Below are 72,089 nucleotides of genomic sequence, written 5' to 3'. Positions count from 1 at the left end.
AGAAAAGTTATGTTTTCAGTACCGAGATATTTTTCACAGTGAAAAAATTCCTTTAACATTTACACACGACATCAAACATAAGCTTAGATTAACAGATGAAAACCCCATATATGTTAGAAACTATAGACAGGCTCCCCAACAAAGGCAGGAAATAAATAATCAAGTCCAAAATTTATTAAAACAAAATATAATTAGAGAAAGTAATTCTCCCTGGTCTTGTCCAGTACACATAGTCAGCAAAAAGCCCGATATAACAGGAAAAGTGAAATGGCGTTTGGTAATCGACTACCGCCGTCTTAACGAGAAAACTATAGAGGATAAATACCCCTTACCAAACATAAATGATATCCTAGACAGACTTGGCAGAGCTCATTATTTCACAACGATCGACTTAGTTTCAGGGTACCATCAAGTGGAAATGCATGAAAATGATATAGAAAAAACAGCTTTTTCTACAGAAAGAGGCCACTACGAATTTTTAAGAATGCCATTTGGTTTAAAGAATGCACCAAGTACTTTTCAGCGCTTAATGGATTCCGTTCTAAGAGGAATACCTAATGTTATGACGTACATTGACGATGTTATCGTATATAGTATTTCCCTTCAGGAACATATTAAAACTTGCGAAGAGGTTTTCAAAAGGTTTAAAAAACATAATTTAAAAATCCAGTTAGACAAGTCAGAGTTTTTGCAAAAGACAGTTAAATTCTTAGGACACACATTGACCGACGAAGGAATTAAGCCCAATGACGAGAAAATAGAAGCAATTAAGAAATTTCCCTTGCCGAAAACACAAAAGGAAATTAAATCTTTCCTTGGACTTGTTGGTTACTATCGTAAATTTATACAGGGTTTTGCTAAATTAACTAAACCATTGACAGTTTGTTTAAAGAAAAATGCTAAAGTTTTACATAATAAGGAATTCCTAGAGTCATTTGAAAAATGTAAACAGTTATTAATTAATGCACCCATATTGCAATACCCCGATTTTAATCAGCAATTTATCTTAACTACAGACGCTTCAGATGTTGCACTAGGCGCCGTCCTATCACAAGGCACCGTAGGCTCAGATAAACCCGTAGCATTCGCTTCACGAACACTTTCAGATACAGAAAGAAAATATTCTACAATAGAAAAGGAACTTTTAAGTATAATTTGGGCAACCAAATACTTTAGGCCATATCTTTATGGTAGGAAGTTCATCATATACACAGATCACAGACCATTGACTTGGATTATGTCTCTTAAAGACCCGAACTCCAAACTTACGAGATGGAGATTAAAATTAGAGGAATATGATTATAAAATCGTATATAAAAAGGGTAAATATAACACTAATGCAGATGCTCTTTCCCGCGTAATTATACATAATCAAGATACAGAAAACACGTTAGAAAACGATTCAAATGACACTCAAATAATAAATAGAATTTTTGAGAACGTAGTACCCTCTACGTCAACCGTAGCACCTTTTACATCACCCGTAGCACCCTCTACGCCGCCCGTAGACTTTCAACCCTCTACGACATCCGTAGACGTTCAACCCTCTACGTCATTTGCCGTAGCGCCGTCAAAATGCGTAGCGCAGCCTACGAGCGTAGACTCGCCCGCTACATCGTTAGATATAAGCAGTTTAATTAACATCCCAAATGATTCTGAAATCGACAATGTTGACTTAGATAAAAATAAAATTCCCCAAATATCAGATGCAATAGATAGACAGTTAAAACAATTTTACATTAGAAAATCACCTGGAAATGAATATAAGGTAGAAAATAGATCAAAAGGTAGAACTATAATTAAAGATGTCTTTATACCAATTAATGATACCCATAATCAAGTTATTAAGTTCTTATTAGAACATACAATAGCAGATAGAATTTTCCATTGTTACTTTTATCAAGAAGAATTATATGACGTTTTTAGTAAAGTTTATAAGACAATCTTTAACGACAGAGGCCCTAAGTTAATAAGATGTTTAAGTAGAGTCACGCGCATAGAGAATCCGAGTGAACAGTTAGAATTAATCAAAAAGTATCATGAAGGTAAAACCATACATAGAGGCATACAAGAAACATATAAACAAATACATAGGAATTATCACTGGCCCAATATGCTTTTATCAGTTCAAAAATATATTAATAAATGCGATACATGTCTTAAAGCGAAATACGAACGTCATCCTTTAAAACTACCACTAGCATTAACTAATACCCCATTCAAACCTATGGAACATTTACATATGGATTTATACAGTAGTGGAGGCGTAACCTTTTTAAGTATTATTGATAATTTTACAAAGTATGCACAAGCTATTCCGTTGCAGGCAGCCACTAGCGTACATATAGCAGAAGCCTTATTGCAACTTTTCTCAGTTCTCGGAACACCAATTAAAATAACTACAGATTCTGACTCTAAATTCGATAACGAAGTTATAGCAGAAATATGCTCTATGCACAACATTAAAATTCATTTCACAACGCCATATAATCCAAATTCAAACTCCCCAATAGAACGTTTACATTCAACGTTAGGCGAAATAATTAGAATACAGAGAATCACAGATAAAAATGAACCCACCAATCTTATGAAGTATGCAATTATAGCTTATAATAATACAATACACTCAAGTACGAGTTTTACGCCGTTTGAATTATTATTAGGACATACAAGTTCAAGAAATCCTCTAGAAATGCATTGCACACAAGAATTCTACCAAGAATATGTTAATAAGCATAAACAAATAATGGAAAATGTTCAAAAGCTAGTAAATGTAAGAATGTCTACAGAAAAGGAAACTGTTATTAACAAATTTAATCAAAATAAGGAAAACCCAGTATTTAAAATAGGCGACATAGTGTATAAACAAGTAGCTAAATCAGCCCGTAGTAATAAATTAGAACCTAAATACCTAGGACCCTATACAATTGTCAGGATTCACCCTGAACAAATTGCAGAAATAGTAGGAAAACACGTAAATGCAAAAACTATTAGAGTACATTTTCGTATGTTAAGACGCCCCGGTACTTTTATAGTAAGTAAATAGAATAGTATATAATCACTATAGAAAGTAAGCTCGTATATTTAGGCTCTTCAGCATTAGATTTTAAAAAGTTTTTATGTACCTATGATTAAGCGAGGTTTAATTAATAGATTAGGTTCAATCATAAAGGCAATTTCGATCAAATTGATGCAGATCGTTTTGAAAAGTTAATAAGTAATTAAAAACTGACTACATAAAAATTTTAAATTAACTATTAGCCTTATGCAAGACTTTATGAATAAAAAACAATCAAATAGCTAGTGTTATGAATCCATTGTCTAATAAAACGTACCGATTAGAAAATAGAATAAATATGATTAATGTCTATGTCCAAATAGAGACATGCTTGCAGCAGCTCTACAGGAAGTTGTCACTATTGAAAGACGCTATAACGTTCACCCACTCAGGTGTAGTGCATCAGAGTATTGTAGATCCCAGTTATCTGCTAGAAAAACTAGTGGAAATTGAAAAGGAGATTGAGTTTAATTTACCTTATCATCCAAAATTACTTTATATGTATTTGTTAGAAAAAGGGATAATTTTTAAAGCATATAGTACAAATGAAACAATTAATTTTATATTAGAAATTCACTTGGTAGACAAACATCTTTATAACCTTCTTTATTTGTATTCTATTCCTAATAAAAATAATATGGTCCTTATTCCAAAACACCCTTACCTTATTCTGGGAAATAACGAATTCGCTTACCTCAACGAACCCTGCAAGCTCATAAACAACTAGAATTTTATTTGCAAACATATGGAATGGTAGTCACTCACTGATTCAGACGACTGCATAGCACAGCTTATACAACGGAAATCATTCCCTTACCAAAAATTTGGTCCTCAGTTATACTGTATATCAACCTGATGTTAGCTGGAGCCGTTGCAGCACACGTATTCTGCAAAAGGGGGCATGCAATGTCAGCGCATCAAGAAGTCGAAGAACTGCAGCTGCAGTCGACGGAGTCTTCGCAGCAGCCATCTTCCACGCGCCTCACACTTAAGGGGGGAGGAGTTATGTTACCGTAACAAAGAGGCACATAGCTCTCTTCATAGAATGAACCCAACACCACCTATAAACATCCGTGGCTTAATTATCGCCGAAACCATTAGACGTCCGCTGTTCCTGGGACCAGAGTAATATGACACCCAATGTAAACACAGCGTCATCACCGCCACCGCCCGCTTCAGCCGTCGCAGACGCCGGACTCGCCGCCCGCGCCCCATACCCCTACATAGTTTATAAGCAATAGTTAGGCCCACACCAGTCAGTTGACAGCCACCTCTTGCCCGCTCACTGTAACTCTGTGCGACATTTAACAGTAATCTAATATTGTAAAATAGAGTTAATATTTAGTTAAATAAACATTTATATAAGTAATTCATTCGTTTGAATAACTTCACTAGAGTAGAAGTTAATTCTAAAAGGTCTAATGGTAGTAAAATAAAGCTAGGTGTTCCACAAGGATCTATTTTAGGTCCCTTTCTTTTTCTCATTTACATAAATGACCTACCTTATCTAGTTAAAGATAAGCATGAGATAGTACTTTTTGCTGATGATACTTCACTAATTTTTAATGAGAAGCGACAACAATATAATTACGACGAGGTAAATAGTGCTCTCTCAAAAATAGTACAATGGTTTAATGCTAATAATTTACTATTAAATTCTAATAAAACGAAATGTTTAAAATTCAGTTTGCCAAATGTTAGGCAAGTACAAACCAATGTACTATTAAATGATGAGAAAATGAAATTAGTGGACACCACTGTTTTCCTAGGTATAACTTTAGACAGTAAATTACAGTGGAGTCCGCATTTGCAAATCTGGCGGATAGGCTCAGTTCTGCAGCATATGCTGTTAAAAAAATCAGAGAAGTAACTGATGTAGAAACAGCGCGACTTGTTTACTTTAGTTACTTCCACAGTATTATGTCCTATGGAATCCTTCTATGGGGAAATGCAGCGGACATTAATGCAATATTCGTGCTGCAGAAGCGAGCGATACGTTCTATTTATAAGATGTCATCGTGTGAATCCTTAAGAGAAAAGTTTAAGGAAATAAATATTCTGACCGTCGCATCTCAATACGTCTTGGATAATGTATTGTATGTAAGAAAGAACTTAAATAATTTCAAAAAGAATAGCGACAATCATTGTTTTCTTGTAAACGTTCAAAATCTCTCTATCAATAAATTTTAAAAAGTTGTAAAAGAACGTTTGTGTACTAAAGCTTATTATAAAATCAATGATTTCATCGACGACAACACACCTTGGGAATAGGGTGGTTCTTACAGGCTACTTGAATACTCTTTATAATTCCTGTTGTAAATAGATTTAAGTCATAATATTGTTTCAGTTTGACAAGGCTTTAAATGAACGTGGCGAGAGGGGGAACTAGCGCTGTTTTCGTACAAAAACGTCATTTTTGACAGTTCTTCTTTACCAGCAGCGCCCATTGACATAATATTCATTTAAAGCCTTGGTGCACTATATATATATTCAAATTGTAATTTTCCATCTTTTTAGTAAAAGATGGCCCCGTGCGAGTTTCTTACGCCGGTTCTTCTCGCCGGGTTAGTTTCCGAACCGGCCGGTGGTAGGCACCTTAGTATCGACGTTCAGAAATATTTTTGTAAAAAAATTACTCTGAATAAAAAATATTTTGATTTTGATTTTGACAAATGAACGAAAATAAACAAATCGCATGTCAAAATCACAGATTAGTTAATTTTCGTTGATCAATGTTTCAAAAAGTATCAGATTTGAAATTCCCAGAACATTTTTGAAAGCAATGACAGTCTGCAATTCCTTCTTTTGACATTTAATTTGCATTTTTAGGGTTCCGTAGCCAAATGGCAAAAAACGGAACCCTTATAGATTCGTCATGTCTGTCTGTCTGTCTGTCTGTCTGTCTGTCCGTCCGTATGTCACAGCCTCTTTTCTCCGAAACTATAAGAGCTATACTATTGAAACTTGGTAAGCAGATGTAGTCTGTGAACCGCTTTAAGATTTTGATATAAAAATGGAAAAAATATTAAAAATTTTAGGGGTCCCCATAGATACAACTGAAACAAAAAAAATTTTTTTTCATCTGACCTAAGCGTGTGGGGTATCTATGGATAGGCCTTCAAAAATCATATTGAGGTTTCTAATATAATATTTTTCTAACCTGAATAGTTTGCGAGAGACACTCTTCCAAAGTGGTAAAATGTGTGTCCCCCCCCTTCTAACTTCTAAAGTAGGGGCATTATAAGTCTTAAATAATTATATAATGTACATTACTACAAAAACTACCAACGAAAATTAGTTTGAACGAGATCTAGCCAGTAGTTTTTTTATACGTCATAAATGGTGAACCTGAAATGGTGAAGGTGAAAAAAAATGTTTCAATGACCAAAACTATTGTCAGACGTTTTAAAAGTAACTTTGTTGCTATTTATTTTCAAAGGCATTATTTTTATTTTATAAATTAATATAACACCTAAGAAAACAATACGATATTGCAAGAATTTATTTTCTACTAGCTGTTGCCCGCGACTTTGTCCGTGTCAGCATACTGCATAGTACAATAACAAAGATGGACAATTATTTTCCTCTGTTTCCTTACCCAAAGGGTAAAAACGGGACCCGATAACAAAGATATTTCAGCCTGTCCGTCTGTCTGTCTGTCTGTCCATATCCAGACTGTACCTGTACCTTAATGACGAAAATTATAATGATTTTATTGATGATTGCGATGATTAAAAAATAAACAAATACTTGCTGTTAATTATTCACACTTCCATACTAATATTATAGATGCGAAAGTGTGTTTGTCTGTCTATCTGTCTGGACACCTCTTCACGTCCCAACCACTGGACCGATTTTGCTGAAATTTTGTATGGAGATACTTTGAGTCCCGGGAAAGGACATAGGATACCTTTCATTCCGGAAAAATGTACACTTCCCGCGCAATAAACAAATTTTGGCGCAACCGAGTTGCGGGCGTCATCTAGTACGAGTAGTATACAGTGTGTAACAAAAATAAGTGATAATACTTTAGGGTATGTACGTGTTCCTTGTATAGAGTTTACTGTGAAAGTAGCAGCGCTGAAAGACCAACATTTTCACAAAAGTGAAAAAAAATGTTGGTCTTTCAGCGCTGCTAGTTTCACAGTGAACTCTAAACAAGGAACACGTACACACCCTAAAGTATTATCACATATATATCAAGTAGCAGCGCTAAAAGACCAACATTTTCACTTTAGGGTAAAAAAAAATGTTGGTCTTTCAGCGCTGCTACTCTCACAGTTAACTCTATACAAGGAACACGTACACACCCTAAAGTATTATCACTTATTTTTGTTACATCTTGTATATTATTCTTCTAACTGATATCTATGCATGCACTAAATAAATTTATTTCAATATATTTTATGAAATACGAGATAACACCCGTAAAAAAAATTCCGAGACAAAAAGTATAATATTATAATATGTCCTTTCCAAGGAAAGGACATAATTATATCATGATTCTTTTATCCCGGAAAAAATATCCGGAAAAAACGGATAGGTATACTTTAACCCTAGGGCTCAAAGTATATCTGTACCAAATTTCAGCAAAATGGGTTACGCGGTTTGGGCGTGAAGAGGTTACAGACAGACAGACAGACATTTCTACACATTATGAGTGAGTGAGAGTGAGTATAGCTCCATGTAGAGCATCACAAATTCGAAGGTATTCTAAATACATAAGGAACTACTGAGAACCTAAGGTTTCATCCATATTGTGATAGTAAGTTGTCTTATCGCTCTGGGATCTGGGTCTAACAGGTAGGCACTTGACTAGGTATATGACCAAAAAATACTCAATTGTATCCATACTTTAATAATATTCACTACATGTTAGAAAGGGGAGGTACAGTCTGGATATGGACATGTCTGTCTGTCGACAGACAGACGAACAGGCTGAAATATCTTTGTTATCGGGTCCCGTTTTTACCCTTTGGGTAAGGAAACAGGAGAAAATTGTCCATCTTTGTTATTATACTATGCAGTATGCTGACACGGACAAAGTCGCGGGCAACAGCTAGTAGAAAATAAATTCTTGCAATATCGTATTGTTTTCTAAGGTGTTATATTAATTTATAAAATAAAAATAATGCCTTTGAAAAAAAAATAGCAACAAAGTTACTTTTAAAACGTCTGACAATAGTTTTGGCCATTGAAAAGTGTCTTACACTACACGATACTAGTTCAGAACAATAATCTACAAATTATATATAAATATTAGCCATTTGAAAATAAGTAAAGTAAGACTAATTTTTAGTCCACTTTGGTTCCTGGTACCTGACCAGGTGTCACACTTAGAGCTACACAAATTCGCAGGTATTCTAAGTACACGAAGCACTTCTAATAACCTATGGTTTCATCCATCAGAGAGTAAGTTATGTCTTATCCTTCTGGGATCCAGGTCTATAACAGCAGTGTTAGTTGATCAGTGATTTGACAGACCTTTCAGAAACCGGGGGTATATGACGTGAAATCAAACTTCTACATTAGCGGTCCCCCGACACATCACACACCTTGACAACAATTATGGACTAAAATATTACTTTACACAAGTTAGGAATTATTTGAACTTGAAGGCAGTAAATATTATTTCATTACTTTTTAAATTTGTTTGGCGGGAGTTTTTTTAAATTTCTTAATTTAATTTTATTTCATACTTTTTATACCTGTAGTACAGAATATTAATTCCTATCAACAGAATTATATTCTCGTGATTACCATTTATCAATGTCCTTTTCGATGAGGCCGTGAAACAAACATGAAACCTCCACTTTGGGTTCATACGAAGCTCGGTTCCTATAGAATCCAAGTGATGCTGCAGTAGCAGCAAGTAAATATTTAGTGTTTATCTACTTCTCACTGGTTGTCGCAATCAAAATGAGCCCAAACACGAAACCTCTGCTCTAAGTTGGCGAGGAGTTGGTTATCCTGCTTTACCAGGCGTTGGATGCTGCAATACCAGGTCAACTTTCCATTATTATGTGTATACGTATATTGTATATTCACAACTAGAATGAAATATAAAACCCATCAAACGACCACAAGTTGCTAACGGCCTTTCATGAACCAGATAAATTTGGATGATCCGATGCCACGGACAGATACACACACAGACAAACAGACAGACAGACACGTCAAACTTATAACACCCCTCTTTTTTGTCGGGGGTTAAAAGAAGTCATTATGTGTACAGTGTAATATTGTATTGAAAGAAACGAAATAATATTTGTTTTCGATGCCCCCTATTTTACCTTTGGGTACGGAACCCTAGAAGTAAAAAGGCTTTTACAGATGCGACGTTAAGCCAGTCAAGCGGTGATGTGGGTTGTATTCGAAAAACAAAAATCTAGTAAAAGCAACACGAATTGTATCTAATTCTCTATGCCTTCACAGTCGCTATCAGAAGTTTCTGTCGACGACATTTTACGAATTGTTCATACAAAATGTATAAGTAGGTAGCAGTTATAATACCTATATTAATATTATAATAATAGACATAATATTTGCAGGTCTTACTTGGAGGTTGTTTCGGTATTAAAAGTCTACGCAAGTGGTGACTGTTCTCATATAAAAGGTTTTATTATATTATTTGATCTATCATTATAATATATTCTGTTTTTTGACGTGGGCGCCATTTTTCCACCAAAGAAACCCTGGGGCCCTCTTTGCCTATCCGATGAGCAACTTTGAACAAGTATTCATATTTATTATTCATATTCGTTTGTCACAGTCACTAGGACTAGGTAGAGCGCACTAACAAATGTCTAATCTTGAAGGAGTCGGCGACAGCTTAGATTCGACGACAAAATCTTCATTGTTGGAAAATATAACTAACTAGATGACGCCCGTGACTCCGTTGCGCCGAAATTCGTTTATCGCGCGGGAACCGTACATTTTTCCGGGATGATAAGTATCCTATGTCCTTTCCCGGGACTCAAAGTATTTCCATAGCCAATTTCAGCAAAATTCGTTCAGCGGTTTGGGAGTGAAGACAGACACACTTTGGCATTCATAATATTAGTATGGATTAATTAAACGAATGCCAGAGTTTGCGTTTTTAACTATAACTCGTATGTACGTTTGTGTTATAAATTGAACTTAATAATTATTTCTGAACAAACTTGGGAATTTTTAATTAAACTTTCTAACTCGTGAAAATAAAATAAGGTGATATAATTAGCGCGGAGGTTATGACAAATAAAAAATAACCGAGGAATATAATATGATGGCAGTTAAAAATGTTATTACAATGAAACGCTTTTAGTTGTTTTAACTAGCAGTTTACTCAGTAACTTTCGTTTTATTGTTATTATTCATGGGTTATTTCAAAGTTGCTATAATAATAGTGTAGGTTTTCATACAACTCCCCGTTTATTGCAAAAATCGGTCAAGTGCGAGTCGGACTCGCGCACGAAGAGCCCTACCATTATAGAGCAAAATTACGCCAAAAATAGTGTTTTTTTGTATGGGAGCCCCCCCTTAATTTTTTATTTTATTTTAACTGTGCGAGTTCTTACGCCGGTTCTTTTCGGCGGGTTTGTTCACGAACCGGTGGTAGCGGTGGTAGCGGTGGTAGCCGGTAGGCCTCATGTAGACGCGACGTTCTAAAAGTGTTAACTTTGTTAACCTATTTAGAAATAAATACTTTCATTTCATTTCAATATTATTAATAAATATTAAAGTACAAATATAACTAAGGACTTTGAGAAAAATTCAAGTACCTAGGTACCAGTTGCCATTATTGATATTATAGAGCAAAAAAAGGCCAAAAAAAAATCACGTTTTTGTATAACCTTCTTAAATATTAATTTTATTTTGTTTTTAGTATTTGTTGTTATAGCGGCAATAGATATAATAGGCATAATGACTATTTTTTTTTCTATTGGTAATTGAAAGATCCTTAAAAAATAGAAACATCGCTGAAAGAATGACTCTGATAGCTTAAAAATTCACCAAGATATGACAATTCAAACATCTCATAAAATAGACCTGCCCGAAACGCTCCATACAAACTGCTACGAAAGTATGACGTCACTCTTTCGTAGTTTGTACGCATCGGGAGAGAACTTTGTTCGACAGGTATATTAAATATTGCGTTTATGAAAGTGGTTTCATAACAAAAGTTGCTTTTAATTGCATAAGTTATCGAATGGTTTACAAATATTAAGAAATTTAATAGAAAAAAAGTTCGACTTCAATATCCAACTTTGAAGGCGCATAGCAAAAAAAAATACAAATGCTATCAAGTTGAAATTTTGGGAACACTTATTTTTTACCGTGATTTCATTATTTTATTATATTAACAAAATTTGCTAATAATTTTTGACCTTGTCATCATCCCTATTACATAATCTTTTTTGAAAACCGGCGTGAAACAGCACTTGCGCTGTGTTTCGGCGAGTGAGTGAGTTTACCGGAGGCCCAATCCCCTACCCTATTCCCCTCTCTTCCCTCCCCTATTCCCTTCCCTTCCTTACTATATTAACCTATTCCCTCTTAAAAGGCCGGCAACGCACTTGCATCTCTTCTGATGCTGCGAGTGTCCATGGGCGACGGAAGTTGCTTTCCATCAGGTGACCCGTTTGCTCGTTTGCCCCTTTATTTCATAAAAAAAAAAAAAAAAAAATCTGTGAAAATTTGAACTCTATAGCTTCTTGAGTTACAGCCTGGAGACAGACGGACCGACAAGTCAGGGTCCAGTTTTCACCCTTTGGGTACGGAACCCTAAAATAATTTTTCAAGATGTTTTTATACCAAAAGTTTATCAGTCTAGGTCTAGGTCAGGTGGGTTACAATTTGCAACATTGATCTGACTATAATGCATACTTTTAAGTTAAAAATATACAAGCTTCTGGGTATTTCATGTCGTAATTCGCAAACGAAACAGAGTAATTACTAATTATATTATAGTAATGCGAAAACGTAAAAAGGCAATAAAAGACAGCTCATACAGGGAAAACTGCACGGGTTTGCCCGAACATCGGTCACATGTTTTTCCGGTCGTTCAGTTTGTCCAGAGTGCCAGCAAACCACTTCTATAATAATAGATATTATAAGGAGGAATAATTTTCCAAATTAACATTTTAAGGAGGAACATATTTGTTATCAAAAACAATTACGAAAATGATTATGTTAAAAAAATCGATTGTCTGTAAAGTCGGTTTACTGACGATAGTTGAACGTGACAACGAAGAAAATACTGATTGAATGGTTTCATTTTACAAAAGATAATTTTATTTATATATATTAGCTGGCCCGCGACTCCGTCCGCGTGAAGTTAAGCTTATAACGCGCGGTGGTTACCGTTTCCATGTAGGCTACATTACTGCAAAATTCGCATGACAGACTTGCTTCCGCAGTACGCTTAGGGGGCGTCCATAAATTACGTGAGCTGTTTAGGGGGGAGGGGTTCGAGTCAAATCTCATCTTATCTCACGTTGGGGAGAGGGGAGGTCTCGGCAAATCTCACGTAATTTTTTTCTCAAAAAAATAATACAATTTTGGTAAATTTCATCCAGATTATACGAGTACGTACAGATTTAAGATTTAATCGTAAGCGTAATCGTTATACAACTTCGTTCGAAATAAAATCTACTGACTGTCAAACCAAACGTTATAGGTAGTAGCCTAGTATGTCCTTTCTCAGGCTATAGAATTTCTGTGTACAAAATTACATTACAATCGGTTCAGTAGTTTTGGCGATAAACCGAGACAGAAAGACAGACAGACATACTTTCGCATTTATAATATTATATAAAGTACCCACCAAAAACATTTTCATGTAAAAATGTTGCCAAGACGAGAACATAATATAGTCCGTGGTGTCAAAAAGTAGTGAGGTCTCATGTAGAGCCAAGTTTCTAACCTTAAATTCTCAGCCCTACATCTAAATACCTTAATTTTACACAATATACTTGATATAATATTATGTCAGCCGCACGAGAAGAATCTAAACACTCTACACATTAGTCAAAATCGGTGGCCTGGCTATTTTTTATTTGTTAAGGTTAATATAAACGTTATTAAGTACAACAGAAAAGTAATATAATACGTTCAACGCCCATAAAATGACGAATAACAAAATGCCCAAGCCACCCATTGCGACGACTGTGTAGAGTTTTTAGATTCTTGTGAAAGGTGCAGTTGGGCCTCCGCTAAACTCACTCACTAGACGAAACACAGCGCAAGCGCTGTTTCACGCCGGTTTTCTGTGAGTCTGTGGTCTCTCATGGTTAACACGTATTTTTAATTTGTCACAAGAAGTATTTTATACTATTTTCAATTTCGTATCTAGCACAAGAAACGGGGGTAATATCTCATAATAACATCCACCCTCTATATCAAAGAGATGGGATAGGTTAGGTTGGGTTTGATAATTTTTTTGTTGTTTCTGTACTAATATTGTGTTACATACCAAATTTCAGCTTTCTAAGACTTCAGGAAGTACCCTTGTACGATCCATATCGTACATCAAGCAGTTTTAGGGTTTTTAAGGACTCAGCGTTTAGGACGCGCTCGCGTAATTATTTAATTAAAATCAGTTCGCATCGATCTATCAAGGCGATCGCGCATGCTCGCACATACGGGTTATTTGATCATCAATGAGTATTGACAATAAATCAAGTAACGGTTTATCAAGTCAATCGTTTTATTTATCAAGTAAAATGAGCAGTAGTTAATCAAGGACGCTACATCCTTTATGGTCCTTCGTTTATTATTTCAATCACCAATTTTGATGATTGGTGAGTCAGTGCCAAAATTGTGGGTTTTTGCACACCTATAAAATCTAAAGTATTAATAGCTACGATATTAAAACTTTGTGCATTTAATTACTACACTCATGTCATTATATCTTAAGTATTTGAACTATCTGAGATAATCCAAACCAAAGTTACGAAAAGTAAAGTTCAAAAGTACGACGAAACGTTTCGAGAAAAGGTAGGTAGTGCCGGGCGCTTCGCTTGGCTCGCCTTGGCGGGGGCACTACCGTGCACCCAGATAGCTGATGGAACGCGTCAGAGCGGCGAACGCCGCATGAGTCATGTTTTTTCGCGCGTGCAGCCGGCTCCATCGAGTTATAAGACGTTGTCACATCAAAATGTTCTGAAACTCTTTCTATAATACGTCTTCGATGCAGCCTTGCAGTAAGATATCTTATTCAGTTTTATCTCGTAAGCTTGTTATAATAATGGACAATTTGGCCCCAGTTGTCAAATTACAGTTCGCTGATCCTGCGTTAAAAGGCACAGGATTCAGATACATAATAATTATATTGCTGGGTTACCTAATCAAGACGGCCGCGGCATCGACACAACATGTAAGAATATTTAGCAGGTGTGTTAGTTCTGGTAAAACTACACGTGTATTCTCAATTCAGATTCTTTTTACCTCGGACCTTCAAAAAGTGATACCTATGTCGTTGTCATAAAGATCAAAAGGTCTAGACTGTCTCCATGAGTAGCAGGTGTACGGTGTATTTGCCGCGACAATCCCCGTGTTTGAGCTCCTCAGTCAACATGATATATTGTTTGTTTGATGCATTACCTCAAATCATTTTCATATACGTTTTTAGGGTTCCGTAGGTACCCAAAGGGTGAAAACGGGACCCTATTCATGAGACTTCGATGTCTGTCTGTCCGTCTGTCTGTTCGTCTGTCTGTCCGTCTGTCTGTCCGTCTGTCTGTCCGTCTGTCTGTCCGTCTGCCTGTCCGTCTGTCTGGCCGTCTGTCTGTCCGTCTGTCTGTCTCCAGGCTGTATCTCAAGAACCGCTATAGCTAGAGTTCTGAAATTTTCATAGATTATGTATATCTGTTGCCGCTATAACTACAAATACTAAAAACAAAACAAAATTAATATTTAAAGGGGGGTCCCATACAACAAACGTGATTTTTTTGGCGTGATAGGTAGGCACTTGATATTTTCACAAACGCCTTAATTATATGTCTACTTCAATATTTAAGAATAATATTAAAATAAAATAAAAAATTAAGGAGGGCTCCCATACAGAAATACAATTTTTCGTCTATTTTTCTTCTATAACGTTACGGAACCCTTCGTGCGCGAGTCCGACTCGCACTTGGCCGATTCTTAGATTTTGGTTGCGTATTCGGTATTTCATATGTTTCAAAACCGTTGGTTCGTCAACAAGTAGGATATTAATTTGTTGATAATAATTCAAAATGTATAATTTTGATTTTCAGATTCATAAAAAATTCTGATTGACTTAATGTGAATTCAAGATTTGTACCAAATTTCGTAACTCTTTGACTCCTCCACGTACAAGCGACTTGGTACCGTGGTGTCTGCGCTGCGGTGATACACCTGAGTGGTATTCCATTTCTGTGTTAAGCAATACACAGTACACTGCCTAATGCCGTTCTTGTTTTTTATTATTTTTTTATGTCCGTGGTTTTATTGTAAGTATAATTATTGTTAGGTAGTTGTTGTAGAAATGTAAATGTTATAATTGTTTTAGTTATTAGTTATTACATTATCTTTATAATACATACTTATATTATATTTTTTATATGTAATGGTGTCAAAATTTTGTAAAATTGTTATTCTTAATGTGTATTGTCTTAACACATGAATAAACTATTATTATTATTATCACAAGCACTTTCGACTATCTAACATTGTAGAATAGATAAACTCCTGTCAAAAAACTTCAGAAACCGGACATAGCTTTTTTGACGGTAGGAATATATTTTTGCTGCCATTGAGATGTACGCAAATATTCTTAGTTTTGTTCAAAGAAGTTATCCAAATAATTAATTTCATCTTTGATTAAGCGGTTTAAGCATCGAGACGTGAAAAATAGAGACAAACACTGTCGTACATTAATATTTAATTGCCAAGAAATCTGCCCAAACATTTAGCCTTGCGGTACACCATCAAACATCGGGTGCACTATCAAAGTGGATAGCAGAGTTTATGAACAGTAATTAATACATCACCGACGGCATGTAGATAGCTACGGAACCATTTAATCGATGCTGTAGTTATTATGCTAATAGACCGTAATGTACTAAACAATAGAATCAATGGAATGAACACGAGTAAATTTCTGGGTACTTATAAGACACTAATATTCGATATAATTTCGACAGCGAATCAAATTGAGAATATTTACTGACTTTAAGTTTAAATAATTTGTGAGGGCGTTCGCTGCGTTAGGCGTGCGCCCGGCGCGGCCACTACGCGGACTAGGTAATATTATATCAATAAAAAATCCATAGGTATTGACTGTACACCCGCGCGATCGAAATTATACTGGCGGCTGCGAGAGACGGGCGCACGGCGCGGGCGCCCGCTCAACGCAGCGAACGCCCTAAGTGTAAGGGTTGATTCAGATTGCAACGCGACGCGTAGATGCATTTCTAAATTTTTATGGATTTGACAGATTTCAATTGCGTCAGACGTCTTGCGAATCTGTCAAATCCATACTAATTAAGAAATGCATCTACGCATCGCGTTGCGGTCTGATCCTAATCATAATATTTTAGTCCATAATTATTATTGTCTCGGTGTGTCGGGGGACCGCCAAGACGTAATCTACGACTCTTGCATTTTGTCAATCAATCAAGTCGCTGTTTGTCTCGATTCGGTTCGCTGTGAACTGACCCTTTATAAACTATATAATTTTATGTATGAAATCAAACATAATTATATACAATACTAGCTGTTACCCGCCACTTCGTCCGCGTGGACTTCAGTTTATAGCGCGCGGTGTCAACAAAAGTACCCCTTAAATCAAAATACCCAAAACAGCCGTGTAGTGTGCACATACTTTTTTTTAAATTAAACTTTTTTATACCAAATTTTAAAGGCGCTTATTTACCTTTACACAACTTAGCTGCATTACACAACTTTAGCTTTACCCATAAACTGTTTAGTATTTATTATTGGTAGCTGTTGTTTCTGATCTCTATGTTGGTAGGTGAGTTATTTGATAACGTGCATAACAATCGAAAATCTAAACTCAATATGGTACCATCTTATAGAAATACATATAAGCAAGCGATAGCGCGATCTAGGCGATTCTTGGCGCCATCTGTTATGAGTTTTGGAACTAACTTAATTTGAACAAATTTACGCATAAACATCCCCTTACTTTTTCCAGTAAAAAAGTAGCCTATGTCCTTTCTTAGGCTTTAGACTATCTGTGTACAAAATTTCATTACAATCGGTTCGGTAGTTTTGGCGCTGTTGTTTCTGATATCTAAGTTGGTAGGTGAGTTATCGATTGATAACGTGTAAAACAATCGAAAGAAGCGAAAAACTTATCTCAACATGGTACCACCTCTTATAGAAATACATATGAGCAAGCGATAGCGTGATCTAGGCGACTCTTGGCGCCATCTGTTATGAGTTTTTGGAAACTAACTTAATTTGAACAAATTTACGCATTTTCACCCCCTTTTCCAGTTAAAAAGTAGCCTATGTCCTTTCTCAGGCTTTAGACTATCTGTGTACCAAATTTCATTACAATCGGTTCAGTAGTTTTGGCGTGAAAGCGAGACAGACAGACAGACAGACAAAGATACTTTCGCATTTATAATATTAGTATAGATTAGCGGTCCCCCGACACCTTTCAAACACCCCCGAAACACCATTCGTTTTTGCGTGGGAGAGCCATGCTGCGGCACGAATGGGCCGGCTCGACCGGAGAAATACCACGTTCTCACAGAAAACCAGCATGAAACAACTTCCCTACCCTCCCCTATTCCCTTCCCTTCCCATCCCTACCCTCCCCTATTAACCTATTTGATACAGATTATTGCGACGGAAGTTGCTTTCCATCAGGTGACCCGTTTGCTTGTTTGCCCCCTTATTTCATAAAAAAAATCGTAAGTGTAACTTACGAATTATATATTTAAAGTCAGTATAAATATTATTATTTCATTACTTTTTAAAGCTGTTTGGCGGGGTTTTTTTTAAATTTAATTATTATTCTTAATTTAATTTTATTTCATGCCTTTTAAAACTTGTGTAGATTAATGTGCAGAATAACTCTTATCATCTAATTACCACATTATACATATAAATGTCCTTTTCGATGAGGCCGTTAATATGAGCCCAAACACGAAACCTCCACCTTGGGTTCATAATTACTATAGCTAAGAACACTATCGATCAAGTCAGCTTTCGAACAAAAAAAAAACTAGATCAAAATTGGTCCGCCCGTTTGGATGCTATGATGCCACGGACAGACACACAGACAGACAGACAGACAAACAGACAGACGGTCACGTCAAACTTAGAACACCCCTCTTGTCGGGGGTTAATAAGAGAGAATAAGAAAAACTGATGTAAGCTGCCATGCATTTTTAGATGCTTCGTAATTCTCTCAGCAAATAGACACACTACTCGTATTATCTGATATTACTTACTTTTAAATGCGTATGTATAATTGTACACTCAGTTATTGACATGACATTGCTATTAACATCTTTAGGTATCAATAGACAAGTGCTGTCTAGACTGTGGTAAAGGAGCTAGCTTGCGTGCCTTATTGTAAGGCTCACTAGCACAAACCTGGGTTTAAATTAACCCTGTTAAAATATTGTAAATATAAACCGCGCGCGATTAGAAAGGGATCAGAGTGACAGTTTTGTTTGCTAATGCGTGTGTAAATGAAGTAGCGTTAGCAAAATTTTTCTGAACACTAATTTATAGGATTAAATCTATACTAATATTATTAATTCGAAAGTATCTCTGTCTGTCTGTCTGTCTGTCTGTCTGTCTGTCTGTCTGTCTGTCTGTCAGTCTCGCTTTCACGCCAAAACTAACGAACCGATTGTAATGAAATTGTGTATACAATTCAATTCAATTTATTTATTTCCAAGAAATTGGTACAAATATTGTCATGTGGTTATCAGTTATGTCACACTAAATTACTAATAAGAAAGTACATTAATACAATTATTACCAATATTGTCAACTTAAAGCCAAAAACAATTTTATCATTAATTTTACAGATAATCTAAAGCCTGAGAAAGGACATAGGCTACTTTTTTACTGGAAAAAAGGGTTGTAAGGGGGTGAAAATGCGTAAATTTGTTCAAATTAAGTTAGTTCCAAAAATTCATAATAGATCGCGCCGTGCGTCTCTTACATCGCGCTGACGCTTGCTCAAAAGTCTTTCTATAAGAGGTGGTATCATCTTACACTTAAGTTTCGATTTTTTTCGATTGTTATTTCTATTCTACGTTATTAAATAACTCAGTACTTTATCAATGCAGTGACGTAACCTTAAACCTTTCAATGATAAATAGTTTATGGGTAAAGTTGTGTAATTGGGGGGCTAAATAAGCTTTGAAATTTGGCATAAAATATAAAGTTTAATTTTAAAAAATGAAACACTGCACAGTTTTAATTTAAGGGGTACCAGGGTTTTTTATAAAAGCTTTTGACACCAATTTTGTTGACATCGCGCGCTATAAACTGAAGTCCACGCGCGGACGAAGTCGCGGGCAACAGCTAGTATATAATAATATTAAAATACGTAATCGGCCGACTGTGTACATTAAATATATTACTGTGTTTTTGGTCAACCCTGTGGCAGCTGCAACTCATTCAGTTACTTTTTTTTAATCAAGTACTATCACAAAAAGATTAAAACAAAACTTGAAATAAATGTCCGCGAACAAAAACGTCATTTTGTTTCATGTTTGTCGACCCTAAGGCTGGCCAAAAACATGTCAGCGCGCGTCAATAAAACTGTCATTCCGATCCCATTCGTCGCGCATGGATTAAAATAAATATGTTACCTCTATCATTATAATATGAAGAACGAAAGAGAATGTTATATTAAAGCAAGGTTTAACCCAGATCTGTGGAAATGGGCCCGAGTACAATATAATAATATAGATATTAGAATGATAATAGTGCTGGTGCATGATAATAGCAGAGGTGATTAAACTTTGCCATCAGTGTCAAAGTCGAAAACGTATATAATACCTACCTACTAATCAGATTTCTCATACGCTAATAACGCCAAAATAGGTAAACTGGAGTCCTGCAGGTTTGGTTTTAATTCAGGAATAACTGTTTTAGATTGACAAATGACACCAACAATATGTGCCATGATCAATTTTTGACATTGTGTGTGAGCCTGCGTCTGCTAGCTAGTCTGCGTTGATCATGATTATATATTTTGTATCAGTCCATCGTAAGCCCATGTAGAGAAGATTGTGTGCGTTTTTGTTTAGAAATGATAGCACATAGACACGTCACACATGTACACACATTCTGTGTACGTCATACGTCATACGTGCCAGATATGACACTTAGATATTATACATTTTAATTTTTAGGTCAGTAGGTTAATTGACAGTTCATTGCACAGGCCACATTAAATAATAAGGGAATCCCATTTAACAAACCTAAATATTATTTACTTAATGAAAGGACATATTTTGCGTAGGAATCAAACGAAGGGGTCAAGTGCATAATAATTCGGAAATCCCATTACTCAAAACGCATCATAATCTAGGTTAAGGAAAGTTTGGTTATTGTAATATTTTAGTTTTGCTATAATTTAGGGTAATTCCACAATAATATGGGAATTGATTTTGATTAAATAATAATAATATCTATGGACGCTTCACACCATGTCAGGGGCCAGCCCGTGCCAAGTACCTGCCTGCCTAGCATACGCCAACGAGATATCTCACTCTCGAGATTAAAAACTACTCGTCTCGTAATCTCAAAATCTCGACATGATCTCGACTAAACTCTATAAAAATGTGTTATTTCGATGATAGATCTACGCGAGAAAAAATGTTTGTCATGCTAGGGTCAATAGAGATGAAGAGACAAACCATCAAACATCGAGAAAACATGTAGAGTGAGATATCTCGTGGCGTATCATGCTAGGTAGGTAGAAGGACTTGTGTTACGGGTACCAGACAACGGAAATATATTTAATACTTTCATATTATTATACATACGAGTATATTGAAGATTTTTATTATAATTTTAAAATTATAATAAAATTAATCTTAAATTTATGTTAGTACAATTAAATTAAATTGAGAAGATAATATTAGGGAAACTTTAAAAACCGGCCAAGTGCGTGTCGGGCCAAGCAATATTATAGGGTTCCGTGGTGCCGCTAGTTTCTGATATTTTTTATATTATAGTCAATACTATCACATATCAATATGGTACCCGTAACACAAGTCCTTCTGCCTACCTAGCATGATACGCCACGAGATATCTCACTCTACATGTTTTCTCGATGTTTGATGGTTTGTCTCTTCATCTCTATTGACCCTAGCATGACAAACATTTTTTCTCGCGTAGATCTATCATCAAAATAAAACATGTTATAATTAATGTACTTTCATTGGAAAGTACATTAATTATAACATGTTTTACACGATTAACAGTATCATCACGGATCAAGGAATTTAAACGAAAAGTTCCTTTATACTTCGACGAATACATTTTTTTTTAAGTTGATCGACTATTACTCAATAACTTATGAAGTATTCTTAGCCGTGATAGCTTTTCTTTTAAATTCAGCATATTTCCTACTCCCGTGAATTTTTTCACATAATTTTCATAAGCAACCGTTTAGCTGGTAGAAGGTGGACATTGGACTATAACCCATATATTCTACTTATACAGATATGTTACGTCCATACTATTTTCCGGCTTAAATCTCTTCCGAACAATTTTCAAATTCAAAATTGCAAACATTTACAAATTTGACAGATAAGTGAAACAAAAGATACGAAAAACCATTTACATAAAAGAGATAGTTCTATTTTTAAACGTCGAATCGTATCACTGTCTCTTTCTTCGCCTGAGCAATGACGAAAATTCGATTTTTTCCAGATTGTTCGAAAAAATAATTGAAAATGTTAATAATCGAGGTATTTATTGCAATCAAGACATGTGGTAAGAGATTCCATGTGTTTTGTTTACTTTCGAGTCATAATTGGTACATTTTCGAAACACGCACGACGTCATTTTCAATTTATTTAGGTAAGACAAGACGCGGCACGTTCGTGACTGCGCTCGATGCAGACTAAACAACAGACGGCCCAATTAGGCCGTATTTGAATCTTCACAACGCGCGCGGTAGTAACATAATATCTGCTTTGAGTTTTTCATCATTGACTATAACTATTTTTCCACTTTAAAACTTCATATTTCACAAATGCAACCCTAAATCGGAAAACAATCTATAAATTCTCATAAAATAATTTAAAAACCTATCCAACGACAGCCAGTGGGGTGGGCGAGAAAACAATATTCATCCTCGCTTGATGTGTAGGGGAGGTACCATAAAAAAATTTTTTAAGGATTTTATATACCATTTTGTTATTATTTTGTGGCATTTTTAATATGTATTCATGCCAAATTACAGCTTCGTAGGCCCTATAGTCTCTGGGTAAAACCGCGGACAGACAGACGGACAGACCGAAACTATAAGGGTTTCTTGTTGATTACGGAACCCTAAAAACTAAATGATAATATTAATATGCTTAAAGGTCATTTACCGTGTGATAAAGAAATGGAAACATTTCTTTTTAACAAGCTTATAATATTAGCTTCACTTGTAACTATGTAGGAAAATCTTGGAATAATAATATTTTGACCCACTTCCCGGTCTTCGATTAGGATGAAATTTTGCACACGCTCTGAGTTCTGATGACAATACATGACTACTTACTAGCTAAGAAACGTCACTACAAATCCAATATAGGGACCTCCCCAAGATGGCGGACAGGCTATTTGAAATGTATCCTCATTATATTGGATCAAATGAAAGGGTTTGCTCTCAGGAATACGAAAAAAAATTGTCACGTGACTTAAATCCAACATGGCGGACATCCAAGATGGCGGATTGGCTAAGCCACTACGTGCTAAAAGCGTGTCTTCTAGTTCTTTAAGCTATTACTTAATTAATTATTTATGATACGGTAACTTTTAGTTTAGATAATTTTATCACATTATCTTGCTTGCGTCGGTCGTTGCTGTTTTTTGAAAAATATTCTAGAGCCCTGTCTCTCTGTGTTTAAAATAAGCCCACGTGGTCTGAAAAGTAAATCCATACTAATATTAAAAAATGCGAAGGTGTGTCTGACGCCATTTACGCCAAAACCGCTAAAATGATTTTGCTGAAATTGGTACAATTGGTACGGAGGAAATACTTTGAGTCTCGGGAAAGGACATAAATTAATATTCTTTATTCCGGTAAAAATGTACGTTTCCCGCGATAAGCGAAATTTTGTGAAACGGAGTTACGGGCGTCATCTAGTATTTAATAAAAATAATGTAAATTTTGTCTATTCATAACTTTAAATATGCCACATTTTATACACCTCCGATCGCAAAATGGTTAAAGCACACTCAAAGGTTTTTGGCTCACAATATATAAATTAAATTATGAAAAAAATGCTAAAAATATGTAGTTATAACAGAATGTAGAACCTCATGACAGTCGGTATAAATCTCGATTCCTTGGCAAGTGTCGGTCGTGGTAGGTACGTACCCGGGAGAAATTTGCATCACAAACTCCGCAAAACCGAGCTGTGTTTGTCCAACTTAAACACCTCGTTGCCTTCTTAGCTGCATTATTGTCGTTCATTTACACACCGTGTCAGATTTACAACGGATTTTTCTGGGATTTAAATCTTTATGAAGTGACTAGTTCAGGCTAGTACATAATTATCATGAAAAGCGACTAGTTAGGTGACATACTCGTTGTCGCCTTGAACAGAATACCTTTTTAAGGTTCCGTAGTCAACAAGGAACCCATATAGTTTCTGGTCGGTCGGTCTGTCCGCCTGTCCGTCCGTCTGTCCGCGGTTTCGCTCAGATACTATAGGACCTACAAAGCTGTAACTCGGCATGAATGCAGATATTAACGATGTCGACAAAATGGTTACATATAAAATCTTAACAAAATATTTATTTTTATAGTATCTCCTTTACACATCAAGCGGGAATTATTTATTTTTCGCGTCCACCCCACCGTGTGTGGTGTCGTTCGATAGGTTTTTAGGGTTCCATACCCAAAGGGTAAAAACGGGACCCTATTACTAAGACTTCGATGTCTTCTGTCCGTCTGTCTGTCACGAGAAGAATAAAATGTCTGTAATAATTAAGAATAAAATTTAAACAAAATAAATGATTGAGGGGAGCTCCCATACAAAAAACACATTTTTACCTATTGAAACGAAGTTCCTTATCGCGCGTTCGTAAAGGGGGCTAGACAGAACGTTCTTTGACCTCGACACTTTTTATTATTGCTACCATGGTACCAGAGGGCGTCATAGTGTTCCTGTGCGTCAACTAAATGGCGTTTTTTGAGAATAAAATACAGCGACGCGTTGTTAGTATTCCGGGGAGTCAATAGATGTTTTTTTTTTAATTTTGAGTTTATTTGTATGTAACAGGTTTTTTTAACAAATAACTTCATTCCATTCGGGTGTCACGTCCCTTAATGACACCTCTCAAGTTTTTTTTTTGCTTTAAAATGGTACGGAACCCTTCGTGCCCGAGTCCAACTCGCACTTTGCCGATTTTTTAAATATAATATTATATTACAAGTTTTCACAGATCATTTTCTGATTTAAGGATCCATTTTATTTGTGAGCAATCCTACTAATATTATAAAGGCGAAAGTTTGTTTGGATGTATGGATGTATAGATGTATGGATGTGTGGATGTGTGGATGTATGGATGTTTGTTACTCTTTCACGCAAAAACTACTGAACGCATTTTAATGAAACTTTACAATAATATAGCTTATACATCAGAATAACACATAGGCTACAATTTTAACCGACTTTCAAAATGGGGGAGGTGTTATGTTCGTTTTCTTATGTTTAACGATTACTTCGCCGTTTGTTAACCGATTTTCAAAATTTTTCTTTTGGTATGTAGGGTATCATCCCAATTTGGTACTATATTCACAAAAGTGGTGATCTGATGAAGGATCCATAAGTAATCGAGGGAACTCCTCAAAATTTATGGGGAAACATGTGGTGACTTCGGTTTCGTGAGAAGTATTCTAAGCATATGCTACAAACAAGTAAAATTTTGCACCGAGGTATACCTGGTATACCGTGGTTCAGAAGGTGCTGAGAGAACTCCTGATTCTTTATAGATACAAGTTTGGGAGTTTCGGCGTTGTTTTAAGAACGGAAAGCATATGCTACTATGCAAATTACATTCATCATCATCATCATCATCACTACCATAATATTATACCATGCATCGTCCCATGATTATGAGCCTTTTCATAGTCTTTTAGATCGAGGCTCGAGTTTGTCAAGCGATAATTTAAAAAAATCTATACTTAATATTATAAGCCTGAAGAGTAAGTTTGCTTGAATGCGCTAATCTCAGAAACTACAGGTCCGATTTAAAAACTTATTTCAGTGTTAGATATCTCATTTATCGAGTAAGGCTATAGGCTATATTAAATTATCACGCTAAGACTAATACGACCGAAGAAACTCAGGAAAATGTGGTAAAAACGGTGAAAATATTAGAAAGGGTTTATCTCACGAACTACTGGAGCAATATTTGGCACATATAATAATAATAATACTCCCCACACCGGTTTCGGTGACGGTGGCCGGTTTCATTGAAAACAGACCAGGTACGCAGGAGTAATTTTATAGTGCCCAAGTGTGTGCGCAGTACACAAGAGCACTCTCTATTCCTTTACTCTCATAACCCAGTGGGACGGAAGACCGACACGACTGGCGAGAGATCAGGCGCAGGACCGACTTTTTACATGCCCATCCGACGCATGGATCATCTTACTTGTCAGACAATCAGGTGATCAGCATGCATTGTCCTAACCAAACTTGGAAATAACATGTTTCCAACGCGGGATTCGAACCCACGACCTCCGGAGTCAAGAGCGACGCTCTAACCACTAGACCACGGAGGCGTTAAGGCGCTTTTTTTTTTTTTTTGGCACATATATAGAGTAGACCACGTGAAAGGAGTATTTATAGCTATTTTTATTCGAAAATGTACGGTTTCTGTGAAATTCCTAATTTACGCGGTCGAAACGGCGCGGCACATCTAGTGAAATTATAAAATTGAAAAAATCGTTAGAGTCCACTTCTATCAGCTAAACGGTTGCTTCTAGAAATGTGAATAAATTCATGAGAGTAGGAAATATGCTGAATTTAAAAGAAAAGGAGAACTATCAGACTTCATAAGTTATTGAGTAATAGTCGATCAACTAAAAAAATGTATTCGGCGAAGTATAAAGCAACTTTTCGTTCAAATTCCTTTGAACGAGATGATGTAGTCAGTATTGTAAAACACTTTATAAATGTACATTCATTGACCATACAAAAATTATCAAAAACTAGCGGTACTACATATAAATAATGTGTAGGCAAATATCAAATCCCAGTATGTCCACCATAAGCGAAACTTGGCAAATGAGAGAAATATGTTTTTGGCTATTGATAAAGGTATTTCTTGGAATTTTCAGCAAATGGGGATTTATATAGGAGGTAGGTTTGATAAGAAATTACGCTTTAAAACCATATTAAAGTTTGGACATATCGGTGTTTGGTGTATACTGTCGTTTATCGGAGTTTAAAAAATATCGCTGTGGACTTAGGTACTGGATTTCGAAAAATAGGTACTGGACTTACCTAGTTTTGATAAATATTATTTTGACAATCCCGTACTGAGGGTTGCTTCATCGTAATATCGCAGCATCGGAAGAGCTGCAGGTGTGTTGCTGGCCTTTTAAGAGGGAATAGGGTAATAGGGGAGGGTAGGGATGGGAAGGGAAGGGAATAGGGGAGGATAGGGAAGGGGATTGGGCCTCCGGTAAACTCACTCACTCGGCGAAACACAGTGCAGGCGCTGTTTCACGCCGGTTTTCTGAGAGAACGTGGTATTTCTCCGGTCGAGCCGGCCCATTCGTGCCGAAGCATGGCTCTCCCACGTATAAATTTTTATACAGTTTTCGGGAACTTATCGTGATTTGGAAAAAGAAAACATAAAGAGAACTAAATTTCAAATTTAGCGCCTTTCACAGTTCAGTTTCGAGTATGGGTGTGACTTGCCGGGTTTTGATATTCACCTACAATTATTACATAACCTTATATTGCGCGTGGCCCTATACGCACTTGGCCGGTTTTTTATCTATACCACAGAAAACATTATAAAACTGAAGAGTTTGTTTGTTTGTTTGAATGCGCTTATCTCAGGAACTACTGGTCCGATTTGAAAAAATCTTTTAGTGTTAGATAGCCTATGTCGAGGATACATATCGAGAAAGGCTATAGGCTATATTATATTATCACTCAAAGATAGATCAATAGGAGCGAGGAAACATAAGAAAATGTGGAAAAAACCGGGAAAATTATTTGAAGGTTATTGTCTCACGAACTACCTAATGGGTTTTGAAGTTATTTGGCACAGATTTAGAGTAGACTACGTAAAGGGACATCAGCAATTTTTTTTTTGCGGGAAAATGTACGGTTTCCGTAAAACTCCTAATTTATGCGGGCGAAGCCGCGCGAAATATCTAGTTTTTTTCATAATAAAAAAAATACGAAAATAATTTTAGTTCTCTAGTGAGCAATAATGGTCTGATAATTATTATTACATTTGCGGTTGATGTATTTTTGATTGGTTGGTTTCGGAGCAACCGCAACCGAAATGTGATCTATTATTACCGTTGTATTGTGGTTGAGCTAATGCCGTCATTGTCAAATCAATCATTACTTGTAACAAGCTTAAGTGAGGTTGTAATTAAGCCAATTAATATGCTAATTTACAATGTTCTGCTATAATTCATATTATAATATTGCGCAATATATTACGAAGGTACCTGTCTACATACTCGTATTTACTAGCTATGATTGTTTAAAGTGGTCACGTTTTAAGGTAGAAGGTATATTAAATAATATTATAAAGCATAAAACTTGGAAGGATTTTGTTCCAATTAATCTTAATCCCAGACAACACGCCTTACCTACTCTAGGTATAAATTACAAAGAGATGCTTTTAGTTTGGTGCCTTTAAATTTTAATTAAGAATAATATAGTCAGGGAGCCCTAGAACATTTTTTTTATTACTATCAAGCTATTTTTTTGTGAGTAGCTTCATTTTGATAAGACAAACAATATTTTTATCTGCTAAAAATCTTGAAAGTGGTAGCTTGCTTTTCAAAATTCTTTATTGAACATAATAATAGGTAGGTACACATATTGGATTGACACAATTATACTGAAAACATGCAATATTTAAACTTACAGGCTAAGCGCACCTCTTAAAGTTATCTGCATGATTTTGTGTTAAATTTTTAATCAGACCGTTTACAGAACTGCTGAAAGTGGTAGCTAACAGAGATAGAAAGGATTTCGTACTTTGATTTGATGGTCCTAAAATATGGTTGTTTATATTTGTAGGACAATGTTACTCTCTACAAATAGAACAATGCATATTTTAGGACGTTCAAATCAAAGTATGAACTCCTTTCTATCTGTGTTAGCTACCACTTTCAAGATTTTTCACAAATAAAAATGTTGTTTGTCTGATCAAAATGAAGCTACTTACAAAAAATTAGCTTGATAGTAATAAAAAAATTGTTCTAGAGCTCTCCCTGAGTATTACAATATTTTTCAAAAAAAAATCCACGGCAAAACATATTTTAGAAAGAGGTACAAAACTAGCCTATATTTTACTGTAGACTGCAGTTAACCACCGACATGCCACATTTTGATAAAATTTCAATTCCAAGTGACTACTTCGTCAAACTATAAATAAATAAATAAAAAGTGTTTTATTATTGAATAGATTTTAAGAAAAACACACTTCCAAATTAAAAACGTAACAAACACCTACGCACACACACAAACACACTTCCAAACCTTTATGATATTAGTGTGAATTGTATCTTACTTACTACCTTTTGCCTTTACCATAATATTAGTGTGAAGTATATTAGTGTAGTGTATTCACAGGTGCGTCATCTCAATTTTTCTATAAAACGCATCGCTATAGTATCTGTTAGGGCGGCAAAGTTTTCAAATAACGGACTATTTACTACACAACTTTTGCCCGGTTTCATTAATTCAGACCCTTCTGAGGCTTGTCTATGGCCAAACAGTATTTACATAGCATCCGTGTTGGAGTTGAGAATTCTTTGTGTGAAAACTTAGAGCTTTATTGCGAAAAAGCCGTTTACAGCGCGCGAGCTCTAAGGGATAATAAAAAAATAGCCTAGGGTTCAGCTGGAGAGTATTGCTGTATTTTTGGAGATAAAACTTATAATTAGAAGTAATAGTTATAGAATGTTTTCGTAATAATAATAATTACGTACTTTGTCTGTTACGTGAGAAAAGTCGGTCGACAGACAAGGACCAAACATTGTGTCATCAACCTCTTTAATATTCGTGAGTTATTACAAAAATAAAACTTCTTCGTCTAAATTTAATATAACACTATAGGTCCCTCGGTGTTGTAACTATTTGCGCATAATATTCACATTATAACGGGGTACTCAGTGGATTATGTTGTACAAAATCTAAGCTCGGAACTGTAGCAGGTGTCGCGGTAAATAAATAAAATAAAAAGAACATTTTGAGTAGAACGTGGTCGGACTACCCTCGAACTACAGAATAAATGTATACAGTTGTACATTTTTAACCGACTTCCAAAAAGGAGGAGGTTATTTATTAGACCGCTTGCATCGGTGTACGCACGCATAAGAGTGATTTCCGATAACTTCAGAGTGTAATGCTTTGCAGTTACGTCACGACTCGCGGGCGTGTTTAATTTTTTATTTAATTTTGTAAAACCTTGACTTGAAAAACACGACTGAGTTACTCTACTTTATATTTTTGTATTGTGCTCGAGTCCTCATTAGAAGGCAGCGGCCATCTGCTTTAAGTTAAAAGAATGTGGAGTTGGTTTGTAGCAATTTCACCTTATTGTGATACTTACTGTGGCTGACGGGAGATGCCATTATCGAATTTAAAATTGGATTGTAATGTTGTATGATCTACAACAGAAATATAATAATAGGTCAGGGAAAAAGTCTTTTCGCATTATAGTATGTATGAACTTGTCATAATATCTCTTGGGCTATACCGATTGTATCTGGCTGACTTTGGTATCATTAAAAAGTTTTAATTTTACAGAACACAATTCCAAATTCAAATTAGGTAAATATGAGATTTTCATTTGTTTTTCTTATTGTTAAATAAAATGAGTGATTCTAATGAAGAAATTCGATATATTTTAAAATTTTATTACAAAAAAGTAAAAAATGTAACACAAGCCGCGAAAAAAAATTGTGATTTTTTTTTTATTTTGATATCAAAGATGCACTTCGCTTTGGTCGCCCTGTTACGGACAAAACTGATGCTATTTTTTAAAAAGTGGAGCTAGACCGGCATATTAGTAGTAACAATATAGCTGAAGAACTGGGGATTGACCACTAAATGATTTTGGCGCATTTGAAAAAAGCTGGGTACACAAAATATTAAGAGCTCGATATATAGGTGCCTCATGAGCTCACTGAAAGAAACCTAATGAACCGTGTACTCTTTGTGATTCTTTATTACGACGTAATGAAACCGAACCATTCTGAACTGTACCGCGAACAACTGATGAGATTAAAGAAAGAAGTTGAGAGAAAGCGGCGGGAATTAATCAACGTAAGGGGTGTGGTTTTTTACCATGATAACACTAGACCTCACACATCTTTAGCCACTCAGCAAAAATTACGGGAGTTTGGCTGGAAGGTGTTAATGCAACCGCCGTATAGTCCTGATCTTTTCAGATTCAGATTTCCACCTGTTACGGTTGCTGCAGAATTCCTTAGGCAGATTGACATCACAAGAGGACTGCCAAAACCACTTTTCGCAGTTTTTTTTATCAAAAACCCCAACATTTCTATTGCAATGGGATCATGTCCCTACCAACAAAATGGCTAAAAGTTATCGAACAAAATGGCACATAATATATACTTTAGTCAATTGTAAATAAACTTTATAAAATACCTTTTGAATTTTCGTATAAAATGTGAAGAAACTTTTCCGCCAAATTATACAGGCTTTGAATTGATTGAAATACAGGGTGTATTTCAATCATTCCAAACTAAACTAAGTGATAATTCTGTATGGTGTGTACGGGCACAGAATATAATATAAGATAAATTTTTATTGTTCAATTCTGTGACAATTATAATATAATAGTAGTGATAACGACGGGAGAGATGGACTGTATGATACGAAGATGAGGAAAACTGTAACTACCAAATGATAACACCAAGTGAAGCGACAACTGTAATGTTCCAAGATAGACTAAATCACAAAAACAGTAAAGACGTCAAAAGGAAAAAATGTGACATAGAAAAGTAAAAAATACAATATTTAAAAACAGAATGGTCTGTCCAGCCAGTCGCCAACATACCCGCCCCCAGTGGGACACTAAAACTCGGTGGCGACTGGCTGGGCCTCCAGTACAATTAATTTTCTAGCCGGTCGGCGCAGCGTACCTCCCTTTGTGAGGAGGTCCGCTACGCGGACTCGACCGTCCTGACCGGGGTACGTCCTCGAGACCCTAGCTAGCGGCCACAAGCCGCGCGGAAGGGTAGGGTCCACGATCAGCACCACGTCCCCCTCCTTTATGTCTTGATACGGTTGGGACTCCTTCAGTTTCTCTCTCAGCGTTGGCAGGTACTCCCGCAGCCATCGAGCCCAGAAGTGGTCCGCCAGCCGAAGTGCCTTCCGCCACTCCTGGCGTTGTGAAAACTCCCCATCTGTCAGGTCGTTAGTCCAAGGAACCACCGATGACGTGCCTATTAGAAAGTGGAATGGTGTTATCGCTTCCGGAGCGTCGGTCGCCGTGGGGACGTACGTCAGTGGCCGGGAGTTGACGATTGCCTCAGCCTCTAAGAGCAATGTTCTGAATGTGTCCTCTTTGGGGAGGGACCTGTTTTTGAGAGTTGTCTTGAGCGCGTTCTTCACGGTGCGCACTAACCGTTCCCAGGCCCCCCCCATAAAAGGCGCGGCCGGGGGGATGAAGCGCCATCGTATTCTTCCATTCGTAGCGAAGTCAATAACGGGGCCACCGTGGAGTTTTCTCATTTCTTTGCTTGCACCGACAAAATTCGTTCCGTTGTCAGAGAGGATCTGCTTGGGCGATCCTCTTCGAGCGATGAACCGCCTTAGGCTCGATATTGCGGCGTCGGCAGATAACGTTGTAACCACTTCCAGGTGTATAGCCCTCGTGACTAGGCATGTGAAAAGGGCGACGTACCTTTTTTCTTGTCGACGGCCCACAGCTACGGCGAACGGACCAAAATAGTCTAGGCCAGTGAACGTGAATGGTCTTGTGTGGTGGTTCAGCCTCTCCAGGGGCAGGTCTCCAGTTGGTGGTAGGACCGGGCGACCCTTAAATCTTCGACACCCAGCGCAAGAGCTCGAGACGCTTTTAATGGTTTTTCTAGCGTTAATAATTCGGAATCTTTGTCGAAGCTCGTTGAGAACAGTTTCGTCAAACCCGTGTCCCATCTTTACGTGGAGTTCCATTATTAATAATCGCACGATGTGGCTCCGACCGTCCAATATTATTGGGGCTTTTACGTCTTCGGTAGCCGTTAATGCCAATTTGATGCGGGTGTCCGCCCGCAGGAGGTTATCTTTGTCCAGGAACGCACAGAGAGACGCTATTCGGCTGGCTTTGGGGAGGGGCAGCGAGGCCCGCAGGTGTGTGATTTCTTCGGCGAAGCAATCCCATTGCGAGTATCTCAATAATGTCTTCTCCGCCCAGGCGAGGTCGGACTCTAGAAGTTGAAGAAGGGACGTGGTGCTCCCTGGACCTATGGACATGAAAATTGAAGAATTAAGATCAGCCGAACGAGTTATTTTGGACATAAACAATCTAGCAAATTGATAAACGCGTGCAGTGGATCGCAGAAGGCGCAGCCAACTACTAAAACGTCTCGGATCGGGCACTGGGAATTTTGAAAAAGGTTCTTCGGTAAGAAGACCAACAATTTCTGGCTTTAATTCGGAATCTGAAAGGTTCGCGGTATTGGCTTGCGTTTCCTTTGGCCAAAAGTCCTCAGTCTGCAAAAGGAAAGACGGGCCAGAAAACCATCTATGGTTAGCCTCGAGTTTCAAAACTTTGGGCTTCGTGGCATCGTCAGCCACGTTGAGAGAGGTAGGGAGCCATCTCCAATCAGACGGGTTGGAGAGTTCCGCTATCTCTCCCAACCTATGCGCTACGAAGGGCTTAAAATTACGCGCGTCACTCCTAATCCACTTCAAAACTGTAGTGGAATCCGTCCAAAATATTGTCCGCGACGGTTTTAGACGGTGGGCACTTTTAATTGTTTGCGAGAAACGTGATGCAATTAGCGCTGCTTGTAGCTCTAATCGGGGTATCGATAACGGCTTCAGTGGCGCCACTCGCGCTTTACTACCGATTAGGGCTACAGACACGGTGCCATCTGTGTACATCACGCGCCAGAAGGCGACACAGGCGTATGCTTGTTCTCCACCGTCCGAAATGACATGAAGTTGAATGTCACTCCGCTCCAGGTTGAGAAGGTAGCATCGTGGCACCTCTATAGAGGAGGCTTCCCTTAGGAGTTTACACCATGCTTTATATTCTTCTACGTACTTACTTGGCAGTAGCGTATCCCAACCGACGCCTTCGCGCCATAATTTTTGTATAAGAATGCGTCCCCAAATTGTGATGGGCATGAGAAGACCTAAAGGGTCGTACAGCTTCATCACATTTGAGAGAACAATTCGTTTGGTAATGGCTTCGTCAGTCGTTTCAGTGGTCGCCCGAAAGGTGAGAGTGTCTCGGGCGGGATTCCATTTGACGCCAAGAACGCCTACTTCCTTGTTAGAGGGTAAGTAGACGTCATCACAATCGCTTCGGAGTTCTTTTGGAATTTTAGATAATGCGTCTGGTACGTTGGAGATCCAGGATCGCATTTCGAATTGGCAATTTTTGTGAACCATGACTATCTCCGAAGCTATTCGTGCTGCGTCAGCGATGTTAAAATGGCTAGATAGGTAGTCGTCCATGTAGTGATCGTTTAAGATGGCGCTGCAGGCTTCTGGGTGAGTCGATTGAAATTCTTTAGCGTTTTTATCTTTAAGGTGGAGCGCTATAAAAGGGCTACAAACGGCGCCAAAGATCATCGACGACATACGATACTCGCGTACCACTCCGTTTGACCGCCAGAGAAAGCGCTGAGCGTCCCTATCTTTAGGACTTATTTTAATCTGGGGAAACATCTCCTTTATATCCGCATTTAAAGCTACGGGCCCTTCTCTAAACCTGAATAGTATATCTATCAAAGATCGCAGGAGGTCCGGGCCCTGTAACAACATGCTGTTCAAACTGACACCTCGTGTCGTAGCGGCAGCATCGTGAACGGCTCTCAGCTTCTTTTTCTGCGGATGGAAGACACCAAATATAGGTAGGTACCAGCGGACGCGACTACGATGCTGGTCGCTTCCGTGGTAGGTACTAGGTTCGCATTCCTCGGCATATCCTTTAGATAGAATATCCGTAATAAATTTTCTAAACGCTACTTCAAACTTTGGGTCCTTTGACATTTGCCTTTCAAGAGCCTTAAGGCGGGACAACGCTTGTGGGTAACTATCGGGTACAACGTTTGGTAAGTGCTCCTTCCAGGGTAAAGCGACTTCAAACCTGCCATCCGCCAGTCGTCGAGCCGACTCGTCAATGATACTGACGGCGCGTGCATCGTCGACGCTCTGGCGAGGTAGGCTTTTTGTAATGCCTAAAGAGTCAATATCGTATTGACTTTTAATCAAGGCGTCCAACTCGTCGCAGTGCTGGTGAACGTTGAGCTGGTTCACGAATTGCATTGGCTTGGAAGAGTTAGACGAGGCACCGTGGAGTACCCACCCTAAGAGGGTTCTCGAGGCGACAGGTTCATTTTTCCGTCCACAACGCACCTCACGGCTGACTGTCAAATGCCAGTCAGGGGCACCGATAAGTATGGAAGGGGGGTCGCTGCTTGTCGTCAGGTCGGTGGACAAAGCCGCCAAGTGGTCGTAATTTACCACGTTCACTTTATCGTTACGCACCCGTAAATTAAGGGGCTTAATGGCCCTTGCGTTTTCGACAAGGTGTCGTTCGGTTTTATTGCGACCACGGATGTAGAAGTTGACATAACTTACGTCCACGACCTTCGACATATCGCCAACCCCCTCTAACCTGACCCGCTCCTGTCGGATGGGAACAGCACCGATACGAGTCGCTACTTCGCTGTCGATGAGCGTCGCGGTACTGCCCTCGTCCAGTAGTGCCGTCGTCTCATACTCGCCGTCGGGGCCCTCAATAGTGACCGCAATGATTTTAAGAAGGCCGCGCGGGAAGTTGACGGGCTGCGGAGTTTCTGGAAATTGTGGGAGGTCAGTATTAGATATCTGTAGCGGTGCTTCTGTTTCGCTACTGTTACGTATGGTGGCGCTTGTGACGGCACTTTGAACGTCGGTACTGGTATTGGTTACCTGCACGTCGGCCGGTGCGCGTAATGTAATGTCAGTTTGGCCATGAAGTAGTGCGTGGTGTCGTCTGAGACATCCGTCGACCCCGCAGCGTTTAGTTCCGCGGCAGTTATTCCACGAGTGTGGGTAAGTTTTAAGACATCGATAACACGCTTTTGAGTCTTTTACCCACTGCCACCTGTCGCTTACCGATAGAGAAAGGAATGGTTGACACGCTCTTATGAGGTGTTGTCCTTTCTTGCAAAAACTACAAGTGGGTACGGAGTTGCCGGACGTTGTTGCGTGTACCGACTCAACTCGTTTGGGAAAGGTTTTGTGCATAGTATAAACAGGCGGCCTGGGCGTCACGTTAACAATATCGAATACAAAGTTATATTTAAGTTGTTTGTCCGCCTCCGCTAAAAGAAATTTTGACAACGTCTCCAATTTTGTCATATTTTGAGACGAAGGCATACAAGCGGCGGCAAAGTCGGTAAATCGAGACCTCGTATGCTCGTTTAGTTTTAATAGAATAGAGCGGAAAAGCTCGGGCGAGTACAAGTAGTCATTTTGATTTAAAATTTTGATTGTACTAATTAAGTTTCGCAGTTTGTTCGCAAGTGCATTTAAATGTTCAGGGGTACTTATCTTAGGACTGCCTCGTATGTCCGAGATTTCTCGGGCCACCAGAATTTCCGGCCGGGCGTATGTCTGCTGCAGGGCGTCGATAATCTCCTGAGGGTCAAGAGACGTCCACAGCAAGGACGCCACGGAGTGGTAGGCGGGTCCGCGAATCGCGTTTTGCAGCCGCGAAATGTTTTCCGCTGCGGAAAAATTTGCGTTACTTCTATCGTAACTGGATTTAAAGGCAAGCCATTGGCTTAATTCACCAGCAAAGGGGACCAGTTCGGGTCTTTTAGGGCGGTCGGCGAGAGCATTGATGGCTTGGGCGAGTCGAGCGATCGGTTCGGACGATGAATCAGCTCTCGGTAGTCCTCCGTTAGTACCCGTCATTTGTGTGGGTGGGCAAGGGTTGGCATTTGTGTGGGTGGGCAAGGGTAGCACGTGGTGACAAGGCCTCGAAGGTCAGATCCGCCAGCTGTACGGGTGGACCTTGGGTGCTTCCCAAAGTCACAGCTGGGGTTCTACCTGGCCTGTCACCTGCAATTGCCATGTTTTGCCCGCGTACCCATGACGCGGTACGTCGTAAACTAGAGTAAGAACTACAACGAGACTTATCTTTTAGCTCCGATGCGGCAAGCTTCGCACGAAGCTCCGCTTGCTCGACCTCGGCCTCCAGGCGCGCGAGTTCGCGCTCGCGTTCGGCCTCTAGGCGCGCGAGTTCGCGCTCGCGCTCGGCGTCGCGTTGTGAGAGCTCGCGCTGCCTCTTCAGTTGCTGCCGCGTGCACTCCGCCTCCAGGGCCAACCTTTCTGCCCTTACGGCTGCTGAAGAGCGCGAAGACTGCGTGCGCTCGTTTCCGGTTCGACCACTGCAAGAACTCGCGTTAGTGCTTTGAAAGAAAGCCTCCCCTGTTCGGCGCCGGCTGGGATGGTCGTCTGCCTCGGGCCCTGGCGACGCGCTGGAAGGCGCTGTGTCTGTGGGCTGTAAGACTCTCCCAGCCAACGATGCCGGGTCAATCTCGGAACCAGTGTTCGAAACCAGGCGAACGTCGTGAAGCGAACGATCACTGCACTGGGTTTGCTCGGCTTCGGCAGTTGCCGCTTCTGCGATGGATTTTCTAGAACTCTTAGAACGCGTCAACATGATGAAGTTCTAAAAAAAATGCGCAAACGAAAGATTAAAATGTAATGTGAAGTAAATGACGAAAATAAGCTACGGTGAAGAGAAGGATACTACAAATAAAGTGAAATAAGGTGATACTACAACGCATTAATGATAGTACTACGCTAAGGCGACAATGAACTAGAACTAAGACGATTTTAAAACTACGATGAAGACAAAATAATGGTTCTAAATTACAGCGAAGAAGGACCAAATGATAACGACGGGAGAGATGGACTGTATGATACGAAGATGAGGAAAACTGTAACTACCAAATGATAACACCAAGTGAAGCGACAACTGTAATGTTCCAAGATAGACTAAATCACAAAAACAGTAAAGACGTCAAAAGGAAAAAATGTGACATAGAAAAGTAAAAAATACAATATTTAAAAACAGAATGGTCTGTCCAGCCAGTCGCCAACAAGTAGTATAAACTATAATGGGTCCCCTATATAGAGTCCGCTGTGAAAATAGCAGTGCTGAAAGAGTAAGAGTTTTTCACCTTTGTATGAAAAATTTAATGATGCGTGGGCGCTTGCCCAAACAAATCACAAAAAAACAAAATTGGCCTTGCAGCGCTGCTATTTTCACAGTGAACTCTATATAAGGGACAATATATACACACCATAAAGTATTATTACTTAGTTTTGTCACACCTTGTAGATAATAATTGAAAACACTGGGAAGTTAATGGTTCTGTCAAGTGACTTTTTGTCGATATTTAAATTAACTACAGTGTACTCTTACTATTTTAGTATGTCCCTCGGTCATCCAGAGATCATATCAAAGGATATTTCTGGTTGGTTACCGGCCCGCTGTCGATCCTAGCTCACAGAAGTAGCATTGGTGGGTATATGTGCTAGGTGAATGTCCTTCATAAAAATAAATAAGTTGGTACCAACGTAAATATGTCAATAATAACGTTAAATTAAGAAATTTAAAAATTACGCCCGATTAAAAAATTTAAGTCGATAAATTCAACATTTTCAGCGCTGAACGGGCTGATGATAATGAACTATTGTTAAGAACACGCTCGATAATTTTAGCTTTCAAACAAGACGGCATCTTCAATTCAACTTTCAACACACAGTCACACACCACAGAATAGATAATTGTACAAGCACACACACAGACAGACAAATAGAGAGACACGTCAAACTTATAATATAAAACCCCTCTTTTTTGTCGGGGGTTAAAAATCGCATCAATTCATGTAACTTTCACACACAAATATTAGTTTTACACAGGTACACGCTGTATTTCTGTGACAGCACAAAATATTTCACCCCAAAGTGTCGCTTCTAGCTCGGGGCGAGCTCTCAAGGATTTCGTATTTTATATGGCAGCGTTTAGAGTTTAGACAAGGCAATTTTTAACAAGTACTACTATTCGTGCCTGCACAATACATAATATGCAAATATAAACATGATTCTGCCTCAATCCTACTGCGGCAGAGTTTGTGCCAAGTACAGTCAGTACGGATCTATTCGTCTTTAAAGAAGAAAATGTGTTCAATATCAAATAATTATGTAATTATGTGACAAGAGACGTTTGTAGTACCTCTCATCTATAGCGAGTATATTTTTGTATACAGTGTCATCGAATTCTAATATTAATTTGGTTTCCAACTGTACTGTACATATTTCGGAACATTCAAATATATCTAAAAGACATGAGTAAGTGTTATAATGTTCTTGGCACCGTCTCGTCTTGTACGCACATTGTATATTTTAAACGCTCATAACTTTTTATGGTATCGTTTGTAAGCACCTTAAACGCTTATCTTTACACCGGTACGGTATCATTAGTTTTGTTCCTTTAGATTTTAGTCAATCTTTCCATCACGACTCGATTTGGCCGCTGTACCGTCACCATCACAAAACCCGGCTTCCGCATAACAATAGAATATCTATTGTGTCATATTCCCACGATCAAGGTATTAAATATGAAGAACATAATAATATGTAACATCGCCTTATACAATTTTTTAAAACTTCTCTCTATTTTATTAGTTTTAAATAAATATCTGCAGCACACACGTTTGTATGAAAAGCAATTTATTTCAGGCTACAGTTCCAGAAGATCCGAGTTATTAGAGTTATGAATAGGAGCTCATTAAAATTTAAAACAATGATCATTTTGTTTGTTGCCCGCGACCGCGACTTGAACGGGATAAAACTCATTTACGATTAGGGATGAAAAAACTGAGAAAAGATGTCTGAAAAAAGTTTGAAAAGAAAAGTAAAAAAAATCTAATTACCAATAATACAAAATGTTACATAATATGATTAACTAATTAAAAACATTGCATCTGCAATACATAATAATATATTATTACATGTATAATACCTAATATGTACAGTTTTGTAGCAATTACAGATTTTGTACCGGACATACAATAAAGTGTAGTGCCTACTTGTTGTAACTCCAGTTATATTACTTCTAGTTATGCTAAAAAATTATAAAATGATTAGAATACTTATTGGGTTTCCGTAGCGAAATGGCAAAAAATGATACCTTTGTATATTCGTCATGTCTGTCTATCTGTCTGTTTGTCCGTGTGTGACAGCCACTTTTTAAAAGAATTTATATTTCTTGATATAAAGCATTTAAAACGTAAAAAAATAATGTTTAAAACACGTTTTAAAATTAATTACAATTTTTAAAACTTGGCAACCCTATCTCACTTAATACCTGGATATAACCAATAACACACGTAAAATAAAACCTTACAATTTGCGCACGGGTATAATTAATTTTCATTTTTCAGGGCTATTTTTTGCTCAGTAAAAATCCTGCAAATTATTTAGAAGAGAATTTCTTTTAAATTTCTTTTCGGATTTAGTTAAAAGGCTTTCTTTGGGGGTATAATAGGGAAATTCATGGAACTCCGTCTGCCCCGAACTACCTCGTTTTCTTGCAGTCTGTCTGCATTTTATGTGAGCTAGGTATTATCATTATGTCTCTTTGGTAAACAGGGTTGTAACAACAAGACGCTTTTTATACTGAACGTTAAAGTCGCATGTTTCAACGTGATTTTGTCCACGGGGGTTTTATTTTCGCGATATCTCGGAAACTATACGTCTTACAAAAAAATTGTGAGATCATAATATTTTGAAGATTATATTTTTTATTCCTACAGTCGTAGATAGCAACGTTATACGGAAATGTTGATTTTCAGAAAGATTCTTGAACATTCCGGTAAAACATAAGCTACACGCGTTTTGTTACACTGTACATATTTGTTCATAAAAGTTATATACAGGTCATTATGCATGAAATTTCGGGTACTACTTACTCCTCCTATCTTCTTTTTAACCGACTTCCAAAAAGGAGGAGGTTAGATGTTAGTCTGTTTATAAATTTATTTAATTATTATGAATTGAAGTCGGGACCGGCTACGTTCTTTGTCAAGGAGCTCAGTTCTGAGCTGGTACCGACTTCAAAAGAATGAAAATTGGGTGCAGAAGTAGTTGAAAAAGGCACTTATGAAGAATAACAATTATTTCATACTTTTTAGATTATTTTAAGAATATTGTTTTTACCTTGGAATTCGGGTTAAAATTTTTATCAAAAAATAATAATTTTACCCTTTTTAGTTATCAACATGACCACAAGGCTTTATGCGTAGACGAACTATAACGAACGTTAACTATTCATATTCTTATTATTGTTTTTACCTTGGACGTCAGGTTAAATTTTTGTTAAATTATTATTTTTCAATAAAAAATTGAACCCGACTTCCAAGATAAAAACAATATTTTTAAAATGGTCTAAAAAGTATGAAATAATTCTTATTCTTCATTGATACTTTTTTCAAAATTCGACTAAGCCTCAACTTATTCTGTACTCAATTTTCATTCGTTTGAAGTCGGTACCAGCCTAGAACTGAGATACTTGACATATAACTTACCTTGGAAGTCGGGTTCAATTTATTGTTAAAAATAATAATTTTACTCGTTTTAGTTATCTACACGATAACAAGGCTTTATGCGTAGATAATCAATAGGAAAGAAGTTTATATTACTGTAAGCGAAATTGTGGTAAATGCTTGCAGTTATCTAAGCGATGCTTAAATTTCCAAGCTTTTATGTTTAAAGGTTCAGGAGTTCTGTTAAATGCCTTTGGATCCAGAGACACCTTCCTCTGAAATTTTACTTATTTGTAACATATGCTTGATTTACTAAAAACAACATCTTAACCACCATGTGTGTTTTTATAAATTTCAGGAATTTCCCTCGATTGCCTATACATCCCAGATCATCACCTTCGTAAAAATTGTACCAAATTCAGATTATACCCTGTATAACAACAATAGAATTTTCGTAATCAGTCCACAAACAGCGGAGTAATGGTAAATATATCTGTCTTGATGTAAAAAACTATGAAAAACACTAATAAAACTAATAATAGAGCCATAATTTGATGTTGCAAGATGTAAGGATAGAGACGATGATAATGATTAATTAAACTAATTTACCATTAGCATATGCCTTCAATTCTTAAAGCAACAACGAAACCCCTAAACATGTATCTATAAGGAGGCTGAAGATCTGTTCACCACCTTCGAACCATGGTATAATACCTTGGTGCAAAATCTGACTTTTTGGTAAGATTTACTTGGAATACTTCATTATTTATCCAACATCGCTTTATTAAGTTTCCATTTGAAATACTTCAGATTATGAATCGAAATCACAATATCATCCAAATAAATGAGTTTTTGGTATAAATAGCGAGGAATTCCCTCGATTACGTCTTATGGATCCCATCATCAAGTCACCTTTTTTATGAACATGGTACCAAATTCGGATTAAACCCGATACAATAGCGAAAAATCTTGAAAATCGGTTCACAAACGGCGAAGTGATCGTTAAACATACAAAAAAATATATAAACAGACGAACATATAACCTCCTCCTTTTTGGAAGTCGGTTAAAAATAATAATGATTAATTTCTTTGCGGGTTCCAAGCTTGAGCAATTTGAGCATGTCCCTCTGGCTCACTAAGATCATATCAATTCGTGGTTGGATACCGCTGTCGATGTGGCGACACAAGAGATACAGCGGTGGGAAAGTATGGTGGGCAAAAACCCGTTAAAAAATATCCGAAAAAGATAACAAAAAGAATCGTTAGTGCTTGTGACTAAATAAATCCTTTGCTTATAATATGATGCCGGTAAAGCCCGTATTCACGCCGGCCGGCATTCACGAGCGATCCATCGATCTATTTGGCACGCTGTCGATCCAAAATTCGTCCATGAATGTGAAAACACTGTCGGTCCAAATGGATCGGCTCGACCCGATGGAATTGCAACTGCGCTGAGCCAATTGGCGCGGCGCGCTCGTGAATGCAGAAAACCAACGGTCCTGTCCGAGCCGTCGTGCCATACGGCTCGCTCGTTCGTGAATAGTTTATTACTTGGGAGCCAAAGACTCCATTTTGATTTTAGTTTGCATTTAGAACACGTTCGGTGCTGTCAGTGCCTACACTTAAAATGATCAAATGGTACAGTACCTTCAATATCATATCCAAATGGAACGGCTCGCTAGCGTGTTCGTGAATGCCATGAATTTGGCTCGGCGCGACGAGTATCGAGCCAATGGCCCGAGACTCGAGAGTCATATGGATCGCTCGTGAATGCCTACCTTTAATTCTTGCTTACGGTCTATTTGGCAGCATGTCAACGTCGACGGAGACATCTGTGGTTCGCGCCGATAACAAATTATAATATTATTTTACCTTTAAATCCGGACCATCATTATTATCAGCCTTGACCTCACGAGGATTATTTCTGGCCATTTTTACCTCTGAGGTATGGGTTACAACTTACAGTAGATCACAAAAAACTGTCTTTTTGGGGTCCAAAAATATCCTCATACACCCAACAGTTTGAAGAAGATTGTCCATTGCCCCGCAGCAGGTTACGTGCTGCTCTCTGTGTACAATAACTGTGAGTGACTACGTGCTCTTGATCAGATATATTATTATCATAAGATGATGCGCATTAGGCATTTAATTCGCTTAAAAGTAATGCGTTTATTTGCTTTGTAAAATAATATCTTAGAAATTGTATTGTGCGTCTTTAATTTCGATGTAGGTTTTGTACCTATTACTATTCGTGATCTCGCTTTCAAAACTTTAGGATGCGACCGCGCCCGGCTGCAAGCTCCAGGCTTACGAAAATATCGTACAATACTGCTATTATTTGTGGTATTTTTTGTAATTTATCAACGGACAGACGGAGGCCGCCAGTCGTAATGATGGATAACTGAATTTTCCATTCCGCGGTACGGTAAATTATTTCCTATAATAACATTCCTGTCAGCGTTTTCAATTTCACCTGAAATGAATAATTTAATTCCGTGCACACACCGAAAAGTATTTTATTGTTTGTCACAATTGTTGCAATTTCATAATTTTTGTGAGTTAATTTTGTATTATCGGACGGAATAAACCATTTTCATGCACGACTTCTTATAAAAAGAGAGTTATATTACCAGTCAGCACCCTATCTTTCGTGAAAAATTCTCGTGTCCCAGCGTTTGTTGCCAAACTCTTCTGAAACGATAGTACCAATTTTGTTGAAATTTTGTGTTCCCAAAATAACGTCGTATCATGATAACAATATCAAACAATGCACAGCTCTGAATCGCGCATATAAGTACCTATATAGCATCTGAGATCGTGGCATAAACAACAACCCCATGAATACATTTGAAATAATAGCAATGGACAATACAACGTTTGCTGATCAAAAAGTATAAGATAAAGATCTAATAAAGAGACAGTGTGATGGCTCGATAAATTATTGAACATTGAAAGCAACGTTCAATAATATAATTAACTGTTTAAAAAAAACTAAAAACACGCTTTTAGCACGCACTAAGCCAATCCGCCATCTTGGGGAGGCCGCCATATTGGGTTTGTAATAAAGTTTCTTAGCTAGTCATGTATTGTCATCAGAGTTCAAAGCGTGTGCAAAATGTCATCCTAATCGAAGAACGGAAAGTGGGTCAAAGTAAGTGTAATGTGTCGACCTAGCGAACGGTCGTGCTCCACGTTACACACGCCGCAAATATTATTTAATTAATATTTTCGCAAATCGCGCGGTACGTTGCCGCTGCACGTGACCATGGCGCTCGTAGAACGAGTTGCTGGCGTTTATCCAGCACGCCATCGACACCATGGACGAGGTCAGCATCATGCAGATCTGCAAGTCCTCCTTCACCAGTGAGGTGATTTGCAAGGGGAAGCAGGTGCTGTATGAGACGCTCGGCCAGAGCGCGAACATGCCGTCGCGACGAAGAGACGGAACCGAAAGGAGCGTGCAGGAATCATCTCCCTGCTGAAGCAGACTGATCCAGATGAGGTACCGGCTTTTGTGGCTAAAGAGCTGCACAAGCTGCCGCCCGTCACGTTGGACCACGTCGACGTCGTCAGCCTACTGAAGGACATCAGGTTCCTGAAGGAGGAGCTGACCGGAGTTCGGGGTAGATTGCAGGCGTCAGAAGCTATCATTAGTGATCTACGTAATGAATTATCACAACTAAAATGTAATAATTCATTATGTAGGTCACCAGCTGACGCCGCATTTGTCACTCGACGCCGAGGCGTACAGGCGATCACGTTTAGCCCGTCAGCATTATCGGACGGGTCAACGAACGCCACCGCTGCCGCCTCCGCTCGCGCTCCCCTCCCGGTTGCGCCGACGCCGAGTCCACAGGCGACTCAGCAAAATTACGCGACTGTTGCTGGTCGCCCCGCGCCTCCCCCGCTGGCGCATAAAAATGGGAAAAATGAGAGCCGTAAGGCTTCGGAGAGTCGCAAGACTACGGAGAGCCGCAAGGCTACGAAGAGCCGCAAGGCTAAGTCCTCTCGACCTGGCAAGGACGAGAGCAGGAGGTGCGATGAGGAGGGCTTCATACTGGTGGAGAGAAGGAAGAAGAAGCCCGCCGCCTGCAACCATCGCGGCACCGCGCCATATGTACCTGAGCTTCGTCTGCGGAGCGAGGTCCCCGCGACGCCCCTGTACATATCCCGCCTGCACTGGTCCATGGAGGTCGAAGACGTCGTGGACTACATCAGTAAGAAGACGTCCCTCCACTTGAGGGTCGAGCGTCTGCAGTCTCGCCACAAGGTCAACTTCAGTTCCTTTGTAGTGAGAGTACCGACGCATCTTCTCCCGACCTTTGAAGCGGAGGAATTCTGGCCGACTAATGTGGTTTACCGAAGGTTCCGGGGGAGACTCCGGAATAAAGCGCGCGACACGTCGCCGTTAATTCGTGATAATGTGTAGTTGTTAAGTTTATAGCAATTTTTATGTATGTTAGTCATTAAGGTATATATTGTATGGGCCTACGTAGCCTGATTTAAATAAATAAATAAAAATAAATAAAAATTATGATTCCAAGATTTTCTTACATACATACATACATAGTTACAAGTGAAGCTAATAAAAGCGTGTTAAAAACAATGACAACTTTTGATAAACTTCCAACCCCTGTTTCACCACCTTAGTTTAGACTTTAGACCGACCGACCGACTCTTAAAACCGTTATAAGGACATAATACTTGCAGTCTGCACTCTGTAAGAAGCCTACTTGCTTTTTATACTTTTTAAGTTTATCAGTGTCTTCGATCACTAATAGTGTTTTGTTTCTGAGGTTTAGTAAGGACTAATTTTATATAGATACAAAAAGATGAATTACGAAAAAACTATACACTTCATGAAATACTATTTTAAATGTAGGTAATTTTTTAAAATTCTTATGAATCACTATAATTTATATAAGAGTTTATACGACATATCCTTACTGGAAATTATGCAGTCAAACATTGTATTGCACGTGTAACGAAGTAGCCTAGGTCTGATCTCGTGGGACCTACTAGCACTGTTGTATACTGTGTAGTGTGTACATAGGGTTTACTAGTCGACTAATTTAATTAGCTAGGTAAACGACGATTTTATTATGGTCTAAAGCAGGGGTAACCAATTAGTTTCGCTCAGGGTCCATTTTAAGAAATAAAATGACCTTCGCGGTCCACACATTTTATTTAAAATAACCTCCTTTTTTTGAAGTCGGTAAAAAATATTTAATAAACAAAGGTATTTTTTAAATATTAACTTAAGGCGCTGTGGTTGTTGCAACTACGTAAAATGGGTTTTTTAAAACACGTTTTTAGTAAAGGAAATGTCATTATTTAAGTATAAAATAAGTACCGTTTTAAAATTGACAAAATTTCCTATACGCAAAGGTATATCAGTGCACAATTTGAAAAATTCTGCTCGATAGAAAAAAAATCTCAAAGATGACTGTTATAACGCTGTTTTTCATAATTAAATAATTTTATGGCTAAATTACACACTTTCTAGAAAAAACAAAAAATGTAGTATATGTGTCGTAACCTAACGTAAACGATTTGATATATTTGATTTGTGTAATACTAAAAACAAAAGGTTTATCAAGGCACGCGGCGAGCGCGTAACCGCCACTGTACAAGGCGCGCTGATATGAATGTTATTTTAATGTTCTTAACGTCTATTTTCGTACTGTCAGACAGACAGAATTTTAGGGACTACTGGGCCTTAACAATGGAATGAAAAGTGACAATTTTGTTCCTTGTTTGGAGTGAAATTGGTGCAAGCTATTGACATTTAATCCTGGAGATGTTCTTCAGTAAGTCGAGAGTCGAGGCCGAAATTTGTTTTTAACGAAGTTCATCTCCAAATATGCTTGGTCCGCACACGATGGGTCGGCGCGAGCGGTCCGGATGCGGACCGCGGTCCGCAATTTGGTGACCCCTAGTCTAAAGTATATGTCCAGTCAGTCACAAAACTTCATCTTGTAAATAAAAATAACGAATCCCTCTATTTTCTTGGTCACAGCATCACGCATAAAAATATTTTCCATGCCTTCTCTTCATGGCGTCAAAACTATTTCGGAGATTATTTCTACCTGTTACAATAATATTATGTTGTTTAACTCAAAAAATTCGTATATTATGCATAAATGAAAATTGCAATCAGTCTTTTTGGCAATTCACTCTTGGCCGGTCCACACAAAGTCAAAGAGTAATTTGATCGCTCTATTAATTCCCACTCTCCTAATGGATCGGGTTTTTTTGGATCCAATCTCAGCCCACGTCCGTGATTAGTGGCCGGCTTAATCATGTTTTTTGGCTCGTCAGCTGTACTTGATATATGGAGCAGTGATAATTACGAGTACTTTGAGCCAGAATCTAAGGTTTTTGATTTTCAACAGCCTTGTTTATTGGTTAATTATTATCGAATTTGGCCAATCAAAAGCGATAGTTACAAGGGGTATGTTCCAAAAATGAGCCCAGTATATTGGCCAGAGCTTATGACGTCTGGAATCGACGCCACACTGTTTATTCGTTCCGAACTAGAGCCAGTGCATTGAGGATATGACTTTGGTGGGATATCGTTATAAACTCCAATTAAAAAATTTCCCTCTGCGCTAATTAGCAACCAACGAGTTAAAAACAAATGTTTAACATTATAACTACCGAATCCCAGAATGTAAACGAGTCTAACTTAGTTGAAATAGAAAAATGTGGCTGTTTTAAAATAAAAACTAAAGAGTTACAGTGTATTTAAAGTTGTTCATTTAATTTACTAAGCTGGTGACTAGCTTCATTAGCGGTAGTGTGTCTCAGCTAATACGACGTTGGCTAATAAAATAAATACTTAAGAGTGCAAGAATAAAATAGTATAAATCCGACCTTTAACGAAGTCCAGGAAACGAACAGGGACTATTTTTGAAGAGAATTCGATGAGCTACAAATTCGGTTTGAGGTACTTTTTCGACAAAACTCAGTTTCCGAGAAAAACTAAAAAAACTCAATTTTTGACCTTTGACTCCGAATAATTTTAAATACGCTCGCAGGTATGGAGACTTTTGAGTTTTTATTTAAAATGGGTAACCCAAGGTATCCACCAATTTTTAGCTTTCCGGGAATTTTTGTTAATTCAAATGTCTAAACTAACCGGACTATTAAGTATTAAGTATATTTATGTAATACTAGAAAACGCCCGCAATTCCGTAACGCCAAAATCCGTTTATGGCGGGAATAAAAAATCTCCTTTCGATACCCAACAAAGTCGGTTCCGCGGTTTGGGCGTGAAGAGGTAACAGACAGACAGACACGCACACTTTCGCAATATTAGTGTGGATGAACATGACATTTTCAAAGATGACTCACTGCAGACAAACGCACGTATTGCCGCTATAGGACCGAAATGCAGTTTGCGATGCAGCGCAACGTTACAAAATTTCAAGTGTTCATAAAAACACATATTTCTGTAATGTATTTTTTTATCCTTTATAAGCTTTCAGTAATAAAAACATATTAGTCTCTCAAATCGCAGCTCGAATATCACTCTAATTAATGAAACCAATAATCTCTTTCTGGGTAAATTTTAGTTTTATGATATTAGCATGGATGATGGATATTAAGTTAGCGAGTGTGGCAAAGTGCGCCTACCCGGTAAAGTATAGTTTCCACATTTAAAGAGCGCTCGCTCGCTTATACAAATCGCAAAATAAAATTTGCTCTTTCAGCGTTGCTACTTTCACAGCGAATTCTCTATGAGGGACACATACCTACACATTACACACCCTAAAGCAGTGCCGTAAATAGCCTTTTTTGCGCCCTGTGCGAGCTTTTATATAACTGCACCTTTGTTTTTTAACCGACTTCCAAAAAAGAAGAGGTTATATGTTCGGCTGTGGATATTTTTTTATTACATTGGGAAACATCTATGGAGCACAGCGGGAACTTATCGGGAGCAATTCGAAAAATAAGGATCTGTCTGGTCTGGCCATTCTTGCGCCCCCCAGAGTCTACGCCCTGTGCCTTGTCACCGGTAGCACCGCCCTATTTACGGCACTGCCCTAAAGTAATACATGTTTTGTTACACCTTGTATATTTCAAATGAGAGTACAAATACTGAATAAATATAATAATATTATACACAATAATGGTATCTTAGAACAGAACATATTATTATTTTGAGAATCGGTTAATATTCTCACATATAATTAACGCTTTTAAAACGAATAGTTAATCGGTTATACCGTTAAAAATAGAGGCTTTTAACGCTCTTCATTGAGTAAATTGATATAATTTGGTCGACAGCTGCCATTACACTTTCCCCCGACTGATATTAATCAATGTAATATTTGCATATAACATCCAATATCCAGTTTAATTTATTATCAAAATACCAATTGTTAAATTAACAACGATGTCGAATTTAACAAGCAATTTGGTGCGAGTTTGAGCTAGAATCTGTGCTATTAAGGCCAATTTTGACCAAAATCAGATTAGTTGTTCACAAAAAGGATTATTCAATATACTATAGTGGGAAAAGAATAATAATATATTGCATTTGTGGCACAGAAAAAAAGGCTCTATTAAGGTGGCTTTCCGACCTTCATAGCACGCGACCGTGACCGACAAAAATTAAAAAAAATGACACCATTTGAAATAGGCTATCGGTTTTATTTTCTACCGATATTGGTCCAGCGACCGAGGCTGTCAGTGCTTTGTAGTGGCATAGACTAAAATGAAACCAATAACCTGGTTCATAAAGTGATTAAGCGAATTAAATGATTTGAATTTGAATTTGAATAAAGTGTCATTTTATTTTAATTTTTGTCAGTCTCAATCGCGTGCCGCGATGATCGGAAAACCACCTTAACGTTAACACTTGCACGACTGCACGAGGCGTGAGTGGCGTGACAAAGCGCGGTGACTCTTAATGAGAAACAGTGTCATGATTTTAGGTTTCGTAGTAAAGTGAATTACTCCTGTTAGATTTCTCTAATTTTGCTATTTGAATTGGAATATAAGGAAAGAGTTATCACAAATTAACACTTTTATTTATATAATCTAATAATTACCTTAGAACCTTCTCTGTTGAAAGCCGGATCAAAAGTATTCTCCCGAGTCTATGAACCGACTCCCGTTTTCCCCAGTGTTGTCACACACAATTTCAAAATTTACCGAAGTTTAACTGTCACATCAAATAAAGTATTGCCAATTAATAATTAAAATTTCCAGACTTTATGAAAATCGACAAATTATTGTTTTTAATAGTAAAAATTTATAAAACCTAACACTCGACCATCCTGAACACGTGCATGTCCCCATGCACAGTAAATATTTAGACAACTACCTAACCTAACACTCGGCATTCCCTTGATCAGGCTTTCATAGACTTACAATATTATTATTAAGCTTCCAAATAGAACAGAACATACAACAATAAACCTCGTTTACATATCAAACATATTTTGTCATAATATTAATCTTCAAATTACTTATAAATCTTTAACTACTCAATTTACAATATTATTCATTTCATTTATTAACTATTATGTAAACCACAATTTCTTACAAGTTAATAATTTATCAATTACATACTATCATAATAATATAAGTGTGAACCTCAATTTCTCACAAACTATGGGGTAGCTCAACTTCATCTTAAATCATTCACTTCATTTATTAACTAGTATGTAAACCACCATTTCTTACAAAACTAATTAATAATTTATCAAATACTATCATATAGGTGTAAACCCCAATTTCTCACAACTTATAGGATAGTCCAACTTCATCAGAAATCATTTACTTCTTTTATTAACTAGTATGTAAACCACCATTTCTTACAAAACTAATTAATAATTTATCAAATACTATCATATAAGTGTAAACCCCAATTTCTCACAACTTATAGGATAGTCCAACTTCATCAGAAATCATTTACTTCTTTTATTAACTAGTATGTAAACCACCATTTCTTACAAAACTAATTAATAATTTATCAAATACTATCATATAAGTGTAAACCCCAATTTCTCACAACTTATAGGATAGTCCAACTTCATCTTAAATCATTCACTTCATTTATTAACTAGTATATATAAACCACTATTTATCTTACAAAACTAATTACGATTCTATAATTATATAATTAGTGTGAACCCCTTATTTCTCATAACCTATAGAATAGCCCATTATTATTATTCGCTGATATCTCTATGTAAAGAAAATTCTCAGATTCAATAACTATATCTTCATTAAATCTCATTATTGCATCTATAAGAACTCAATTAATATAATCCTCTCAGATACACAACCCATTACCCAACTCAAATTATAAACATAAATGATTAAATATTTTACAATCAAAAGTTCAACATTTACAGTTACTCGCTACATTGTGTATCTGCACTACTTTAACTTTACATTAAATATTTATGTTCAGTAAAAATTATCATTAAGTATTAATTAAAATCTTTTTGGTTTTCCTAACACTTTTTCACGCATTTCATCATCATCGTTATTAGACTCTTTCTCATCATTGTCATTATTCAACACTAAGGAAACTATATGAACCAAGGGCGACATGCGATCGGCATCTCTTTATAAATTTTACTAAAGTACCTATCCAACTAGACCTAGCAACTGTCTAACAAAAATTGGTCGTGTGGGCGGGGAAAATCTTCAACGCATTTAGTTTTTACACCACCAGGCCTAATTCCGACCGAACTTATACTTAATATACGGAATATTATTGCTACTATGTGTATTCATTATATTAAACCATAATAAATATTAAACCATAAATAATATAAAACATACCATTACTATTATCGCAAAATTTCGGTTCTCTTATATACGTTATATTAACGTTATACGTGGTGTTGTTTGGTATGAGTTTGGCCCACTAACAGCGGTACGTCTAATAAAACATAATATTCTATCACGTAGCATAATATTGTTACCTTAGCTAGAACATTATCTACAGACAAATCAATTAAATAATCCTATGGAGTTCACAATTCCATTACCGAAGCCCTTTTAAAACTTTTTCGAATTTTAAATTTAATTATTTAATTACTGTAGATAAAGTAATTAGTGAAACCTCACTACCAAAATCGATAAAACATTAATTCATGAGTACCCCGTTAACAACTGTACAATATACTATCAGAGAAGTTGATTCCTAGATGGTACATACATACATACCTACTACATAGTTTAACGTATTTTTGAGTTAGAATTAGAAGTTAATATGCGCATCGTTTTTCTGAACCGATTCATCTTTATTCGTAGAATTCGGTAACGAATCATTTTTGAACATACAATTTTCAATCTTGTGACCGTAACGATAACACTTCGCACACTTAATTAACGGCTTAGGACACTTTAAAAAGAGGTGCCCCTTTTCCTTGCAATTATAACAATATAACTGACCCGGCACTCGGTTGTTAGACTTACGTAAACTAGAAGCATTACTATTGTTACTACTAACGTTCGATTCGGGCGTCATTCGCCTTACATTGGGTTGATCAGTAATAGCCTGTGACTGATTACTCATTAAAAATTTTAAAAGTTGATCGGGCTGCGAGCACCGTAGTGCATTTGCGCTCGATCGCATAGTCTTATCACTAAGCCCGTGTATTAAACAATCGACCGCGTTTTTGCCGCTTATGTAGCACTGGTTCAACATAGCTAACTTTTCATAGTAATAAACCTCTAATGGTTCATCGAACCTACTTTTCCTACGAAGCATGTCCTCCAGAGACTGACCATAGTTTTGTTCGCAGGGAAAAGCATTTAAAAGTTTCTTCTGCCATTCCGACCAACTAAATAAAATTGTGTTTTGACTCTCGTACCAAACTTTGGCCAATCCCTGAAGTTTTTGCAATGCAAAATGAACTGTCGTTCGTTCGTCCCACCCGTAGACCGTGGCGCACTCGTTCACCTTTCTAAGCCAGATATCAGTCCTCTGACATTTAATCGACGGATCAAAATCGGGCAAAATATTCTTATGACTGATGCTAGCAGAAGGCAACGAGGCACCCGCCGTCACGGGCGGCTGAGACTTTACAAAATTAATAAAATTCTGTACATCCTTATAATTAAAAGTAGGGCTACGTGACCTCGTGTCTCGCGCGGCAGCTTCCCGTCCCGCCGACCTCTCGGTGTCGCGGTGTCGGTGCTGGCTGCGCTCCCTGAGGATGTCGTCTTCGAGGGCGCGGAGTCGGTCGCGTTGCCGCTCGAGCTCCAGTTCGCGTGCGCGTAGACTCGTGCGCCTCCCGCTAGCCCGGCTGCCGCTCCTCTCCCGGCAGCTGGTCCGCCGAACGCTGCCGCTGTCCCGCGCGGGTTGCCGGCTGCGGCTGCGGCTGTGACTCCTTCTCGTCTCCATCCTCGCTTGTGTCCCACCACGGTCAGGCGTTAGTAGCCGACGTTGCGTGGACATTTCGTTTTCGCGTGGCATTCTCTGAAACTCAAACCGAAAAGCTTAAATATAGTCTGTATTTACTTGCAGCGAAAAACGATAATTACAAATTAAAACGATAAGCTAATAATAAAAAGAATAATTCGGGAATTGAATATCAAATAGGTACCTAGAAACCTTAAGACGTATCAACAAATTAAAAAAAAATGTAGGGTAGATGTAAAAATAAGTTAATAATTATATAAAATAATTTTCTTAAAAATTTAAATCTCGTAACGTTTTAATTACTTATTCCATTAATTGAATTATACACTAAGATTTCTTAATTGTAATTTTAAAGCTAGTTTACAAAATATACAGACTATTATTACATAAATTGTACCGTTAAACGTGTAGTTGTGTAAATGTTTGCTTATTATTAATCACAGTTTATTGCAATTTCATATCCATGCTTTCTTAAAAGTTTGCGATAACGACTATCTGCATAATTATTTTATGCGTGTCGTTTTGTTACAAAAATAGCAACTAAGAAAACGATTTACAAAATTTAAAATGTGGGCAGTTCGCACTTCTGAATTGTTAGATTTCTCTAATTTTGCTATTTGAATTGGAATATAAGGAAAGAGTTATCACAAATTAACACTTTTATTTTATTCTTAAGCTACATAATATTTCATCTACCCAACACTAATTACACATATAAATCAAAAGTAAGTAATCTAATAATTACCTTAGAACCTTCTCTGTTGAAAGCCGGATCAAAAGTATTCTCCCGAGTCTATGAACCGACTCCCGTTTTCCCCAGTGTTGTCACACACAATTTCAAAATTTACCGAAGTTTAACTGTCACATCAAATAAAGTATTGCCAATTAATAATTAAAATTTCCAGACTTTATGAAAATCGACAAATTATTGTTTTTAATAGTAAAAATTTATAAAACCTAACACTCCAAGTACTAAGCAGTAATTTAAATATTTCAAAGTAAACCTCAAAACTTATGTGACGAATTTTATCCGCATACAAGACAGTATCTTAACGTTTTAAACAGTTGAAATTTATAGACCATTTTAGGAATATTTTATAGCATATACAGAGAAGTTTCTAGTGAAATAACCCTATCTATTCCATAATAGGGCCATCAGAATACCTGATCTCGGTAATGTGAGTACTAAATCAAAGTTCTCGGAGCGAACGTATTTAAATAGGAGCCTCCGTTACTCTGCGTTATAGTAGCGTTATAGTCCTATCCGAGACTTTATTATCATTTCCTCGTATAGTCGGGGTGTAAATAAAATTATACGGCTCTAGTCATCGAAATTTTATACTATAGAAGAGTAACCGAATCAATAAATGCTGCCACGAAGGTGTACTTTTAGTTTATGTAATTGATTGTACAGGTAGGCTCTTGGTGGTAATTCATGTTAAACACTAATAAAACACAATTTTCTTGCACTTTTAAATAGTTGTCTTACTAGTTTTTTAAGTGACTTTAAAAAAAGAAGGTTATGAATTTGACGCTTATGCATATTGTAATATTTGTAGAACTGCCCAGTTTTTAAATTATAATATTGTCTACAACAGCGTCCGAACAATTTTTGTGCCAAATTTCAAAAGTGTATGTATGTATGTGTTTATGTTTCTGTTCGCATATCTACCAACCACAAGTCTGATTTGAGTAGATACTTTTGTACTAGGTTGTACTAGGTATATGGTTCAACTTAGGGAATACTGCAAGTTTAATAAAAATAGGTTCAGTATAGTTTTCGAGATAGGAATTTTAAGTACAATTTTGATGTCGGTTTTATTTTTTTAATAAACCACTTTTTATTTGTTTATTTCTAGCTACGTATATACACTGAATTATATATACTGACCGTCTGAGCTGTTCAATGTATAAGACCTATCGTTCTATAGGATGGTATTTCGACGGCTCTAGAAGTAAACTTCACAGTCCCTTTTCCCGGAATATAGTTCCAAAATTTGACAGCACAAGGACAAGGAAATTTAGATTTGTTTTTGTGAAAAAATCTCGACTGAGACGTACATTACGTTAATGAAACTTTTCAAGTACAAATTCGTTCAAATACGCTAGTCAGGCACAGGGTCCCCGCTACCATATGTGAAATGTGTGCAATGCACACGAGCGCCATCCTTTAGGGGCGCCAAATCGCCATCTTTAGGGGCGCCAAAACTAAGGACCCAAAAAGTTTGCCTAAAAGGGGCGCCAAAATCCTTTTTTTGCACACAGGCGCCAGTAGCCCTTACGGGAGCCCTGGTCAGGCATGATTAAGCGTACCGAAAAATATACTTGAAAAACACCTTTTAGCCTAGTCTGATAAATAGAAGTCATTATTTCCATACAACATTAGCCTTTCATTATAACTACCGAAATTTCTATAACAAGAGTGCGAAAATATGTACTCGCACACTATAATATAGTCGTAAATTAATTAAGCAATTCTTTCGCTTTCACGTACTGAAAAGGTAGGAATAAATAGGAATCTTTAAGGATTCCCGGCCGACATTGTCTGCGTGGGTACATCTCTTCATTTTGGCTCTCATTTCCTTTAGTTAGCGGAGAGAAATGAGTCCTAGTTATTCTGAAAGTAACATACTTATTTTTGGCCAACTTAAAAAAGTTGCATACTTCCATATAAAAATGAATTTTTATTTTTTTTAGTCTCGCTAAAACTATCTAGTGTTCTCGAGAACGGCTAAATAGATTTGCCTAATCTTGAATAATGAAATTTTCTTGGTAGTCCAGGGAAGGTTTATATTAGCATTTAAGACGGAAGTGATGTGCGTTTAGCAAAAGGAGACCTAGGTATAACCTACGAATAATAATAATTTTATAGCGTATGTCATTTTTGTAGGTCTCAGTCGCTCGCAGCAAGGATCGGAAAGCCACCTTTAAGATTCAGTATTTACTCTAAACTTCAAAAAATCCAATGGGCATACGCTAATTACAATAATTATTTAAGATATTGCATAGCTTTTATTGCGGGCTTTGAGCACGGTGACCGAATCAAGAATTTCCGTAACGAAAAACGCCTAACACTCGTCTAACGTCGTTTCAGTTCGGCAGACTTCGGTCGTCGTCAGACTTCGGCACGGCGTATGTGTGCGTGCGAATAGACGTATGCGAGTTATAATTGCATCAGTTGATAACAATGCTATGCAACAGCTCCCCGCGCACTCCCCGAGTGCCGCACGTATTATTTTCGTTGCTATTAATTAAAACTTGTTAATTTAAAGCAAAACAAGTTTATTTAACGTTGCTTCCGAGATATAATGAGTGTTACCTGATATCGAGAGATTTAATTAATTTTCCGCTCATAATAATATTATGATGAACTCTAATAATATTGGTTCTTGCCGTTAAAAAGCGTCAACGATGTTGTATTATAGATTTATCATGTGTTTTATTTCTTTATAGGCGTTTTTATAATTATAACGAAATAAGATGTTATAGATTATTGTGGAAATTATAAAAGTATTTTTTGTCTGTGATATAATATTATGTCAATATTATTTATAGCAAGTGCTTACCATAAGTACTTACCAGTTATTACACTATAATAAAATTAAAGTCATCTTTAATATACATAGTACTAAACGTATTAACTGATTCATGGAAAATAACTATTTTCGAACTAAAAACTAGGGAGCATACTGTATACTGGACCCTTCGCCCTGCAGCGGGCATTGACCCCACGTCATATTATCAAGTCCTATGACGTGGGTACTGGAGGGGTCCACCTTACTCATATTATTGAACTGTGAAGTGTTCGCTACAGTGATTATGGCTTGTAGGCTACAACTATTTCATAATATTAAAATATGAAGTGAATATGTTATTGGCAATTGGCATAGTATTTGAACGAAGTTCCTTATCGTGCGTTGCGAAAGGGGGCTAGACGGAAAAAGTTGTAACGACATGACACAAAAGTGTCGGTATAATTATTACAACTAGAGCAAAAATGCTATAGTATAATGCTAGTATAGTAAATGGTTTAGCATAACAATACTAGAAACGGAAAAAAATGGACATGCTGAAATATTTGAGTGACAAAATGGCGTATTTTGTTCCGTAGAAAGAAACCATTTCTATGGTGACTATGCTAAACGTGCTGATGGCAGGTCTATATGGAGTCCTGACACGACAAATGGATCTATTGTGATTCTTTCACATAATCCTATCCCTAGTAATTCAATGTTGCTCATGAATTGAAGTTTGAACGATGGAATTGGGGTTGGAGCTAGGAATTTTCTTTGTGGTATCAGTAATGCCCGAGGCTTTTCTGCTCTGTCGTTGCAAAATAGTCAAAACTTGCAAGTTCTCGTATCACTGCCTCCCGTTCTATTAAGGTGGCATAATACATCTTTCACATACTAATGTTTAACCAAAACCTCCCGACGTCGAAAACTTTCAAAGGTTTTATTTACCCCTACATAGCCTCTACAAGTCGAGGGAAGTATAACTTTTATGCGACTCAGCGTTAAGCGAGAGTCAATAATAAATTAGGAACAATTAGCGAGGCCCTGGAGTCGGTTAATTTTCATTAGTCAACGCTAATTCAACGTTAGTACACATTTTTCAGGGGAATTTATCGCGCGGTTATATTTTACGATATGAGAACGTTTACGGCTCGTCGTTGGCCGCCGGCCAGATGGTCTGACGAAACCTTTGGGCCGAGTTTGGAGTATTTTTTTAGTGCAGATTATATGGAAGTTAGTTTGGCTCTACTAACTTTTAACGATGGAACCGTGGCCCGGCCTAGGAAAATATTTTTTTTTACGACGAGATGGCGCGACTAGCTCAAAGCATATACTAGCCAGGTAGGTTGGTCAGAAAGTCCGTAAAAACTGACATATAATATTGTCTTTGCCCGTCACTCGAAGTATCTATATTCTTATCAAAATTGCTACAGCGGTTTAAACGTGAAGTACCAGTAAATGATGAATTTCTTCTAGTTGAATAGCTTTGTCCACACTGTGCCTTTTTTTGTTCATCAAGGGCATGCGTTATAGCGCAGTCAACATCGCACGTGAGGCATGCCCGCGACGCTATGACACTTTTCTTTCCAACGCGGGTGGATTTTGACGCATTCAATATTATTGAATATGCCAAACGAAAGTTGAATAAAAGGATGATGACGAAAATTGAAGATGAAATTGCATAGTGTGGACATAGCTTATAGATATTTGTTTTCTTATTTCGTATTTATTTTGTGAAAGTATGATGTTACCTAACATTGCACATAATAGTTACTAAACGTTAATACCACAGCAATGAAAATCTGTATTAGCGCCTATTAGGCATTGCCATCAGCTGTAGTGGTGCTTTACTTTTAATAAGGCCTTATCCGAGGTTCAGCCTAAATATAATGTTACGTGCTGTTCACAAAATTGCTGCTCTATATGAGATAGTGTCTAAACACACTAGGCCGAAGTTACGCGGCGTAAATTCCGCATGATTACGCCCGCAATGTATTTTAAATTACCGATGACACACTATTCCGTCGGGTTCCGTACGTATTTTATATGCTTTTGACATTGCGGATGTAATCATGCGGAATTTACGCCGCGTAACTTCGGCCTAGTGTGTTTAGAGTAGTTTAGACACATAGAGTACATTGCTGGTTCGCCTCCGTAGTCCAGTAGCTTAGAGCGCGGTTCTTGACTCGGAGGTCGTGGGTTGGATTCCCGCGTTGGAAATATGTCATTTCCAAGTTTGGTTAGGACAATGCGAAGAAGATGATCCATGCGTCGGGTAGGCATGTAAAGAGTCGGTCCTGCGCAGTGCGCCTGATCTCTCGCCAGTCGTGTCGATCTTCCGTCCCACTGGGTTATGAGAGTAAGTGTCTAAACATACTATGCCGAATTTCCGCGGTGGAAATTCTGCATGATGATACACTAAAGGAATAGAGAGTGCACATGTGCACTGCGCACACACTTGGGCACTATAAAATTACTCCTGCGTAACTGGCCTGATTTCAATGTAACCGGCCACCGTCACCGAAACCGGTGTGGGTGTTATATATTGCCGGTTTGCACGATATAGTTTAATTTTTTTTATTATTAGGATTTTAATTCCGAACTATTTAATACTAGATGAAGCTTGCAACTCCGTCGCGCCATTTGTTTGTCACGCAGGAACCGTACCTGTTTTTGGGATAAAGAGTATCGTATGTTCTTTCCCAGGAGTCGAGACACAAGGTGTCTCTATACCAACATTTTTGTAAACTCAGTTCAGTGGTTTGGGTACCAAGAGGTAACAGACAAACAGATAGAAAGAACGACAGACAGACTTTCGCATTTATAATATTATTATGGATATTCGATATTGTTTTCAAAAAACCCGTCATATTGCTTTTGTAGAGACGTGAGCCTCTCTTCAAATTCCCTAACGTTCCAATTTAACCGGGCATAAAAGTAGCTTAAGCTACATGTAATGCTTGGTACATATATAACATTAAATACTAATGAATGAGACAAAACAAGGCTTTCTCTGTTACAGTTACCAAAAACGAGAGAGGTATCATTACATACAGGCAATCAGTACAAATCGCTTACTCTTCCTCTCACAAATACGAAGAACTAGAGGGCTTACATCAATCCATGTATACAATATGAATATAGTACTCAGACAGTAGATCAACTTTATACTTGCCCGTTCGAATTGGGTGCTTGCACTAGCGTGATTTTAGATACAGACAAAACAATGCAGTAATCGCTCGTATTAAAACTTTCCTCTTTAGAAGGCGAGGTTGATTTTAACTGTTGAGTAATTTAGTAACTCTAACTACTATATCATTTAATGATATAATAGTTAGAGTGCTTCTAGAAAAACGACTTCCAAAAAGCAGGAGGCTATAGTTCGTCTGTTTTGAATACTAAACGATTTTAATTTCGCGACCTACTGAGTTACTCCACCGTATCGTATTACACTGTGGCGGCAAGTGGCAACTAATACCCTAAGGAATAGCCCGAGCTGGCTCAAGCTGCGGTTGTAATGCCGCGATATTTTACAATATTAAGAGCAAGTGTTTATCCAGCATGCAGCTTGACGCATGGCCGCCATCTGCAAAGATTACTGCTGACTAATGACATCTGTTCGGCTTTTGCGCTTAGCCCGAACCGTATTTATCTATTACATGTGCCATAACGGTAATGGATCTACGATGTCTCGCATAAATCCTGCTTAAACTTGAATTTAAATAAAGGATAATGTCCGTTGGCCAGCGGAGATACAATATTGAGTTTTATCCGACTGCGGTGGAGTAAAAAGAGTAATAATTTTAGAAGTGTGTGTTCGTTTATTCCATAGTTGCGGCTAAATCTTATTTTAAAGAGATGTCAATAGAAATTATGGCTCAAGTAATAAAGGGTATAATATAGTTTGTGTAAGTCAGGTTCTAGTTTTTTTGTTTCAAACAATAAAACCAATTCAACTTAAACATGCTGTAAACAAATTAAGTGTGTTAGCATTGAAACGACTTCGAAACCGCTAAGGCAATTTTATCAATTATTACCATTTAAAACATGTAGAAAACTATGGCAAAGTAGTACTTTTTTGTAGCGCTGAAACTACATTTATACCACTTCAAAAACGTGAATACAGTTATATCCCATATTTATGTAGGTACAACATAATATTAAAGCGAGTTCATAAAACAGAAAGGAAAACTCGTAATTCAAGTACAAATAGATAATATTATACATTAATCGCAATGCGTTATTTAGTCACGTCAACAACATTCCCCACATTGTTTCAACTTAACAAAAACAAATGAAGTCGCAACAAAAATTAACATAAGTTACAACCGCAAACAATCTACAACTAATATGAAGATAGTTTGAAACTGGTTGTTTGCTCGACATAGTTGTATAAGGGTAGTTAGTTCATTAAAACGTCCGCAGAGCATAAACTGTCATGCGCATATAACATAAACACCACATGCGCTGCCCGCGGCCGCTGCTGCCCACTTGGACCTCACCCAACTTAGACCATATTGACTTGCTATCGGATATCATCTAATTTATCTGAAGGGAAATGTACATCATATTAATATTGAGTGAAAATTAAGACAAGGATTAACGGGAATTTCTTTATTAACGCAGCGAATGAGAACGCGTACCTACTAACCAAAGAACACATATAAAGTTCATAAGATACAAAATTATTGGTAAGCATCGAAGGGACATGATTGGTACGAAAAGGTCTGAAATTACAATCCCTCGGTTTGAAGATCTTTCTTTGTGGCTCTAATGTTACAAAGTACGTTATGTCAAAAAACGTTAGCAGGGTTAGCCAGACGTATACCTATTACCTATATCTAGATAGATTAAAATCAGATTTAGTCGTTCAGAGACTACAAAAAATAGTTACTAAACAGGTGTTTCGTAACTAAAGGTGTCTAAATAATAATATGGGTGTCATTAGCTATCTCAATCGAAAAGCTCGAATCATAGTTGTCGGTCGATTAGTCCGTGACGTTTATTGCATATTACGACCGCTGTAATTGGAGGCTGCTTATTCCCGCCACACAAAGGAAAGGTTGACCGCCCTATAATCGACACGCACATTTATTTTGCGATACTAATGGCGGAGAATTGGAGGATAAATGATATTGGTTTGAAATAATCACGTACGTTCAAAGGACATGTTCTATATTTTATACGAAAATATTATTAATTGTAATTATTTATTTACAGAAGTACTGTATGTTGCCTGTAACTACGTAGCGTTGACATTTAGTTATTACGCGGATACGTACATGTGCTATATAGCGCCCGGGATTTTTTTAATTTTGTCGTGATAAAATACTTTTTATAAAAATAGATAACATATTCTTAAGCTGTGCTTATGTCCTTTTACGCGTTCTGTGCCAAATTTTATGAAACTCGATCCAGTCATTTCTTCTTTACAATTATTCTTACATGCAAAATAAGTTTGGATAATATTATATTAGTAAATTCAAATAAACAGAATACGGAATGTTGAAGTAACAAAACATCAGGCTACCTGTATGTCTGTTAGCGTTGTCTGCAATGAAATTCCATATTTTCATCTCGACGTGCATATTTTAACTCCGCGCTAGGCAGTTATAAAATTAAACTAGTTACAGCGACCGGCCGCCGAGCCGCGTACGTAATGTGCTAAATTGTTCGCGATTACGCCCAACTTGTGCGTAAATTGCAACAGTTTTACATTATAAATCTATCGAAATGTCGGTAATCTTCATTATTTAATCTTTTCTTTCACCAAGGTTTTTTGTTTTTACTTTTACAATGTATCAAACAAAGAGGAGAGTGTTATAAGTTATAACTATGATAGTTGGTTAATTAATTGGTTAAGTCTAGTTTATAACTTGATCAAATTACTTAGGCCCGCCATGTGCCTTTGAATTTCTTCTCTGATATTGCTTTCGCTGGGATTCGAAATATCGCTGTAACAAAATTATTTATCAAATCGATTTATCGGTTCCAGTGGAAACAGACAAGCAGACAGATACACTTCCGTTCAAGTTTATAAATTAATATACAAAATATTTACAATAAATATTACCAAGTATAGATATTTTGTGATATAAACTACCCTCCAACCAGCCCCATGGAATGTGAGTTTACGACATGAGGACGATTTATACACCAGCCGGGAATCATTTAATGGGAGCATTTTGTTTGTGACGTTGCACAATACAAATATACAGTAGTGTAACTTCCGTGTAAAGGTCAGAAATATCTATATATTTGTGGCCTCTACACGGAAGTTACAGAGAGACCGATCGATGCAGTCGGGCTGACGAGTAAATGCGCAAAACGAGTCGGATTAAGTCGGCCTGCGATCAGTCCGACCGGCAGGCTGAATTTATAGCAAGCAACAGGCGAAGATTGTACAATATCTGTTTTCAATCGCATGTAGCATTGCTGTCGCAAAACTCATTACTGATAACTCATATCAATGGCCCTGCGGATTGATCCTCCTTCCCGTATCCCGCGTGATACTGCTTTGGAATCACAACTCGCTCAATTAGGGTAGTCAGTTAGGCTGCTGTATATTATTTATACTGTATAATAATATGTATGGCGTGTGACGATCAACAAGCGCATAAACATCTCAGGATACGTGACGGGTGTTTTTAGGTCACTGATATTATTAATATTATTTTTATTATATAATAATAATATGCACAACTCTATAATAATGATTCGCTAAATGTGTATGTCTGAACCGATTTCCCTAAATCCTTTATTGTATTTTGCTTATATCAAAAAAATGGTTCTTACCGATCCCTCCGTTATAAATCGAGTTTTAAAGTTTTACGTCCGTCGGGGCTCGCTAGTTGATTAGAAGAACAATTATAATTATTACATTGTTAGGGCCCGATATTATATGAGGAGGCCGATCGAATTCGGGCGGATTCATCATAGACATATTGTAATGATGGGAGGTATTTATTGCAATTATTAGCCAAAATCATTGAAATAGTCCTAACGAAAACAAAGAACAAAACATTTAAAAGAATTTATTGCGACGAAAACTCAACCATAAAAAATAATGTTTAAAAAAGAAAAACCTTCGTATTTTCTTCGTAACTCTCTCGCTTACGAAGGTCGAGAATCAGATAATCGGCTAAATTCCTGCAATATAGGCGATGCACGTAAGAATTTCATTGCTCGTTATGAGTGCGATCTACAGAATATGCCCTGATAGCAATAAACGAAGTAATCCAAAACAGCTTAGTTTAAAATATAGTGTTTTATAAAATGATGAACATGTGGTGAATATTCTAAAAACTCTTATTAACAAAGATATTACGCAGTGTATATTCCATTGTAATTAATAATAATTGTAATTTGTCTCTCATATAATTATGACATACTGACCCAAATAAGCAGACCTTTTATAGCTATTAACCCTATTATAAATAATTATAATATTAGTTAATAAGTATAAGGTTTTCAAGCAATTTTTTTTAACTTATCGATATCGAATGCATTTAAAATATTCCTGCCAAGTTGAAGCTGAATCTCAAAACTTAATCCACTCAATGGCTATGCAAATAGGGCAATACCCCGTGTAATGGCCCCAAGAAAGCTTTCGCGCTCGTTTCTGTACGCAAATGAGACCATTCGAGAACTCGCGGCCTTATATAAAACCGGTCTAACACAATTGAATGATGGAATGTCTTATAGTCTTTACTTACAAGATTTTAATAACTTTTAAAAAAGACAAAAAAAACCTGACAGTTTCAATGGACTCGCATACTAGATTTGATTGTCATTCGCGTAACTGAGAAAACAAGGCTTTCTAATGTGGTATGGCGGTGGGGTTCTAGAACATGTCAAAGAAAGTTAATATTCACACACAATAAACTTCTGGGGTAGTACAGTAATACTGAAGTCCACACAGAGTTCTTATCGAAAATAATTAATAGTTAAAAAAACTAAAATAACGATTTTAGCACGCACCAAGTCAATCCGCCATCTTGGAGGTACGCCATATTGAATTTAAGTCACGTGTGACGTGACTATTTTTTCGTATTCCTAACAGCAAACCCTTTCATTTGATACTCATATCATGGGGGAACATTTCAAATAGCCTGTCTGCCATCTTGGGGAGGCCTTGGGGAGGAGGAGGAGGGAAGCTAGTCATATATTGTCAACAGAACTCAGAGCGTGTGCAAAATGACGAAGATGAAGACCGGGAAGTAGGTCAAATTAAGATTCTAAGATTTTCTTATATACATAATATTATATAACTAGATGTTCCGCGTGGTAATTCTGTGGTGGCTTCGCTCACGTAATTTAGGAATTTCACGGAAACCGTACATTTTTCCGCAAATAGCCTATATCTCTTCACGTGGTCTTATTCTTCATGTGTGCCAAATAACATTGCTGCAACAAAATTGTTCTAGTAGTTATTAATGTAAGTAATTTCAAATAATTTCCCCCGTTTTTTCTAAATTTTCCTCTATTTTTTCGCTCCTATTAGTCTTAGCGTGGTAAAATATAACCTATAGCCTTCCTCGATAAATGGGCTATCCAACACTGAAATAATTTTTCAAATGAGACCGCAGTAGTTCCTGAGATTAGCGCGTTCAAACAAACAAACTCTTCCGCTTATAGTATTATAAGACGTATATAATATTAGTACCTGGATGACCGAGCTTTGCTCGGTATAGCAAACACTCATTGACTTCGTGTTACTTAATAACACTATCTGCTGGTCGTTAAAACAATTAGTTGCTTAGAAAATAGTATTATTATTCGCCAATAGATGTCAGGAAGAGTCATATTTTTCAGTTTATCGATTATCGATGAAACAGGAATAAAAAGACATTTTCTGAAAATGATTTTTTTTTAATGAAATAAGGGGGCAAACGAGAAAACGGGTCACCTGATGGAAAGCAACTTCCGTCGCCCATGGACACTCGCAGCATCAGGAGAGCTGCAGGTGCGTTGCCGGCCTTTTAAGAGGGAATTGGATAATAGGGAAGGATAGGGATGGGAAGGGAAGGGAAAAGGGAAGGATAGGGAAGGGAATTGGGCCTCCGGTAAACTCACTCACTCAAGCGCAAGCGCTGTTTTACGCCGGTTTTCTGTGAGAACGTGGTATTTTCCCGGTCGAGCCGGCCCATTCGTGCCGAAGCATGGCTCTCCCACGTATATTCCTAGCTAGATCGATTTATCGCCCCCGAAACCCCCTATATACCAAATTTCATGAAAATCGTTGGAGCCATATATATATATATATATATATATATATATATATATATATATATATATATATATATATATATATATATATATATATATATATATATACAAGAATTGCTTGTTTAAAGATAAGATAAGACGTATAGATTAAGTTACAAGTGAAGCTAATATAAAGCGTGTAGTAAAAATTATGTCTTAATCTCTCTGTCTTCCTATAAAGTTATTACACTAATAATACGGTGTACCTAACTGCATTATCTTACCTAAGCCCAGGTTGATGAAGATACATTTAATCCGTTCAGTGGAGAACTGATAGCACACCTCAAGTTCTAAACCTTATTGACATAATATGAGTTTATTGTGCGGAAACCCTCGTAGACCAATGCGGCTATTTCGTAAAATAGCGATTGATGATTACTCTTAACTCGCTAATTATTTAAATATACTCCATTACAATGAATTAATTTATCTTAATTCGACAAATGATTCTTATTAGAAATAAGCAGATCCTTTGTGTCGTCTGTGTGCAAGTTTTTATTTTGTGAATGTTTCTTGTGCACAATAAATAATTAAACTAATAAAGGACGCCAAAATTAATGTGTCATTGTATTGTTAAGTTGTTGAGTAATAATAATAATAATTACTTAAATATCATAATGCTAAAATAACATTTAACCAGGGTTAACTTTAACCCAGATTCGCGGAAGTGGGAATTATATATAAGTACAAATGATCTACTTTCATCCACCGATTTCAGACTTCGAGACCTGCAGAATTTGAAATAGCGGATAAGTAATCGCCGCCCTAGTGCTTGAGTGGCCAATCAACCAATTTTATCAAAATAGACTTTTTATTTCAAACTATTAGTAATCCTGATTACATACTTTACAATATAAATATTTTTTATTTTCCTTGCATATAACTTGCTTTTTTAGCAAAAATAAAATATCTCATCTCCCATATAAAAACTGTTTTAAGTGCTTGAGTAGACTAACTCCATATTTTGCTCAAATGACCAATCACGGTCAAGCATTTTGAAGGTCACGCGTACGTCACGCGACGCCATTTTGCTTGTTTATTACGTATTATTTGCTTACTACGACAAATTTAAAATATTTAAGTCTATAACAACGAAAAAATGGATTTTAAATTAAGCGAAGTTGATTTGGAAAGGTACGTTGCCAGTTTCTTGATATATTCTTTTGTTTCAATTTTGTTTTAGTTTTCGAAGTTAATTGAGGGTAAATACAGGATGATTATAAGTAAGTACTAAATAAATAATTTATTACCTTGTCACATGCAAGCCACGATCCGTTCATACTATTTTAATCCTTCAAGCCCCATATGAGCACCGGTGATCGTGACAACAATAGAATATAATAGCTTTTCCAAGAATCCCCGATCGAAGGACTAAGCCCACTTAAAAAAAGTAGGTTCTCAGATTGACCTCTATGTATGTGTGTATGTATGTATGATGTATGTTGGTCCGCAATTATCGCTCGTTTGGCTGAACCGATTCTGATGCGGTTTTCAGAACAATATTTGTCACATTTAGGGTCAATTTAAACTAGCACAGAATCGAAACGAATTACCAAAACTGAACATAGCAAATTCAACCTTAACTCCAAAGCGTTAACGCACACATTACTTCTGAGAATTTAAAAAGGCGCGCGCATTCGCGCAAATTCACGCGAATGCGCCCGACGAACGCTGATTTGCCTCGCAGAAGTAATGTGTGCATTATGCTCTGGAGTTAAGTTCAGTTTTGGTAATTCGCTTCGATGCGCTTTGATTCTGCGCCCATATAAATTGACCCTAATCATAATCATAATATCTTTATTTGCTCGAAATGTGGTTAGTAAAAAGATGACAAAAGTAAGTACAGTTTCAGCACAATTCGCTAATAAATTGTTAACATGCAAATATTAATTTCTCATAATTTTTAAATAATAAAACAGTATTAAATATAAACAATATTATGACAAAAATAACAGTAGTAACAATAATAAAATAATTAAGTAAAATGACATAAAAAGGAAATCTAATTTAAATGTGACAAATATTGTTCTGAAAACCGCATCAGAATCGGTTCAGCCAAACGAGCGATAATTGCGGACAAACATACATCATAGTATACATACACACATACACGGACATATACATTTTTTAATAATTTTATAAAAAGATAAACATACTGCATAGCGAACATGGTGGTATTTTGGACAAACAAGCACTAAACTGGCACGTTATTTTAGAGAACTGTCTCCATGTCGTTGTGCTCAATCTCCATATGCATAATTATGTTGGAAGAATTTTGGCCAATCTCCAATAATTAAATGAAATATAATGAGTGCTATAGTTATTATTTTCAATTACTATTTCTATACATATAAAGAAATACTACATTTTTTAAATCAGCAAAAGTTTAATAAACTTCTAATAATATCCATAAGTAATTTAAAAAAACGTCTCCTGTAAAATTTGCTCACTGGTCGATTGGCCATTCAAGCACTAGGGCGGCGTAATGCTGTTTGACATAGAGTTATTAGGGCATCAAACGAAGATTCTACAATTACGGATCCCAAAGGATTGTCTCCAGTCCGGAATAATGTAATCATGCTAGAAGTGATAGCCCAAAATTGCTTGTCACACTAACAGCGTGAAAGCCTAGCTTTGATATCCTCATTTTGAATTGACAATATTGTTTGTTGAGTTCGCTTTGTGACTCTGGCGTTATATTGGGGTTAAAGGTAAAGACAATAGAGACACTGATAACTGAACTGAAACTGGATCTTGGACATGGATCTTGTTAGTTGTGGCACTATGATGACAATACCATGGGGCGTAAAAGCGAAACGACTGTCACTCGAATGACATAAGCGATACTCGGTTACATACAGGGTCTGTTCCAAAATGTACCGCAGTACTGGCTAATGCTTCTGACGTCATGAATCGACAAGACTAAAATAATTTGTAGGTATTTAATATAATCAGGACGAGCGAAGCGAGCCCTAGTATATTTCACAATCTGAAAATTTTGTGGTGCACTTTGCGGAAAAACTATCACGCCTTTTGATTTGTGCTTTAACATAGTAATTTTTAAATATAATTTGCTTGTAGGTGTGTTATCATCAGTCAGTCAAGGTGTGACGGCGCGAGCCCTCACTAAGCTCGGCTTTAATACTTTAACCGTGAATCTATGAACGTAGAGGTATTTGTAGTTTGTTTACAAATAATATGACTAAAATCAATCAACTGGGAAGTGAAATTTATAGAGTTCTGACTTAGAAAAGTGATTGCTATTGTTTAACACTATATTGTGACTATATTATATGACATGAGGCTCCACCCGCATGCTTGATGTATGCATATTTTGACAGTATACTTCTTACCGCCATAAAATATGTGTATAAAAATTCCTGTGGTCTACTTTATATCTATGCCAAAATGTTATCAAAATTATTCGTAAGTTCGAAGCATACTATTTGTAACACAAAAAATCCTCCTCACAATAATATTAAATCAAATAATTTTTATACACAGATTTTTTTTAACAAAATTCTTTATAAGTGTCGAACCTTTGTTGCCTACTACCGGTTCGGGAACCAACCCGGTTCGAAAAATAATGAATGTACCTAACGAACCTTTTAAATCCTTTTTGGAAACCGATTACTATTATTCAATACTTTCACGTAATAGTCCTCCGGATATAGTTAACCGTGCTCGTTTATCATAAGTTGTGTCCCACAGGGGCAACTAATGCTGGAATCATTTAAGTTTATTGACGACAGAGTTAGCTAAGACGTTATTAATCTTAATTATTATTAAAATGTAATACAAAGTTAGCTATCCCATGCGACATCGCTTGTATATTGATATTTTAAATGGTTGAATTTTTGTATGTTCGCTACGTAAATCTATCGAAATGATTTATCGAATGAAAAAATGTAGATTCCTTTACTTTCGAATATATAGTTCTGAACACAAAAAGTTAATTTCATATACTGATTTCGAAGACACAATAAGTAAATTTTTGATCTGCGTAACTACTTACCGCATTCCACAGCTGATAGTTTTTATGTTTACGACTACTGGATTGATGCTGATGAAAATTGTCTTGATAAGTAGACCAGACTACTGTTTCAACTAGATTTAAGGCGCAAAGTTGTGTGAGGTATTTCCTATTTAATACTTTATCCGGGACGCGTGGTTTGGGTGTACGTTTTTAAATTTACTCGGCAACAGACTCAACAAGGAGTCCTCTAAACTCCGAGTACCGCCCGCGCTGTCATACCATGTCATGTCCCAAAAGCACCGGCTTCGTGCAGCCACGATGCTTTAAAATGGATACACAATTTTCATTGATTCTTGTTTTCATTGTTATCTAGAAATCTATGGCTATCTAGAACTCATGTGAACAATTTTCACTGTTCACATAACTTCTAGATAGCCATAGGGTATTTGACAAGTGCAGAACACATTGGTGTGTCAAAAGTTTTGGGAACCTCTTGTTTTCATAATTGCGAAATTCAAGCAAAGCTAGAAAAAAAATGGTTGCATTTAATTTTAAATCTCAAGTATTATTAGATTAATTTTAGCGTCGGTTGACACCTAATTAAGACGAGACTAGGCGTAATGCCGCGATGCATAACGTCGTTTCGTCACGTTTCAGATTGAACTGACTCAGTCGTGAAAGTGACACTGGGTTCATTCGAGTAGTATTTTTTTAATGTTTAGGCAATTTCTGTTATTTACGAAAAATTCTAGATACAGAAAAAGTACATCGCTGCTCGTACCATATCATTTTGCACGGATGATATTTGAGGAATTTTTAATATTAAGTAACAGGAGACGCTCAAAATGACACGTCTTGAAATATTTTCGATACGGTGATATTTCATTTGATAAAGGAACAATGTCTTTTGTAATAACTCGTTCTGTTTCTTTATAGCCATTAGCCATATTAAAATCATTTTGAGGAATTTATTACGTTTACATGCAGTAAAGACTAACTTGATGTAGTTTATATTTATTCTAGCGACCCGCTCCGGCTTTGCACGGGTATAAAATATAGCCTATGTCACACACTGAAAAAATGATAGCATCGATTCAGTAGTTTTGATTTATGTTCTCAATACCCGTGGCCCGCATTGGCCGGGACCGCCACAAAAGCTACGTCCCGCAATTTTGAAATCTGTAATATCTTCAAAAATATTCATTTATATCATATGCTGTAAAGGGCCATATATATCTATAAAATCTATATTAAATCAACAATGTGTTTAAAGCATTTAATTGAATAAGCTTCGAAAATTAGCCATTATTTGTAATAAAAAGTAAATGACAAAAATTTTTACTGTGGGATATCCATAAGAGATACACATCATCGGAAAATTTTCTGTAGACCTATTCATTGTGTACAATACTTAGTACATTATTTTGATAAATCTTGTAGGGTTCAGCTGGTGTTTGCAATGTAATCGGAAAATAATGTACTTATTTACGACATCTCATTAGAAACCTCAAAAATATCAATGTTTTTTCACTATTTAATTTTACTCATAAACCTTCCTCTTTAATCACTCTATCTATTATAGAAAACCGCATCAAAATCGGTTGCGTAGTTTTAAAGATTAAAGGGAACGAAGGGACATAGGGACAGAAAAAGCGACTTTGTTTTATACTATGTAGTGATAT

At 37.1% G+C, this 72,089-nt stretch overlaps 2 protein-coding genes across 3 annotated transcripts; both read right to left on the bottom strand.

Annotated features, from left to right (window-relative positions):
• Positions 1 to 31,545: 31,545 nt before the first annotated feature.
• Positions 31,546 to 36,612, bottom strand: LOC121739712. The gene is made up of 3 exons (XM_042132249.1): positions 36,489 to 36,612; positions 36,243 to 36,422; positions 31,546 to 35,507 (listed from the first exon to the last, which is right to left on the bottom strand). Exons 1-3 carry the CDS (start codon positions 36,610 to 36,612, stop codon positions 31,546 to 31,548), a joined length of 4,266 nt encoding a protein of 1,421 aa, XP_041988183.1.
• A 15,842-nt stretch (positions 36,613 to 52,454) lies between these two features.
• Positions 52,455 to 54,606, bottom strand: LOC121739867. 2 transcript variants are annotated; one of them, XM_042132458.1, is made up of 2 exons: positions 54,395 to 54,606; positions 52,455 to 53,712 (listed from the first exon to the last, which is right to left on the bottom strand). In XM_042132458.1, exon 2 carries the CDS (start codon positions 53,701 to 53,703, stop codon positions 52,483 to 52,485), a length of 1,221 nt encoding a protein of 406 aa, XP_041988392.1. In that variant the 5' UTR covers positions 53,704 to 53,712; positions 54,395 to 54,606; the 3' UTR covers positions 52,455 to 52,482. The 2 variants fall into 2 exon arrangements, with proteins under 2 accessions (XP_041988392.1, XP_041988391.1); XM_042132457.1 differs by having other exon boundaries at positions 52,455 to 53,706.
• Between the last annotated feature and the right edge of the window lie 17,483 nt (positions 54,607 to 72,089).

The sequence above is a fragment of the Aricia agestis genome, chromosome 2 (assembly GCF_905147365.1).
Source record: "Aricia agestis chromosome 2, ilAriAges1.1, whole genome shotgun sequence".
In the NCBI taxonomy this organism is placed as follows: domain Eukaryota; kingdom Metazoa; phylum Arthropoda; class Insecta; order Lepidoptera; family Lycaenidae; genus Aricia; species Aricia agestis.
This window is presented reverse-complemented; position numbering and strand designations above follow the sequence as displayed.

Bases quoted from the DNA above. Each gene is read 5' to 3' on its own strand.
- LOC121739712 (XM_042132249.1), bottom strand. From the start codon at position 36,612: ATGACGGGTACTAACGGAGGACTACCGAGAGCTGATTCATCGTCCGAA. The intron at 36,423-36,488 runs GTGAATTAAGCC...ATTTTTCCGCAG, and splicing joins CGAACTGGTCCCCTTTGCTG to CGGAAAACATTTCGCGGCTG. The intron at 35,508-36,242 runs GTACCCCTGAAC...CACAATTTCCAG, and splicing joins ACGAGGCAGTCCTAAGATAA to AAACTCCGCAGCCCGTCAAC.
- LOC121739867 (XM_042132458.1), bottom strand. From the start codon at position 53,703: ATGCCACGCGAAAACGAAATGTCCACGCAACGTCGGCTACTAACGCCT.